This window comes from Gracilinanus agilis, chromosome 3 (assembly GCF_016433145.1).
Source record: "Gracilinanus agilis isolate LMUSP501 chromosome 3, AgileGrace, whole genome shotgun sequence".
NCBI lineage: Eukaryota > Metazoa > Chordata > Mammalia > Didelphimorphia > Didelphidae > Gracilinanus > Gracilinanus agilis.
In genome coordinates this window covers 197,204,920-197,277,008 of record NC_058132.1, presented here as the reverse complement: position 1 = coordinate 197,277,008, position 72,089 = coordinate 197,204,920, and positions in this window count along the sequence as shown.

Genomic DNA, 72,089 nt, shown 5'->3' with positions numbered 1-72,089 from the left:
AGCCTGAGGAAGAAAAGGCCCTACGTTACCATTTGCTTAGTCTATGGCCATTACTTCCTAATTATACTCCCTCCCTCAAGCCTAGCCGACTTCCATCCATTCTCCACTCAGATGATAAAGTGATTTTCCTAAAAAGCAATTCTGCTGATGCTGTTCCTCTACTGAATAAACTCCAGTGGCTCCTTATTATCTCAAAGGATAACATTCATTCTACAGTTAGACATCTAAGACTCTTCACATGCTATCCATGACCTATGTCTTTTCTCTTCATGCACTCCACAAGCTGGTCACATTGGCCTCTTACTGCTCCTCTTACAATAGCTCCATTTCTCATCTCTTGTGTCTGGAATGACCTCCATCTTTACCTCTTTCTCAAAGTTCACTTAATACCTTTCCAAAATATTTGTCTTTTACTAATAATGGTCTACCCACATAATGCCCAACTACTAAAATGCCCTGCCATGCAAAATCATCATGTAGATGTTTTGGTTTTTTTTTTTCTATTTGCACACAACAAAAAATCCATCCACCTGATAAAAGGACTTTTTATCTTCCACCTATCACCTACCTTTCCAAGGGACTGATACTAGAATTCTACGAAGGACTTTAGAGAAAAAATTATTTTCTACAGAATATTTAGTTTTTAGAGAAACTAAAAAAAGAGGTTTTATAAATATTCTTCTATAATATATACTACAAATATCATAAGGATGCTATGTATTTCTTTAGATAAATCAATAATAAAAATGTTAAATGGTCAGTTAAATAACAAAGATCCCAGGATATCTCAGTGATTTTTCTACCAGAGACAGTTAAGTGGTATACTGGATAGAACTCTAGACCTAAAACCAGAAAGATTTAAGTTTAAATCTAGGCTTAGATATTTATTAGCTGTGTGATCCAGGGAAATTACTTAACCTTAGTCTACCTTAGTTTCTGCAAAACTTGGACAATAATAGCACCTACTTCCTAGAGCTGATATATTTTAAGTGCTTTGCAAGCTTTGTATTATGTGCCCTTCAAAGCTGATATTGAACCATTTATGACTATTCTTTGTTCCAAATCTACCTAAATATACTTTTTACCAGCCTACATCTCTTCATCTTTTCCGTAAAATAGTATGAAAGATTTTAAGTGCTTTCCTAAAAACTCTCTCTCTCTCTCTCTCTCTCTCTCTATATATATATATATATATATATATATATATATATACACACACACACACACACACATATATACACACACACACATATACATACATATAATACATATACACATACATGCATATAAAATTTGGTAAAATCTATAGATTTGGTTACTATGTCTTTTTTTTTTTAAACCCTTGTACTTTGGTGTATTGTCTCATAGGTGGAAGATTGGTAAGGGTGGGCAATGGGGGTCAAGTGACTTGCCAAGGGTCACACAGCTGGGAAGTGTTTTTTTTTTTAAACCCTTGTACTTCGGTGTATTGTCTCATAGGTGGAAGATTGGTAAGGGTGGGCAATGGGGGTCAAGTGACTTGCCCAGGGTCACACAGCTGGGAAGTGGCTGAGGCTAGGTTTGAACCTAGGACCTCCCGTCTTTAGGCCTGACTCTCACTCCACTGAGCTACCCAGCTGCCCCTGGTTACTATGTCTTTTGCTCAAAACTTCTCAATAAATTCTATCTTTTATCAAGTAAAATTCATATTCCTTAATGTGGCATTCAGGGCCTTCTACAATCAGATCTCTCTCCCTTTCAACTTTATCTCTAAATATTCTACACTCTAGCTAAACTGGGCTCCTTACTGTCCCTTGTATATGTCCAGTACTTTCCTGCCTCTTCCATTCTCTATGGCTAAAATACCCTCTTTTTTTATATCTACCTGTTAAATCTATTCTCAGGTCAACTCAAATGCTACTTTCCTTCAGAAACTCTCCCTTGACCTTACATTCAGTAATCACTTTCCCCCTTTTACTTCCCGTAACACTTTACGCTTGTCTTATAGACTTAGCTTCTTTAATTGTGAGTTGAACTTATTTGTGTATGTGTCATACTATTCCATGAGATTTTAAGAGGCTCCATGAAGACAAATGTCAAAGATCATGCCTTATATAAACTTTTGATATTCCCATCAGTCCCCCTAGAGTGCTTAATATAAGGCTCTGTAAGAGTAGATGCTTAATAAATGTTTATTGAATTGTTGAATGGGAAGGATAACCATTTGGTCCACAATGTCATAGGCGAGGATCACTGACTAATCTAGTAACAGTTTGCTCAAGATGTGGGTACATAATACCTAGCAGAAAATATCCAGCCTCAGCCCTATACATGCTGCCCTTGCAAACCCAAACCTATATGGTAATGGCAAACATCACATCCTCCATCCGTTTTTGCAGTGACGGTGAGGCAGAGACTATAAGTCATTCTTCATTGCCACCCAACTCCTCCCATGGGGAGCAGAGTAGCCACAGAGAAAAGTTTTGCATACCCTTGTGCATTTTTTCCCTGGTGGAAATGGTCCCTAAGGTCCCAATTTGACACTTTTCTCTTTAAATTGCTGACTATAGTTTGGTAATTTTTTTTTTTACTTGAACTGAACAAAGTTCAAACAGATGTGGATAAGAGGGCAAAAAGAAGATTTGCATTTTTTTTTCCTACTCTAGTCTCCTATAAAACATTGCGTCTATAGAGTCAGAAAGAAGGAAATTCAGCCCATCGATCTTTTGATGGACCTTATCAAGAGGGCAGATCAGATCATCCATAGTTTAGCAGTTCTGTCACTAATTAAAATTGAGTGGTGCAAAATTAGATAGGAGTGAAATCTGGCCTACTCACATTTGTGGCAGTGAATGAGCCATTTGGGGACAAATTATTTTCTTCATGGCCACAGGTTAACAAATCAATCAACTGAGAAGTAAATAGCATTTAGCTGTTCAAATGGGCCAACCATTCAGTGATCAGTGGATTGCTCAACACTTGTTCTTTATGACTGGAAAGGAATGATATCAACTTGAAAGATATTTGGCAGTGCTATATATATTTCGCCCATAACTCAGAAACTATAGACAAAAGAATTCCAGCATTTAGGAGTTTGGGAACAGTAATTGTGAGTTAGATATGTGAAAATCTATTTTATGCCAACAATAATAAAAATATAAATAAAACTAACAGGAAATTCTCTTGAGATTCTGTTTGTGATAGGAATTAGAATTAAACTGATTCCTTGACTATGTGTCATAGAGTGGTTTGATTTTGATTGTCAAAACATACCTATAGTTTGACAGTTGATATTCAAAGAATTCTTATGAAAAAAATTTGATAATTTCAGTTTTTATTTAGTCACATAAAAGGGAAATTTGGTCTTCATTTAGCCTTAGTATGCCATAGCTTTGTTGGCCTATTCCTCATAGCAAAGGGGCAAATGATAACAAAACACAAAGGAACAAACACTGAGCTTCTAAAGATAGTAACAGTGGCACCATCTGTGGTAACTACAAAGAGTGTGACTCTTTCTACATTAGTACAGGGGATTCATTGCAAAGCACCAGAGAATACACCTGAGCCAATGTAGAAAATAGCTTAAATATCAGAACATGAACCTTACCTCGTTGGAGCAGAATTTCACAATGTGAGCTTGAGTACAGGGAGAGTTGGGGTTTGCTCCTGAGAGAAGCTGTTTGCTGTTTATTCCTAATGATCGTTAATGTATGAACAAATTGTCCTCCCAGGGCCATAACTGAGATCATCAACGATTCTAGTACACAAACAAAGACACTAATGAAGCACAGCCATGTGTCTCATTCCCTGGAAGAGCCTGCAGTGTGAGCAGGAGGAGAGAGGAAGACATTCTGGCTAAATGAAGCTATTTCTAAGAGAGTAGATAAGATGAAAGGGCCAAAAAAAAAGAAACTGTTGAAAGCAACTACAATTTAAAATTAAATATGCCAACAGGGAAATTTCCCATTATTTCAGTATCTGCCCTGGTGAAGTCCACTAGCTTTGGAATCTCCAGGTTCTTTGATTTCAGGGAAAAATATGAGACAAGCTAACTAGGGCCATTGCTGCCCCTGGTGATTGGCAAGCAGCAAATTCAGTGAACCTGTCTGCCACTTCTTTTTTTCCTATGAAGCCTCTGTCCAGAGGGCAGATTGCACATGTCAGCTGTGTTAGTCCTGTCCAAATGCCCCCATTTGGGGCATAGGAGGCTACTTTCTCAACAGTTTGTTTTGCCCAAAAACTATTCACACTTTTAGAGCCACAGAACTAGAGCTGCACTATTTTTTTTTTAATGTTCAAAACTAAGTCTATTCTACCACATTGCATGAGAAAATGACTGCCCATGTTTACACGGAATGACGGAGGGAGCTGTTGACGGAAATCACAACAGATGATATTGACAGTGATTTCCCCGAATAGACTAAAAGAATGGCACATCTTAACTAATTCACTAACAGCATCTAACAGCGTACATTTTCAACATATGAGTTTTTCTTTACTTTTGCTGAATGCTTGTGTGCTCATAGGCCTCTATGTACTGAGGCAAAAGCAGAAGAAAGTGACCTTCCTTTCTTTTTCTTGAACCTTATCCAACTGCTTTTGCCTTTGGTGCCAAATTTATTTAACTAATGGCCTTCATAAGTCTAGAGGGAGGAGAGCAGAAAAGAAGGCCAAGGGCTAGAAAATGGGAGAGTAAGAATAGAACAGTGGCTGCTTGTATATAGCAATTTTTGAAAAAAAGTAAAAAATGAAAGGAATACCCAACCATAGGGTGGCTTAATTAGTTCATTTCAATGATCACCTTAAAAAGATATCTTGCTTTTGATCAGAATCTAGGTTTGGATCTATCATCCATGTACTATTTATTTATCTAAGCCTCAGTTTGCTCATGTACCATGTAGGGTTTATATTAGAAGTTCCTTCCAACTCTAAATCTATCATCCTATACTTGTCCAGGGCAATAGAGCTACAGAAGTCAGTGCCAAGACTAAAAACCCAAGTCAGTTCTGCCTCCTGGTTTCTCCGGCTCCCCTCAAGTCTCTCTGAAGTCCCACCTTCTGCAGAAAGCCTTCCTATTCACCCAAACCCAGAAAATAAAAAACAAAAACAAGAAGCTTTTCCCAGACCTCCTTAATCTTAGTGCCTTCCCTCTGAGACCATCCCCAAGCTATCCTGTCTATATCTTGTTTGTACATAGTTGTTTGTATATCCAGTCTAGTTCAAGACAAAATGATGAGGAAGTTGTTGTTTCCTCTATTAGATTGTGATCTCCTTAAGAAGAATTTGAGTTTGGGATTTTCTTTGTATCCTCAGGCCTTAGCACTGTGCCTGGCATGTAGGAGATTTGTTGACTGGGACAGCTGGTTGGCTCAGGGATAAAAGCTGGGAGTCAGGAGGATCTTGGTTCAAATCTGCCCTCAGACTTCCTAGCTATATGACCCTGAGCAAGTCACTTAACTCCCGCCACCCCAGCCTTTGACACTCTTCTGTCTTAAAATTGATACTAAGATATAAGGGAAGGATTGGGGGGGGGTGGGGGAGGGGAGGAATGCTTGTTGAGTGAATGACTAACTTAATCTCAGTTAAGAGTCTTTAAGATGCTCCAAAAGTGCATGTTTCTCAATTTGCTCCTGTGGTCTGAAAAGGGAGTCTATTTAGGGCAGTTTCATATTTAATATTTCTTCTATTCCAAAGAGATTGCAAACTTCTAAACAAACTGGAGCTGTGAGTTTCAGTTTCAGAAGCTACAAATTCAGAAATATAGATTTGTGGTACTCCTAGCTAAGAGCCAATGCTAAAAAGATGGCTAAAGGAAATGGGGATGCTCAGCCCGGATTAGATTAAACAGGAGACTATTCATATATTTGAAGGGTTGTCACATGGGAAGGAGATTAGAGCCATCCGGGATAGCTCTAGCAGAAACATTTGGAATGAATGGGTAAATATGAAAGGGAGGCAGATTTTTGCTAAATATAAGGTCAGTTTTAGCAACAATTTGAAACATTCCAAAAGCTATTTTAGGACAAGAATTATTTCATTTTTACCTTTCTATCTCTGTATCCTCATCACCTGACACAGTGACTTCCACATAGGATACACTGTGGAAAATTTTGCTAAATTGAAATTTATAGTAATAGAGTGAATTCTATTAGAATAGGATTCTCCCTGAAAGAAAGGTCTTTTTAAAAATAAAAACATTATTTATTTATAACATTCTCTTTTTTTCTGTAATTCTTGGGTTGTAAATTCTCTTTCTCCCCTTCCTCCTTCACCCATTAAGAAGTCTGTGACCTCAAGATGCTTACCTTTTAATGGGGGAGAACACTATGGTAAAGAAGATTTAGAAGATGGATAACTGGAAAGGAGTGGGAAGCCTGTTTCCAAGCAAGATTAGGCAAAAGTTCCCCTGTCAAATATGATAGATTCAGAAATGGAGTTCAAAGTTGAGGTGAGAGGGAAGAGAATGATGACCAGAGTGTAGGTAACATGGTGAGGGGAAAGATGATATAATACATAGGTACAAATTATAGAGGATTTTGAATGTCAGGCGTAAGGATTTTGAGTTTAACTCAGTAAGAAATAGGAAAACATTGAAGATGTTTTGTTTTTTTTTTAAACAGAAGAGAGATGTGATCAGATCTATATATAAAAAGGGTGCCCTGGAAGTATATAAAGGCCTGATCTAGGTAGACAAGATCTTAGGACCATAGTCCAAAAGTTAGTTTTTAGAGGCCATCTAATCCAAATCCCTCAATTTTCAGTTTAGAAAAATGTAGCCAAGGGAGGTAAAGATTACGCAGATAGCAAGCATCAGACAGATTTAAACCCAGATACTCTGATTCTAGATCTAGTGTTCTGAATGCCTCTCCTATAAAGCAGCAATGGGAATAGAGATGTAGGGAAAGAAAGGAAGAAGACTGCGGGATCCAGATGTCTAGACAAATAGTCGATTTAATTGACTTATAAAAATGAGTTATTAGATTGATTTAGGGGTTTAAAAAAAAGCATTTATGCCTTCACCTAAATGTAAAACTGTTATGTACAGAAAAATCCTGCAGCAATGAGTTTGAATGAAGTTCAAAACAAAGCAAAATGAATGTGCAAGAAAACTTGGACTCTTTCAAATATATTCCTTTCCTAACTTTAGCTTCATATGATTCTAGGCTTTCAAAAATAAAAAAAAAAAATGACCTTTTAGGGCTAAGAAAAAAGTCCTTTTGAGTCATCTTGATAATCTTCATGCAGATAGCCATTGAAGAGCCCTGAATGCTACATCCTTAACAATGACAATTCTGGAAGCACTTCCATGGGTTCTGTAGCTTTGGTTCTTATTTTGAGCTCTCATTTTAAAGACCTCCATCCTACATCTCTATTTTGGCAGAATGAAGACAGTTTATACATGATGACTAAGCCATTGGAAGGACAGAAACAAAAACATGTTGGTGGAGAAGAGACAAGATAAGTGTTCATATTTCATTTTCAGATGTGAGAATGCAGGAGAAAATGGTACTAACATCTTGAATAACGCAAATGTTTTGGCATGACTGACATGAGATTTGACAATGGCTCTATCCCTAAAGAAAGCAGCCCTTGTGTTTACTTAAGAAAGGCTATTTTAGATGTGGTGAGGTGAAGGAAGGGCTTAATACATCATATATGACAGAGAGAATTGTTTCTACTGTGACTTTGGATGTACTTGTGTACAGGCAAAAAATTTTAGCTCAAAAAACAGCTATCGTATTACAGGGCAGATAACTGTCTTGGGCTTCTGGGACTCATCCTTGATGCTCTCCATTGTTCAGTGGTTAGTTTAAGGAATGAGCTGAGTTTTCCTATACTTCTGCCTCCATTATTTCTAATAGGAAATACCCTCTTGACCTTTAATCCTATTATCTTTAACATTCTATCCCTTCAGATAATTTATATCACTTGGTAACTTTGTTCTGCAGCTTTCTGTTGGAATTAGCTACTAACAAATGCAGTTTTATATTCTAGCCTGTAGGTTAGGTCTATGTTAGGACAATGGATCCTTTTATTCATTTCTTCAATATTCACTTACTAAGATTCTTCCATTTACAGAACTCTGTATTTGGTGAAAATACAAATAAAAGTAAAATTCAATATTTGCTCTCATGGAGTTGACAATCTAGCAGGGAAAATGCGATGCATACATCACATATATTCAAAATTATACAAGGACTATAGTGCAGAATTAAATATAATAAAAGCACAGGAGAAGTGATTGATTTTGTGTGAGTTTGGGTGGAAAAATTGTTCTTTATTGGGAGATCTGGGAAGCCTTCACAGAAGTAAAATTTCTGCCAGTACTTAAAGAAGGGGGAAGGATTTCAAGACAGAAAAGTGGGTGGTGATTGGCAGTGGAGTTGAGGAGGGAGGTGATCTAATCTAAGCACAAGAAACCATCTGGTCCAACAATCTCATTTTTTAATTGCAGACCCAATTTCCCTTATTAATGGCAGTAATCAAGAAAACATTCCCAATTGAAATATTTTGTTAGCATTATGATTAGAGAAACCCAGAAGAGATTATGGAACCAGGTGAAATACATTGCAAACATTTGGGCATCTGTTTGAGTGGTCTGCATAGACCCCTTCTCTGAGCCAGTTAAGAAGACAAAAGGTTTGTATTCGTTACTGATAATTAATTAGATTGGCCAGGATCTGTTGCTTAGATAAGGATATATTTGTTTGCTGAGTAGAGGTCAGAACCAAGGAAGCCTCTGTGGCTCAGAAAGGAAATTCCTGTTGTCTGTCTTTCCTAAAAAGTTCTCTGAATGGAATATTTATATGTTTTCCAGTGACATAATATGTGAAGTCTATGTTTCCTGCCCCAAGCATCTTTTATGCTCTTTCTAAGCTTGGTGATTTCTCAACAACTCTACTCCCCAACAAGAAGGCCAGTTTTCTAGCAAGGGTTAAGTCTGAAATAAAGCTAATTTTATTCCAGGCTACATTTTTAATTTTTCTAGGACTCTACCCACCACCCTAAGGACAATTTTGAAAGTCCCAGACACATTTTGCTTTGTTTCCACGTATCAATCAACCAAATAATCAGCTAACATCTTAGTTTAATTTTCTAAGTGTAAAGAGAAGCAAAAAAACCCATATATTTAATAATTGTTATTCCCTGCTGTGAGTATTGGCCAACTTTAAAATATCTTTAGTCTATTACATCATTCTATTGATGCTACACTGGGGAGGTTAACGAGCCTGTGTGAGAAAGAAAATCTTGGACAAACTAACTGAGTTACCTATCTTCTAGGTTCTAGGGTAAAAAATTTAAAGAAATAAAACATACGTCCAGTTTCCTTTATCTTTGCTCCTTTCCCATTCTAGAGTCTTTCCCCTAAAATCTCAGGTATCCATTGTCCTCCTATTTCCACTTCCCCAAGTCAAGCCTCCTTCTCAGAGTTCTTCATGTACATTAGGATACAAACAGTTGATAGCTTTAAATTGTTTCCTCTTCCAGAAGGAATTTCCATTTAATATGGATCCAAATCTTAAGCCATACAAATAACACTGACATATCCTATATCAACAAATAGGGAACACTCATTTGGGGTAATATTCTTTGCTCTTTGTTTGCTATCCATTTATTGGTCTTCCAAAATCCATTAAAAAGCATCCTCAAACATTTAAAACTCTCTAGAAATTCCCTCTAGACTCTATACGTTGATTCTTTTAAGATAGTAATTTCATGTTATGAGAAGTTCAGAGATACATGACCACGTATAGAGAATGGTATGGAGAAGATTCCTACCTCCAATAGGGAGGAAGATACTTCCTACTCTGAAATTCTATGGTTCTTGAAACCACTAAATCACCTCACTGGGCTCTTTAACACTATTCCAAATCCAATTACTAGGAAAAGTGGACAGCAGGAAGGAAAGAAATCCTAGCTAAACCAACACTTTGCACCTTCTACCAAAAAAACTCCAAATGGATATGTGTCCTAGATATAAAAGGTAACATAATAAACAAATTAAAGAAACATGAGAAAAAATAACTCCCTGATCTATAGGTAGAAGCAAACTTCATGACCAAATAAAGGCTCACTGAAGATAAAATTGATCATTTTGATTACATACAACTGCACAAACAAACCCAATAGGCAAAGATTAAAAGGAAAAAATTAACTGAGAAAAATGTTTGTGCAAGTTTTTCTGATACGCATTTCATTTCCAAGATTTATAAGAAATGGATTCAAATTTATAAGAATAAGAGCCATTCCCCAGTTGATGATGAATGGATGATTTAAGGCTATGACCTGGCAATTCTCAAAGAAAGAAACCTATGCTATGTATAATCAGTTTTAAAAATGTTCCAAAGCACTAATAATTAGAGAAATGAAAATTAAAACAATATTTAGATTCTACCTCATACCTATCAGATTGACAAAGATGACAAAAAAGGGGAAATGATAAATATTGGAGGAGATATGGGAAAATGAGCACAGTGATAGTGATGGAATTATGACTAAGTACATTCTAGAAAGCAATTTAGAATTAAATGCAAAAGATTACTAGACAGTAGATGGATAACACTCGATTGTCAGGTATCAACATCTATACCATTTAACCCATCTATACTAATGCTAGGCCTGTATCCAAAAGAGATCAAGGAAAGAGGAAAAGTCTTTTATGTACAAAAAATATTTAAGCTAGCTCTTTTTGTGAGAGCAAAGAACTGGATACTAAGAGAATAGGCAACAATTTAGTAATGGTTTAGTAAGTTGTAGTATATGGATGTAATAGAATACTGTTGTGCTGGAAGAAATGAAGAAATAGACGATTTTTAGACACAGGGAATGATGATGCATCATTGGATGCAAAGTGAAATTAATAGATCCAGAAAATCAATTTATAGTATAATATCAAATTTATAAAAACAAATAATTTTGAAGACTTATAAACTGATAGAAAATGAAACAAGCAAATCCAAGAAAACAATTTATGTGAGTACAACAACCCTACAAAGACAAAACTATAAGAACTATGACCAATGTGATGACTTCTATGATTCCAGAAGATTGAAGATGAAATGTTGCTTGGCAAAAAAAAAAAATGATAGATTTTGGGTACATAATGAGACATGCATTTTTTGTGTACAGTCATTGAGAAAATTTGTTGTACTTGACTATGTATATTTCTTACAAGAAATTTGTTTTGCTTTTTTTGGAGTTTGGAGTTGGGGGGAGAAAAAATAGATGTGAACTTACAAATGATGTTACCATATTTGGTTTTGCTTAGTTGTTTCACTGGACTACAAGTGTAAAGAAGGCTATCCCCTGCATTTAGCATGAAGTCATGCCATTTTGTGGTCTAAAGGGTGGCAGAATAGCCAGACAACCTCTTCTTCCTCCTCCATTCTTCTCCAAAGTATATATTAATCCTGGTAGAAGGGAAAGCAGGAAATTGGGACCAGTGACTGCTCTGCTTTCCTAAGAGAGAAGGGTACCAGGCCAGAATTATATTTATCTGCTCTCCTAAATATTATTAGTCTAGGGAATATGATTAGGTTCAAACTAACTTCTGATCACTGTCATTATAGAAGGAAACAGGAAAACCCTAAACTCTATATCCAAGACCAAATCCTTTCATACCAAATACTATTTCTACAGTGAATACATATAATAAATGGCAAAAAAAAGAAAAAACATTTCTCCAAATCATATTAAAAATAGAAATCAGTTCAATCAAGAGAAAATATACTAGATCTCACCCAAGGGGAAACTCCCCAAAGTCTCTAGTGGAACAATCTGGAGACAGTGACACAATGGAATTTCTGGCTCCTCTCATGAGTTCCTAGATGAAAGTCAGAAGTGCCTGAAGTAACCTGAAGCTTGAAAAATCCCAAAGAAGACTGAATGAGAGCTGAAACTCTCTTGCTCTCCCAAATTCCACCCCACCTCTCATGCAGGTGAGGCCAGTGGGTCCAATTGGCTTTGGGACAGGAGTTACATAAGAGACATGGAGAGGGGTAACTAAATCTCTAACTGTTCATAGTACAAAAGCAAAACAATCAGTAAACATTTCTTGAGTAGCTACTATGTGCCAGTCACTGTGCTAAGCACTTAAGATACAAAGAAAGACAAAAGACAGCCCTTTCTCTCAAAGATCTTACAAACTAATGGAGGAAGACAACCTATAAAAAAGAAACTGAGAGTGGGAGCGGTAGGGAAGTAGAACCTGGCCAGAGGAATGTAGCAGGGTAGAAAATGATGGGAATGCCTGTTTTGAACATCAATAAAACATTTTTTGAAAAAGTGAAATGAAATGAGATTAAAAACACAATATTTATTAGTACAATAACTTGGCTATCTTGATGGAAAAAAAAGGAGAAAAAATTATGATTGGTTGACATCTCCCCCTTTAGGATCAATCCATGGTCCCCATGGGAGAGCCCATAGTCCTCCACTCTGAAGACCAATCTTTAAGATATCATTTCCCTGATCTGAATTTTTTTTTCTTTAAAATCTTACCAAGAGGGGCAGCTGGGTGGCTCAGTGGATTGAGAGCCAGACCTAGAGACAGGAGATCCTAGGTTCAAATCTGACCTCAGACATTTCCTAGCTGTGTGACCCTGGGCAAGTCACTTAACCCCCATTGCCTGGCCCTTACCACTCTTCTGCCTTGGAGCCAATACACAGTATTGACTCCAAGATGGAAGGTGAGGGCTTAAATAAACAAACAAACAAACAAACAAATAAATAAATAAATGAGATACAGAGAAAACCACTTTGATATCAAAATGAGGAAATATGTATTAATGCCATAGACATAAAATATAAGAATAATAATATATTTATATACTTAAAAGTATATATATGTATATAAAACAATAATTTGCATAGTGCTTTTACTTTTTACAAAGTGCTTTAAGATTTGCAACATGCTTTACAAGATTATTTTATTTCATCTTTACAACAATCCTGGAAAGTAGGTGCTATTACCCCCATTTTATAGATGAGGAAACTAAAATAGACATTTGGGTTGTGACTCGCCCAGAATCATATAGGTACTAAGTGTCTGAGGATGAATTTGAACTTAGGTCTTCCTAACTCCAGTTGCAATGCTCTATCCACTGGGTCATCCAGCTATCTATTAGAAATAAATAATAGCATGATGCTCAATATATGAAGTAGCTAGATGATTTAGTGGATAGAACACCAGGTCTAAAGTCAGGAAGACCCATCTTCCTTAGTTCAAATCTGGCCTCAGACACTTACTAGCAGTTTGACTCAGGACAAGCTCCTGTAATAGCTACTACTCCTCTTTCCCAATATTAACCTAGTTCAGACTTTAACCAGCAGGGTACATGGAGGTGGGAAAGCAGGTGTAAAAAGAGAAAGAAAAGATCAGGAGTGGGGGTTGGAGGGTCTTCCTTAGAAGGATAGCCCCAGAAACTATTCTGGAATAGCTTTTCTAACATCTTTATATATAATTTTCTGACTCTCCAACTCTATCTGTCATTTCCTTGGGGTGATTCTTCTTTCAACAACTACTATGTTATATTACAAGTATAGAAGCAATCAAAAATTAAAATTGGGGAGTAACTTAATCCTGTTTTCCTCAATTTCCTCATCTATAAAATGAGCTAGAGAAGGAAATGGAAAACCATGCTAATATCTTTGCCAAGAAAACCTCAAATAAGATCAGATACAACTGAAAAATAACTGAACAACAATATATTTTTCATCAATCTTTATGGGTTGATGCATACGAAACAGTAAAGATATTCCAATGCTGGGGAAATAAAAGGTTCTTATAGCATCCCCAAATCTTAAGAGATGGAAGGGACTTTCAACATCATCAAGTCCAGGTCATTTAATGTGTAAGAAATCTGAGTCTCAGTTTCTCTTTATTTTCCTTTTCTCATATAAGTTTGACCCACATACCAAGAATTTTATCATCTGTAATTTCATTTAATCCTCATAAAATCCCTGTAAGATAGGCAAGAATGATCACATTCGCCTCTTTTCTTTTTTTCCCAGATGGGAAGACTCAGGCATAGAGAAATGAAGCCCACAGCTAATAGTGGCTCCTTCTCTTAGATTCTTTCTACCAGACGCCATTCTTATGATACTCTTTTTTTCACCAACAACACTTAGTTGATTTTTTCTTTTTCTTTTGTTTTTTAACATCAGAGAATATGTCAGCATTTGGATATCTAGCCCTCTGTATTTTCAAGGTGACAGCACATTCTTTAAGATTTTGAAAAAGCATTGAAAAGGAAAACTGACCCCTCTGGGAATCTCTGAGTCCTAAAAGAAAAATAAGGCAAATCTCTGGGGTGCTAGAAGCAGCTCGCTGATCATCTTCAGGACTTGGAAAGGAGTGAATAAATATTCCAGTCATCCTTTATCAGAGGAGGTGTAGGGCCTCTCCTCTTATTTTTTCCTGTCTTGATGAAAGTGATATGCCTATGATAAAAGGGCAGCTAGTATGTTCAAGTCATTGACTAATTCTGAGTATACATAGGAAGAAACAATGTCCCACATCATCAACTTTAAATATTCTATTTTGTTTTATTTTCTAAATGAAATGGCATGGAACAGTGTAATGAACAATAGAAATATGAAACCAAGAAGCAATTAAATCTTCACAGAGGCAAAATGAGAGCAAACAAAGGGTCTGCTTAAGTTAGCAAACCAGCTGACATGTAGGGACAATATTTCCAAAGTTCACACACCTACTTTTTGGTTGCTGTAAATTTTCGCCTGCTGAGCCATCACTGTTGAATCACTAGGAGCTCATTTACAAGCTAATGGTAAAAGGTACCTTTGTCACATGGCCCTGTAAAGTTCTCTCCTCCCTATTCGAATACTGGCAGTCTTTGTTAGGTGTCCAATTTGACATAAAACCTGAATAGGTATAAAGGAGAAGATCCAGCGGAAATGGATATTTAAAAAGTGGCCTCAGTCTACATAGGCCTAACTAGGAATTTATGCAGCTGGAGCAAAAATATTTAGAAGGCTGGCAGTGGTCATTTATTTGGTAGTTCAGATGGGAGAAGGAGGCAGCACTAGGAGAGGACAGCTTTGTGGATTGGCCATTGTGGGCCAAACCTTCCCCCCAACTCTCTTCTCCACCTATGGTACCCCTCCAACCTACTTTATATACCTATAACCCCACTTTCTTCCAGGACCTGCTTTCCTGCCCCCAACCTCCTTTGGGGGTATATCATATTTGGTTAAGGAATACCTCCGTCCCCATTAAAACCCTGGGATGAAACCTTGACACTCACACCCTGGGTATTTAACCAGCTATTCTAAAGAAATCTGAATAAACATTATTTTCCATTATATTGAATTTGTATAGCTAGAGAAGGGTTCTGAAAGGGAATAGTGCTGGTACTGGTGACCAATTATCCTCCAAAAGAAATTATGTTACACTGATTATGGCTCAGAACTTCAGAACACCTGATAAGAATTCCAAAGGAGTGTTCTTTTTGTCAGATTGCCTTGCAATGTACAGCCCATAGACACAGTCATTTTCAAGAAGAGATAATTTAGAGGAAATGATATCAAATTATGTTGCCACATTTCCCTTTTTCCCCCTGTCACAGAAAGAATTTCCACTACTTTCCTTTTTCTGTACAAAGAAGGCTCCCTAAATTTGTTGTTTCTGTTGTTACCCTCAGCAGTAGCACAGTTAAGGGGAAAGGAGGCAGGCTTTGGAGTCAGAGCATCTGCCTGCCGTTTACTTACTACCTGTGTGACCTTGTGGGCAAGCCATTTTCTGTCTCTGGGCCTCAGTTTCCTTATGTGAAAAAATGGATGGGGTTAAAGGGAGGAAGTTCATGCCTCTTCTAGGAGGTTGAAAGATAGAATGTGACTTTGAGCTAGCCAGAAAGAGTGATATTTACTGGGACAGAATTGCCCCAGGGTTTCTGTAAGAGAAGCTAAAGCAGGCAACAGGAACATGGCTTTCTCTTCCTGATATTGGGTTTCCCAGTATTTGGAGTAGACTTCACTGGTAGCTTTGAAGAAGCTCTTTTTTCTGGCATCTAGATGATGGCTGCTTTGATTTCATAATTAACAACAGGCTACTGAGATTGAGGGATTCTAGACCACAGGTTTACATTCTAATAAGACTCTGGAAATGTATATAATTTTCCTTTATCTCTATTAAAATTTGCTTTTCTTTATTTTCTTCCAGTAAAATCTACACATAAGTTTTCCAAGGTTACATAATACATGCTCTCTCTCTCTCTCTCTCTCTCTCTCTCTCTCTCTCTCTCTCCCCCTCCCATAGTTGACAAGCAATTCCACTGGGTTTTACGTGTATTATCTATCACTCAAAATCTATTTCCGTATCATTCATCTTTGTAATAGAGTAATGTTTTAAAACCAACCCCCCAAATCATATACCCAAATAAACAAGTGATAAATCATCTGTTTTCTTCTGTATTTCTATTCCAACTATTAAACTATTCTATTCTCTAGATGCTGATGGCATTCTTTCTCATAAATCCCTTAGAATTGTCCTGGATCGTTGCATTGCTGTTAGTAGCAAAGTCAATTACATTTGATCGTACCCACAATGTTTCAGTTACTGTGTATAATGTTCTCTCAGTTCTTCTCATTTCACTCCACATCAGTTCATGTAGTTCTTTCCAGTTCTTATAGAAATCAAGCGTTCCGTAATTTCTTATAACACAATAGCATTCCATCACCATCATATGCTGGAATTTGTTCAGTCATTCCCCAATTAAGGGATATCCTCTCAGTTTCTAATTTTTTGACACCACTAAAAACATGGTTATAAATATTTTTGTACAAACAGGTCCTTTCCCATTTTTTTTAATCTCTTTGGGATACAGACCTAGTAATGGTATTGTTGGATTTAGCTCTATTTTTAAATGTATATATTAAATTTTCCCAGAATCAGTGTACATTTCACTCCTGTATGTTATGTAAATATGTTGTTGTTCAGTTGTTTTAGCTGTATTCAACAATTGATGTCCCTACTGGGGGTTTTCATGGAAAAGATATGGAATGGTTTTCTGTTTCCTTCTCCAGCTCATTTTTTAGATGAAGAATGGAGGCAAACAGAATTAAGTGGCTTGCCCAGGATCACACAACTAGGAAGTGTCTGAGGCCATGTGAATTCATGAAGATGAGCCTTCCAAATTTCAAGCCCAGTGCTCTCTTCACTGTACCACCTAAAATACACCCCCTATTTTTAAAAAAGCCTCAGAATACTCTTTTTAAATAATTGAAGGAAAGTCTAAAATTCAATTTGAGATTTGTAAATGTAAAGAAAACATTTACCCACTTAAAAGTTCATGGACTCCCTGGAATCCATTCATAGATTATGGATCCCAGATCTAGGAGGATATATCAGACTTTAAAAATATATAAAATTCATTGTGTTTGGGTGAATGGGTTTTATTGAGTCAGATCCAAATCCTTAATATAATTTCTCTTTAGTGAAGCACCATTTTCTTGTTTTTTCTAGCCTAAAGGTTTTGAACCTAGTTAATGTAAGATCCTGTTCATGATGGCTTCCACAGGACACAACAGAGTTCAACTCAATTAAGGCCAGGAAGGCTTGAAATCCTGGGGATTATAGGAAATCATTTACCTTTCATGAGATTACACTTTTCCCATAGGGTGTCCACCTGGAAACTGCTTCTTCAAGATTGGGTCACAGTTTTCCCCTCAGGGGTATTACGGGATAACTACCCAAGAGCCTAGGTCTTCCAAGCTCTGAGGCAAGGTGTTTTAACCAGATTATCATTCAAGAGATAACAAGGGGGGGATTTACTTAGTCATCAAAGGAATGAGATATACAACAAGGATACCTCCGGTAGATAAAGGTGAGCAAAACTCCCTGGCTTTTGAGCTGCCCATAGTTGTCCACAACCAAGTGTCAGAGAGAGGCTAAACCTCCTCATTGTTGTTTTGTAGTCAGGTGATCAGGACCCCCAGCTTTCAGTCCCCTAAACCAATTAAACTCAAGGGCAATTTCAATACCTTTTCAAGAAAAACTACTCTAACTTTCATGAGAGGGAGGATTGGGCTCTTACCACTCTTCTACAGGTTAAGCATATCTAATACCTTCAAATGATCCTTATTAGAAAGTTCAGTTGTGAATTCCTTGAGGACTGACTGTGTCATCTTTATGTGTTAGCCTCTAGTGTCTCTTTCACATCATAAAGTTTATGAAAAACTTGTGGATAGGAATTAGTGACAGGAGCCTCTTCCTCTAATCTAGAGATCCATTTAAAGGAAAAGGAGGAGATGACAATGAGCTTGCCTTCTTCCTACCCATAGTAAATACTATTGGAATATATTGCCAAAGTAACTTGATTTGCAGGAAGATTAAATCTGTTCTGTCGGATCAGAGGGTAAAAATTGCAAAGGTTTTGGGGGGAAAATGTTCAATAATTAGAGCTATCTGAAAGTGGAATGGACCACCTTGGGAAGTATAGTGGGTTCCCTTTCATTCAAAGTTTGCCAGCAAACCTGGATATTAGCTCATGTATGTTTTTAAAAGGGCATTTTGGAGGTACATTTTAGACTAGATAAATAACTCAGAGGTTCCTTCTAGCTCTGAGATTCTGTGACTTTGAGTGGGGAGTCCTTCAAGGGACTGAAGGTGACAAGAAGAGGTGTTGAAAGAGGAACATGACTCAGAAAAGATCAGAAGAAAAGGATCAAAGAGGTCCAGGCAGAAAGGGCTAAGTAATTTTTTGAGAAGGGTAAGTTGAGAATAGAACCTGAGAGCAAAATTTCATGGTAAGCATATACAAAAATGCTGAGCAGATGGATGGGACAAAAGGTGAGGATGCTCTCAGTGGACGGTAAAGATTGCTGTAGTAAGCACATTACACAGTGGTGTGCAAGCATGTAAGGAGAACTGAACATAAGCACTTATTAGGGTTATAGATTCTAAGATTTAGTAGAGAATTTAGAGGTCATTTAGTTTCTCCTACTAACCTGTTCATGAATCCCCTTGATCACATTCCTGACGGGTAAGGTTGCTCAATCTTTTTTTTTTTTTTTAAACCCTTGTACTTCGGTGTATTGTCTCATAGGTGGATGATTGGTAAGGGTGGGCAATGGGGGTCAAGTGACTTGCCCAGGGTCACACAGCTGGGAAGTGGCTGAGGCCAGGTTTGAACCTAGGACCTCCTGTCTCTAGGCCTGACTCTCACTCCACTGGGTTGCTCAATCTTTGCTTGGAAATCTCCACTAATAGAAGAAATAAAGAGAACCCAAATAATGCTGGCAGAGGAGAGAAAAGAACCCCTCATGAAGAGAATTCATTTTGAGAAGGAAATTATTGTCTTGGCTCATTGAGAAAGTGGTTGAGGTTTTGAAGTAGGAGTTCACTCCCATTCTATGGTGGGAGGAGGTGAGATGTATTGGGGAGTAGGGAGACACATTGGTTCTGGTAACTGGAATAATAAAGGATTATTGAAAGAGGAAATCAATTGAAGGGACCTTACCTTATCCTCACAACTTTCTCCAGGCTATGAATAAAGTTTAGGTCTTTTCCAAGTGGCAAATTTGTTTGGGCTTCTATTCTCTTGACCCTCCTTGTGACTATATAACTGAGTAATTTAGAGCCACTTGGGGTCTGATGCTTTCTTGTATACATTACTGGACCCCAAGGTTCCAACTTCAGAATCAGATCTTCTTTATCCAAGTCTCCACTACCTTCTACTCACAACCAAGATATCTTTATTTGTTAATAAAATTCTAGTTCTTCAGAACTAGAGAGGCCTCAGAGGCTATTCAGTTTGTTAGTCTCCCCCAACTCCAATATCAAATCTGTCTCTCTATACCTTTTCCTCATTGCTCTTAGTTCAGCCCTCTAGGACCAAGGAGAACAAGTCTCATTTCAGTTCCACATGTTAGCAATTCATATATTGAAGTCAACTCTAATGACCTATTTTGGGTTGGGTCTGACTCAGGCAGGTTCCATGGTATTTTAGGTTTGATTTTTGTAGATCATTTAGGAGATAACAAAAGGAGGCTTACTTAGCCATCAAAGAAGACAGACATGTAATAGAGAAACCTCAAGTTGATTAAGGTGAGCAAAGCTTCCTGGCTTCTGAGCTGTCCACAGTCAAGGGTCAAAGAGAAGAGAGACCTCCCTTCATTGTTGTTTTGTACTGAGGTGAGTACTGCCCTAAGGGATCTGTGGACAGATTTCAAACCTGCATAGGAAAAAGTACACTTTTATTTTAATAAAATAGATTTCCTTTTGATCCTATACCTTTTATTTTATACATTTAAAATATTATTTTGAGGAGGGATCCATAAGCTTCACTCAACTGCCAAAGCAGTCCATAATCAAAAAAAAGGTTAACAATCCCTGTTCTAAATGCTCTCAACTTGTCAATTAGCTTCTTAGATTGGGTAGTCTAGATCTTAAAAAATATTTTAGATTTGTTTTGAGCAGGGTAGAGCATACTGCCAGTATTATCTACTTGCTCCTGGATACTATACCCCTTTTTTTTTTTAACATTTATTAATATTCATTTTTAACATGGTTACATGATTCATGCTCCACCTTTCCCCTTCAACCCCCCTCCCCCACCCCCGCATCCCCCCACCCATGGCCGATGCGCATTTCCACTAGTTTTGTCATGTGTCCTTGATCAAGACCAATTTCCAAATTGTTGGTAGTTGCATTGGTGTGGTAGTTTCGAGTCCACACCCTCAATCATGTCCACCCCAACCCATGCGTTCAAGCAATTGTTTTTCTTATATGTTTCCTCTCCTGCAGTCCTTCCTCTGAATGTGGGTAGCTTTCTTTACCATAAATCCCTCAGAACTGTCCTGGGTCATTGTACTATACCCCTTTTAATATACTCTGAGGCTGCACTTTCTTGATTGCTATATCACATAGTTGACTCATTTTGAACTTTTTAGATACATATAGGAACAACTTCAATGTTCAGAATAATGACCTCAAAGAGGTCATTGGTTCATCTATGTTAAACTGGAAAAAACACAGAACTATTAAATAATAATTAAAAAACATGTCTTTAATCAGGAGAGGAATACGGTACAATCCTTAGACCTCCACACTGTCCGGAACCAGCCGGATACAACAGTGGGGTCCGTGAAACAGCCACCTGAAAAGACCATAGGGGGAGGGAGGAGAGTCCAAGCACGCAAGCAGACAAGGGAGTCTAATGGAGCATGGCCCGTTTATTGCTGGTACAGGGCAAGAATATATATGTTCAGAGTGAGGGGGCTGGCGATCGGGATGACGAGAGAAAAGGACTAGATGTTACAAGGAAGGAATGCGGAAAAGAACATGCTGTTATTTGAAGGGGGTTTTTGCAATTATCTCCTTGCCCGAACGGGGCTCATGATCCGTATCCTTCTAGAAGAGTTACTATTTTTATTTTATAGTCTTGGCTCCTAACACCACACAGAGTCATGGGCTCAAAACCACACAGAGCCCCAAGCTCTGGCTACTCTGTCAGTACCAACCCCTGGGAGAAATCACCACAAGAGATGAGAGCTCTGAAGGACAAAAGAATTTGGGGAACTTATATACCTTTTAGGGGAACTGAGGGACAGGGAAATATGATTGACATTACCATGGTTACAAAGAAATGGAAGTATTCAAACTACACTGACAGGATATAATCAGCCTTGGGAAAGGAACCATAGCCTGAGATTAGGATTTCAGGGAGTAGACTACTTCCAATGGACACTAAAACCGTGCTTCCTGCCCAGGGGTTGGCCTTTTCAGGAAGGGACCTCTGATACTGTGGGGGAGACTACTAAGACAAAAAGGGTACTTAGCATTTGCTTAGCCCCACCTAACTGGGATTATAATTTACTTTAGGGTCTATTATTCAGTCTGAAACTGGTAGTCTGAGATTCCCTTTAAGGTGAATTCTCATGGGAACAGGGACAAGCCTGGGGTCTCTAACTTTCAAGCTGACTAAACTTGGGGTTGCTAGATCTCAAATTGACACAAATTTTGGGGTCCCCCAGATTACAAACTGACATCTAAAACTTGGTTCCAGAACCTACCCAACCCAGGTCAAGCTACCACTAACAAATTGAGCCTTAGTGTCCCACCCATATAGTCCTCCTGGTAAACTGTTTTGTTAATATTAATATTAATAAAAGCAGTTTCCTAAACCCCAGGCAAGAATAATTCATTCATTATCTATACATAAGTACTAAGGGATCCTTGAAGAGCAGGGACCATTAGATTTATAGGAGAGAACAGTAGGTTCCCATCAGAATTCACTCAAAAGGTCAAAGGAATCATTCTAAAAGGTTCTTCTCACTTCACAACTGTGATTGACGTCTATCTTCCCAGAATATCTATACACAAGTACTAGGGGTTCCTTGAAGAGCAGGGACCATTAGATTTACAGGAGGGAATAGGTTCCCATCAGAATTCAGTCAAAGGGTCAGAGAATGGTCCTAAAAGGTTCTTCTCCCTTCACAATTGTGATTGATGTCTATCTTCCAGAGTCAGGCAAAAGAATGATAACAGCTCACTCTTATATAGTACTTTAAGGTTGACAGAGTACCTTTCCTACTACAAACCTTTAAGTTAAGTAGTGTATTATTGTTGTGGGGGGCTTGAGGTGAACTCCGGGGGTTTAGGAAGAGTACCTTTTGCAAGGATGCAAGACTCCAAAACTTAGCTTAAAAATAAAAAGAGAAATTTATTAATTTACAAGGTAATGCTGAATCTGGCTAGGAGAACAACATAGGTGGAAGACTGCCTCCTAGGAGGAACAGCATAGTTGGAAAGCTGTTCTCCCAGATGACATGCTTTCTGGGGCCTTTATACTCTTTACTACAATGAAGATGTGACTTTAGAGTGGTGTACCCTGGGGCATGGGCGGGGGAGTTGGTCATCTTATGGGGTCTGCCTGAAGACATAGGGGGTGATCCTAATAGTTTAGGGGACATGACAGGTAGATGTCTTAGATACAACCTGATGGTATCAAGGCATAGCCTGGAGGTATATCTCTCTGTCCATCTGGAATCTAGAGTATAATCCTCTCAGGGACTTATAGGAGTTTGTAAGTGTTAAAATTAATGGTTTGGCTAAATATATGAAAATTATAAATCTTAATTTACAAAAGAGGTTCAAAGAGTGAAAGCAGAGGAATAGAAAGAGTAGAGAAGGCCTTAACCTATCTAACTAAATATTGTTCCAGTGCTTGGCTCAGCCAGGACTTGTTAAACCTTCAACAGTAATTAAACTATCAGGAGACAGGAAGGAAAAGCCAGCTATTCACTCACCCAACTTCCCTCCAAGAGGCAAGTCAAGACAATGACTTATGCTCAAGGTGACTCTTGAGGCCAACTTTCTTCTTTGAGCAGACCTTCTTCTTGAAGCTGACTTCCTTCTTAGAGTCCACTCTCTTCTTGGAGTCCCCAGCCCCAGACTCAGAGATTCAGGGCCTTTTATTGTGGCTTCTTGTCTCCTCCCCTCTTCACAGGGGCCAATTACAGTTTCCAAATAGTCTAGCACTGCCCAGGGGGCAGTGTTTGTAGGAACCAATTTGCACCTTCTGGAGGGGTGAATACTCTTTGAAATGGTTTACAGTTTCTGAGGGTATGAACCCAAAAGAATTTACAAGTTTCTGACTGTTTGAGTTAGAAAAAAGGGTGGAGCTCTCCAAGTATCTTGCTGTCTTCTTACCTAACACTAGGTAGGGTGTGAATTCACTAAATGGATTGTGAGCTCCTCCACCTAGTTCAAGCTTGTGCTAATTCAATCAAAAGGTAGACAAAGGAGAGTTAATCCTGTCTTCACAATCTAGTGAGGTTCTTAAGTTAGTGTTAACTCAGGATAGACAATAGAATATAGAATTCTCTTTCACAAGTTATCAGATGTTTTGGGTTAGGATTCACAAGGATAGAAGGGACAAAGGAATTTCCCTGCTTAGAGTTTGCCTGAAACACTTCTATGGTTTTGGGGGTACAATGCCCATGCCATTATAATGCCCATTTCACAGATGAGGAAAAGGAGACACAGAGAGATAGAATAATAAAAGGTGGATATGAACAAGGCAGCGTGACCATAACTCAGGAAGGTATAAAGAATCTTTCTTGGATAATTGGGTGTTTTGAAAGACCTCAGCATCACTACTTTGAACATTAGCTCTGATCGTTCAATCATACCATAAATACAAAAGGTGAAAGAGATTGGGTTTGATAGTTATCTGGGGAGTGGAAGCAGCCCCAGACAGAGCAGTGGAATGAATAGGCTTTATCTTAGCTCGAGACACTCCCGACTGGCTTTTGCCAGCTGCTTAGCTGAGTCTATGAAGTCTATTACATCTGAAGAGCCCACCTAATTAGCATGCAAATGAAACCCAGCAAGAGCAAAAGCCAAGTGAACCAGGCAAGACCATTGTCCCTTACCCTCCAGATCCACACTCTTACCTCTACTGAGTAAAGGTGTCACCACCCCAACAAAAACCAGCCCTGGCTTTTGCTCAGTACTCTGGGCAGTTGAACAACCTCCTTGTTTCCCTGAATATACTCAGGCCTGACACTTATCCTGAACTTTAAAAACAAGTGAACAATCAAAATAATTAACATGAGGCACAGTTTGGGTGGTTTTGCTTCATAAAAATAGAGAAGAGAATACATAAAATTAATCAACAAGTGCCTTGTGATGAATGGAGAGCTGTAGCTCCAGGTAATTGAGGTTTTGCTATAATTGGCTCTGCTAATATTCAATAAACGTGAGCATTAGCATTGCAAATATTTTGCTTTCAGCTGTTCCCTTCAGTCTTTTATAAGGAGTCCTAAGGCATAGAGCAGCCCAAGTGGGATGAAAATCTGCATTCAAATCCTGATTTTGACAGTTATTAGCAGTACAGCCCTAACTAACCTCTCTGAGCCACAGCTTTTCCCCTCTCTAAAATTGGGATAACTGGGCTTACTTACTCTCACAGGATTGTCCTATGGAAAGCACTTTGTAAACTTTAAAATGTAAATAAGTATTTGTTATTTAGTTTTCAGTTCTGACATCTACTGAAACTTTGTTGTTTTCAGAGGTTTTTTTTGGGGGGGGGGGGCTGGCTTTTTGGGTTGTCCCTGTCTTATTTCTGCTCTTCCTGCTGGTCTTATACCTTTGATTTCTGCCCAGATGTTGAAGAAATTCCAAAAGGTCTCTGGCCTATTAGCTGGAAGAGAGCAGGATCGGGAGAGCATTGAGGCATTGAAGGTCATTGTAATTTGTTGGAAATGTCTATTCTTTTAAGCAGATCATAAATGTTCATTCTCTAGGAAATTTTCAGTTGCTAAAAAAAAAATCCATGCATCAGTTCAGAGACAGCATGACATGGTAGATTGAGTGCTGCTCTTAAAAGTCAGAAAGACCTGGGTTCAAAGGCCATTTCTGATAATGTGGCTCCTGACAAATCACAGGGACCTCTTTAAATCTCAGTATCCTTACCTGTAAAATGGCAGTAATAATACCTGTGGTCATTACCTCAAAAGGAAGTAGTGAGGATCAAATGCAATTGATAACAGATACAAAGCACTTTGTGCATTTTTAATTATATTATTTATATTATACTATTAATATTAAACACCTACTATGTACCAAGCACTGGGCTAAGTGCTAGAGACACAAACAAGAAAAAGAAAAGCAGTCCTTGCCCTCAAGGAGTTTACAGGCTAATGGGGGAAGATAACACATTAAAGGAAGCTGGAAAGAGGAACTGGAAAGGGGGGCTGGGGGTCAGACACCAGGGGTTGGGGGACATCATGTTCTGTGGAGTTCTGCAGAATTTCAGATGGAAAGAAGAGACCTAGTTGGAAAATCTACCCCTTGCTCCAGTAAAGGAAGAGTTTAGTGTTGGGCTCTCCAGTTCTCTAATCAGAGAGGAAGGGAAGCTGAGGGGTAGGAAGGTATTGAGTATCCAAAGTTGAGTTAAGGGCTGATGCTGAGATTTTAGGAGATCAGCATATCTTGAGAAGGACATCATGCTCCATGGAGTTCAAAGTAGAGCTACGGGTAGAAATGAAGAGTTTTAGGATTTGTTATTATTGTTCAGTCCTTTGTTTCCGACTCTTCCTGACCTCATTTGAGACTTTTTTTTTCCAGCTCATGTTACAGATGAGGAAACTGAGGCAAATAGGGTTAAATGACTTATCCCTGGTCGCACAGCTAGTGAGTGTCTGAGGCCAAACTTGAACTAAGGTCTTTCTGACTTCAGGCTCATCCACTGTGCCACCTAGCATTAGTATGAATATTACATATTATATCAAATCATATTAAGTCATTTGTTTTAAATTATTTTATTCATTTCATATTGTTATTAAATTATATTCTATTTCAAATTAAGTAGAAAGACACAATTGGGGGGCATATGCGGTGTATCATGATGCTAGGTACATAGTAGCCACTGAATAAATATTCATCAGATTGAATTGATTGGGACAAAGTCAGTCATTTCCCAAAGATAAATCCAGCAGCAACTGTTTTTCATGAGTAGAAATGTGAAGTCCTCCCATCCCATCCCCACCTCCGTGCCATGATGGCCACAGAATAATCCCATGAGGAAGACCATGTACTAGACAGTCACATTTAGAGCAGTCCACAAAGACCCTTTTTTTTTTTTTTTGCATTTTCCTGCAGTCCCTTCCTCTTTATGTGAAAAAGTCACAATGGAAAAAGCCAGTATTTATTTTTACAGCTTCATGTTTCAAAGCTCCTTTAATGAACATGTAGCACACTGGCGCCCTCTAGCTCCAGCTAGAGCAGGAGGAACCACCAAAATGATAATGATAACTACTCAAATTGATAGAGAGATTTAAGGGAATTGGGTCAAATTCCAATAGAAATGGGGCCACTACACCATACATAAAGATCTGGAGGCTGCGTATTGACTTAGAAAGCCACATACTAACATTATCTATTTTCTATTGTATTTTTATTTGCTTTCTTAAATATTTCCCAAACATATTTTAATCTGCTTCTGGGGATTCTCAGGGAGTACTATAGGAATAATGTGCTATATAGGATTTGTGTCTGACACCTCTGCTTTAAGATATGTAAACAAAGGGCTCTCCTTGCTACAATTCTATGACGGGAATATTGCAAATTTCATTAATTCTATTTAAAAGAAGAAGAATCACTGCTAGTAGCTGTAGAACCAGTCTTGATAGGCATGAAAATCTGAGTTCAAGTGTCCTGACACATACTGACTGTGTAACCCTGGGCAAGTCATTTAACTCTTTAGTGTTCTGGGCATCTCTCTGAGACAATAAATTGCAGAGCATCTTTATTTGGGTAGGAATTGGTGACTTAGTTTGGTCATTTCAGTTGTGTCTGATTCTTTATAATCCCATTTGGGGTTTTCTTAGCAAAGGAGTGACTTGCCATTTTCTTCTCTAACTTATTTGACATAAGAGCAAATCAAGGCAAACAAGATTAAGTGACTTGCCCAGGATCACATAACTAGGAAGTAACTGAGGCCAGATTTGAACTAAAAAAGATGAGTCTTCCTGAATGCAGGCCCAGAACTCTTTCCACTGTACACCTAACTGCCAAGGAATTGTTATATCAAATGAAAAAATAAGTCTTTTAATTAAAAGATGAGGAAAGTGAACAGATGAGAAAATTATAATTAATAATAACAAAATATAATAGCAATTAAGAAACCAAGTCTCTGAAATTGCCCATACTCATGTCTAGTAAGTGCCTCGGGTAGGATCTGTACCTGAGTCTCCTGATTCCCAAACCTAGTGTTCTTTCTACTATTGCCTACTGCCACAGAAGATGCATCCAATCCTAGGATCTTGGCTTAGAACTTCCCAGAGCACCAATCATGACCTAAGAAGGGAGAATTGGCTTGGACAGAATCATACATCTGCCCTGCTGCTATTGTTCAATCATTTCCAGTGACATAAACTACTTAGGAAGCAATCAGAGGCTGGGCAGGAGTTCACATATATCTGTGCAGTGTGTGAGTCTACAAAGCTCCTGGGTACATGTGAGAGGTATTTTATCACTCTATTATTAGGAGCAGCAGCAATCAATAAATAAATGAATTACGTTGCATTTGTGCCCCGTAGTTTAAAGGGCTATAGCAAAAGTTGCAGAGCTATTAGTTCTGTACAGAAATGTAATTCTGAGACACTTCACAGCTACCAGAAGAGATGTATTTCCTCTCAGCTAACATTAAATACTGGGCAGCAAAGAGAGACAGGATAGTGTTGATAACAGGTTACAAGATTATTCTTTTCATGAATCTGATTCTAGTGGATGTTTTCATAGATGGCTATGTCTAGGGGCCACTGTACCCTGTGTGACTTGAAGGGTATGAAAAGGTCTTCCTAGTAAATAATCTCTCTCCCACTGGCCTGCTTTATTTCTTACTAAGATTCAGTCATTATGGGCCTTTTTAGGAAGTTGTAAATAGATCACACGAAGGACATCATAGCTTTGTGAAGAGAGAATTGGTCTTGGAGTCAGGAAGGCCCATGTCTGTGTTGGTGGACCTATGGCACACGTGCCAGAGCATGCCAGAGGGGGTTGCACCCCTTCCCCTCTCTACTGTGCCTGAGGACATTTTTCACATGACCTGTCCCTCTGCCCAACAGCCCAATGGGAGTGCTTCCTCCCTACCCTGCCTGGGGTACAGCAGGGGGCTCACATGTGGTGTGAGGGTTGCAGTTGGAGCACTTGGTCTATAAAAGGTTTGCCATCACTGCCTTTGCCTAGGTGCAAGTTATCCCTCAATAGTACCCTCACCTGCTTCTGTTCCTGTGACCCAAAGGCTGGAGGGTGGAGCAAAAAACCATTCCTCCCAAAGCCTTCCTTTAAATAGGGTCCAAAAGGGCAGCCAATTCCTCAATTCCTTCTAGCTGTACTTCTTATTTTTACTCCACACTGGATATTTACCTGCCAATCCCTTTTCAGCTTCCTTTTGTGTATTGTTACCTCATTTGTTTGGAAGCTCCTTGAGGGTAAGGACTGTCTTTCTTTTTCTTGTTTGTATATCCAGCAATTAGCACAATGCGTGGCATATGATATGTGCCTAATAAATATTTTTTGTATTATCTGACACATGGTAGCTTTGAACCCTTGACAAGACAATAACCCCTTAGTACAACTAGCAGAACTCTAAGATAGAAGTTGAAAGCAGATGTAGATCTACATTGATAGAGGGAATTGATTAATTGGGAATTCTCTGTATCAGTGAATTCAAGGGTCATATGAAACAAACAAATCTTGATCACAGCATTGGACTGCATTAGTTAGGAGAATTAGCTAACACATCCACAGGGAGTCTATTTTTATCTTGTTCATTGATTTATTACACAAATATTTATTAAATGCTTGTATTTACAAACCTTTGCTGAGATAGAAAGACAGGAGATAGAAAGATAAGTAAGGTATCATCTCTTCCCCTCAAATAGCTTAAAATCTAGCAAGGGAAATAAGTTATACTCACAGAAAGAATGTGATAAGCACTCTGAGAGAAGTGTCAGAAGAGACAGGTGTTATGGGAGCTCAGGGGATGGGGGACATTTATGCCAGGAAGCTTCCTTACTCCCTAGAACAGAGAGAAGACTTGTCCCTCCATCAAAGGAACACAGAACAGGTAAGGGAGACTGAACAACTAGGCATCATCCTAAGGTCTTGCAGATGCTGGGAGGCTAGACCAGGAGGAATCTAACCATTGAGATCACAATGGGTGAAATATATGCAAAGAAAAAGAAATAACCTCAGACAAACCTTATCTTCCTAAAATTCTTGCTAGGATCCTATGGCAATCCTAAGGTCCTTGGAAAACTAGGTTGATCTGAAAGAAAGCAGGCTATGTACAACTGTAAAAGAGGTGATAAGTAGTTTTCTTCCAAGAGGACATAGAAGTGTGAAGTTCCTTTAGCAACCAAGGAAGGTTATAGTTGTAAGGATAAATAACTTTGAAAGACTGAGAAATTCCTAATCAGCACTGGGATCAAGTGGAATTCCAAAGAACTTATAATGAAATGTACTATTCACTTCCTTCCTTCCTTCCTTCCTTCCTTCCTTCCTTCCTTCCTTCCTTCCTTCCTTCCTTCCTTCCTTCCCTCCCTCCCTTTCTCTCTGTCTCTGTCTCTGTCTCAAATGGGGATAATAGACCCTACCTCATAGGATTGCTATGAAAATCAAATAAGGTCATGTATTTAAGCACTATGTACACTTAAAACACTACATCAAATATAGTTATTATCATTCTGAAATAATTGATGTTCACTGGCTTACCCAGAGTCACACAGTGACAGAGTTAGGATTTGGATTGGAGACCTCTGACTCCAAATCCAGGGTCAGTCCACTCCACCAAGTATCCAGTGAAGGAAAAGTGGGCCTTGCCCTCTGGTAGGAAGTATTCTGTGATCTGTAAAATAATTGATTCTTTGCTGATGTGTTATTTGCTTAATTTAGGGGCAACAACTGAATTCAGTATACTTGAATCTGAAAAGCCAGTGTCCTGCTATAATTACATTTGCATTTGCTAGGAGGCTGATGATTACTCTTAATTTGAGTATTTCATTTAGTGCCTGGAAGCAAGAGATTAAAAAGAGCATTTTACCTTCCTAGGATAACATTTTTCTTCCAATTGTTATAATAGCTTTGTCTCTCTCAGCTGGTATTGCTTCTTTTCTTTTTCCTACCTACCCTTCAAGCTTCAGTGCCAGCCCTTCTCAATGTGTCCAGCCCCCATTCCTTTCCCTCCCTTCTCCCATTCACCAAGTTCTTCGTGCTCTAGTGGCCCCTATGCCATTTTTGCATTGGATAGGGGGTACAGAGAGAGACTGGCTAAGTTCAAGTTTGTGGGGTATCTGAACCTTAATGGGGTCAATATTGGTTGAGGGCGAGGGCCTTTATTTTGCATGTTGGGAATTTTATCGACTGATTCAGGTGGGTTTTTAGGTTCTTGTCTTCTTCCTGGAAATGTACCTTCACAAAGGGCACAGGAGGTGGGTGTTATGATTTAAGGGGTGCCAAGAAGACAATCCTGACTGATGGACAAAATAATCCCTACCCACATTGATTTTTTTTCTCTTCTGGATCTTCCTGACCATACATTTTGGTATTCCCCTGTATAATCCTCTCATTCGGGAACCAATAGGTATATATTGGAGTTGGGAAACAGGCCTAGTAACTTGCCTAAGGTCACCTTACCCAGCTTTAATAACAGCTGACATTTGCATAGCCTTAAAGTTTACAAAGCAAAGCATACTGTACACTTTCTGTCATCTGAACATCATAACCGCTCTGGAAGATAGTTTTTGTTTTGTTTTGTTTTTGTCCAGAGTTGTGGTTTTCGTAACAGAGGGATCTTTCTATAACAGAGGCCCTTGATGGCTGCAGATGACCACTGATTCTGGAGCTTAGTGTTTGGTGTGGGGCGTTGGTGTCACCATGCAACTACACACCAGGTATTATGTTTATTTTACAGCTAAAGAAACTCAGGTTCATAGCCAGGGTCAGGTGGCTGCTGTGTCAAAGGCAGAATTAGAACTCTTTTCACCAGGTGATGCTGGCACAACTAGCTATATGTTACTGGCTGAACCATTTTTCCTGTCTTGTCCTTATGTTTCTCATTCAATTTAATTCAACAAATATTTACTGAGATTGCCCCTGGGCGTCAGGGGTTCTGAGAGATGAGCTCTCACCTTTTCTTGCCTGGAATGAGGCCTTATATATCATTTCCTGGCCCGGGTAATTCATCCTCCAGCAGCAGTCCTATTCCTTTCCAGCTCCCCTATATATGCTCCTTCCCCCATTTTAATATAAGCTCCTTTAGGGCAGAAACTACTTATTTTTATAACCTTAGCACCTAGCACATTGCCTAGAATATAATAAGCACTTAATAAATTCTCTGTCTCCTTGTCTCTCTGTCTTTCTTCTCCCCTTCTCACTCTCCACTCCTTCCCTCCTCTCTTTCTCCATTTCCCTTTCTCTTTCCTCTTTTCCTTTCTTTCTCTATCTTCTCTTTCCTCTCTTGTTCCTTTCTCTTTCTCCTCCCCTTAACCCTCTTTCCTTTCCTCCCCATTTGTTTCCTTCCCTCCCCTCTCTCTTTCTCCTCTTCCCTCTTCTCTCTCTGTCTCTGTCTCTGTTTCTCTGCCTCTCTATCTCTGTCTCTCCTCCACTCTGCCTATCTGTCTATCTCTTTCTCAGCTAGCAGATATATAGGGCACTATGCTAGATGCTGTGGATATGGGAAAAAAAGTCACTGTCCTCAAGAAGCTTCTTCTAGTTATATTTGTAAAATTGGCAGTTGTTGGCATACTAGGACCTGATGATCATAATTTGCATTTGTGTATCATTTTAAAGTTTGCAAAGTGTTTTACATATATCACCTAATTTTATCTTCACAACAGTCCTATAAGTAAGTGCTAATTAAATATCAGACGCAGGATTTGAACTAAGGTCTTCCTGACTCCAAGTTCAGCACTCCATCCTCTAGACTGCCTTGTACCTATGCAGGATGGTAGAAGGTGAGGGAGAGGGCTTGAGTTCAAATATCATGCCTCCTACTTTCTAGTTATATGACCTTGAATGTCACTTCGGCTCTGTCTCGATTTCTTCTTTATGAATGGATTTGTTTGACTAGATGGTCCCTCAGCTTCCTTCCAGCCCTTCCTACTAACAGTCCTAGATTTTATGGTTCTTCTGTGTCCTTAACAGCACCACATGCCACGTCTGGGTCTGGTTATATAGCCAACAAATTCTCAATAGGCAATGAGTTCCTAATGTTATAAAAGGCTAATGTTTTCTATGGGCTTCATACAGGCTCCCTCTTCTGGTGCTTAGTGGGACACAAAAAAAAAAGAGAATTTGGCACTTGAGAGGAGTGTATACATAACCAGTGTTAATGGAGAAAGAGGAGAAAGAAAGGAAGATTCTGTAAGGCTAAACTGTTACTGTTTTGAAGAGAAATGATGAGATATTTCCCTCAGAGAATAGCTAAGATTCTGATTTCATTAACTGAAGATGGATGTTGAGATCAGAGATCTAATGCAGTGCTGAATTTGGCAGAAATCCTGGGTTTGAATTCTAGCTCTGTATGTCTGCTCCCTATGTGACCTTGGGCAAGACATTTACTTTCTCTACTCCTCAGTTTCTATAGAATGAGGTTACTGAATTAAATGGCCCCTCAGATCTCTTCCCTTCTACCTCTAAATCTATGATTCTAAGCAAGAAGAGTCAGAGTCAACAAACACTTGTTTAACACCTGCTGTGTGCTAGACACTATGCTATCGTTCTATGGATTCAAAGACAGATGTAAGACATCTCTGCCCTCCAAGAACTTACAGTCAAATTGGGAAGACAACTTTTAAAAAGAAGCCAAAAGGAGGGTGAGGAGGGAGTAGAGCCTTACATGCATAGAAGCAAAGACAGGAAATGATTGGAGGAGATATGAATTTATGAGTTAATTTCATCTTACAGAATGATGAGTTTTTTACAGATGATGAGATTCATAAAAATATTTTGTTGTTGTTTAGTCATGTCTGAATTTTTATGACCTCATGGATCACATCTACTATTTTTTTTATCTTTGGAAATTTTATTTGATTAATTAATTTAGGATATTTTTCCACAGTTACAAGATTCATGTTCTTTCCCTCTTCCCACCTCCTCCCTTGGTCAACATGAAATTCCACTGGGCTTTTCATATGTCATTGACCAAGACCTTTTCCCATACTATTGATATTTGCACTAGGGTGATCGCTTAGAGTCTACATCACCAATCATTTCCCCATCCTCCCATGTGATCAGGCAGTTGTTTTTCTTCTGTGTTTCCACTACCAGCGTTCTTTCTCTGGATGTGGATAGCATTCTTTCTCATAAGCCCTGCCTAGTTGTCCTGGATTCTTGCATTGCTGCTAGTAGAGAAGTCCGTTATATTGGATTGTACCACAGTGTATCAGTCTCTGTGTATAAGGTTCTCCTGGTTTTACTCCTTTCACTCAGCTTCAATTCCTGGAGGTCATTCCAGTTCACATGGAATTCCTCCAGGTTATTATTCCTTTAAGCACAATAGTATTCCATCACCAACAGATACCAGAATTTGTTCAGCCATTCTCCAAGCAAAGGACATCCTTTCATTTTCCAATTTTTTTGCCACCACAAAGAGCATGACTATAAATATTTTTGTACAAGTCTTTTCCCCTAGTATCTCTTTGAGGTACAAACATAGCAGTGGTATGGCTGGCTCAAAAGGTAGGATCATGTCTACTATTCATGGGGTTTTCTTGGCAAGGATTCTGGAGTCGTTTGAGATTTCCTTCTCCTGTGTATCCTTTTGTCAGGCAATCAGAGGTTAAATGACTTTCCCAGGATCATGTAGTTAGAAAGTGTCTGAGACCTCATTTGAACTCAAGTCTTCCCATCTCCAAGCCCAGTGCTCTTCAGAAAAGTAGGTGGGTGGTAAATAATGAGAATTCCCTGGGTGCCACCCTGAAATATTGGAGGATCTGAGAGGAGTTCCCTTATGCCCATCCTCTACCCTCTCAATAAGAGGGAAAAGGGGGCTCCAATGTCAAGGGATGTTGGGAGGTATGAATTTCTGAGCTGATTTCATTAACAGGATAGTAGAGGAAAAAACTCACCCAATGAGGCAGATCTAGAAAGCTTCATGATAAGCTTCTTGACAAGAAAGGAAAATACCTCAGTCACTCAGACTTTCTTTAGTCACTTTTAAGAGCTACTCAGGTATAATGAAAAGAGAATTGGGCTTAGTCAAAAGCTCTCAGTTCATACTGGTCTTGACACTTAATAGGTAAATGATAATGGTCTTCAATGGTCTTTTTTGCAAAACAAGGGCAATATAACACTTATGATATTGACCCCACAGGATTATTGTAAGGAAAGTGCTAAATAAAGTTGGGTTGTTAGTATTAAGGGCAGCAGACCAGCAGGCTATGGCAGGGCTATTTTAGGAAAGAATTGGATATATAAACTGGCTGAATGGGGAGATGCTGAAAATAGGGGGACAGTGTTGATTTGAATCTAATGGCTGATTAGCTAATATACTTGAGTCTCACTCTTCCAGAACAAGTCCTACCACATCTTCCTCTCAAGATTATAGGAAGAAAAAGAAATTGAAGGTATTAAAATGGGCAATGAGGAGACTAAGCTATCACTCTTTGCAGATGATATGATGGTCTACTTAAAAAAATCCTAGAGAATCAACTAAAAAACTAATAGAAATAATCAACAACTTTAGCAAATAAATGCACATAAATCATCATCATTTCTATATATTTCCAACACAACACACACAGGTAGAAAGAGAAACACCATTTAAAATCACCCTAGATAATATAAAATACTTAGGAATCTATCTACCAAAACAAACACAGCAATTATACAAACACAACTACAAAACACTTTCCATACAATTAAAACTAGATCTAAACAATTGGAAAAACATTGATTGCTCATGGGTAGAACAAGCCAACATAATAAAAATGACCATTCTACCCAAATTAATTTACCTTTTTAGTGCCATACCTATCAAACTACCAAAAAACTTTTTTTACTGAATTAGAAAAATCTATAACAAAGTTCATTTGGAAGAACAGATTGGCTAAAATGATAGAAGGGGAGAATAATGAATGTTGGAGGGGATGTGGCAAAATTGGGATATTAATGCATTGCTGGTGGAGTTGTGAACTGATCCAACCATTCCGGATGGCAATTTGGAATTATGCCCAAAGAGCACTAAAAGACTACCTGCCCTTCAATCCAGCCATAGCATTGCTGGGTTTGTACCCCAAAGAGATCATAGATAAACAGACTGGTACGAAAATATTTATAGCTGCGCTTTTTGTGGTGGCAAAAAACTGGAAAATGAAGGGATGCTCTTCAATTGGGGAATAGCTAAACAAATTGTGGTATCTGTTGGTGATAGAATACTATTGTGCTCAAAGGAATAATAAACTGGAGGAATTCCATGTGAACTGGAAAGACCTCCAGGAATTGATGCAGAGCGAAAGGAGCAGAGCCAGAAGAACATTGTACACAGAGACCAATACACTGTGGTAAAATAGAATGTAATGGACTTCTGTACTAGCAGCAATGCAATGACTCAGGACAATTCTGAGGAATTTATGGAAAAGAACGCTACCCACATTCAGAGGAAGAACTGCAGGAGTAGAAACACAGAAGAAAAACAACTGATTGAATACATGTGTTCATGCCAGCATGGTTGGAGATGTAGACACTAAACGATCACACCAGTGCAACTATCAATAATATGTAAATAAGTCTTGATTGATCACACATATTAAAACCAGTGGAAATGCAAATTGGATATGGGGGGGGTGAAAGGGGTGAAGGGGAAAGTAAAAACAAGAATCATGTAACCATGGAAAATTTTTCTAAAAAAATAAAAAAATACATATATATACATAAAGAATCCCTTAGAATTAGAAGTCCTTTTTTCCTTTATATATATTTAAATAAATAGTTTATTTTCCATTAAAAAAAAGTTCTTGGAGTACCCTGGGGACTTGAGGGTATTTCTTCCCTAGATACCTTTAGTTCAAGCCCCAAATGGTTAACCTACATTGTTAGGTGCCAGTAACTAGCTAATGCCTCCTTTCTATTCTTTTTAAACCATTACCTTCTGTCTTTGAATCAATATTAAGTATCAGTTCAAAGGCAGAAGAGTGGTAAGGGTTAGGCAATTGGGGTTAAGTGACCTACCTAGGAAGTGTCTGAGGTCACATTTGAACCCTAAGTCTCCCATCTCCAGGTCTGGCTCTCTCTGTCCATTAAACCACCTAACTGCCCCCTCCTTTCCATTTAAGTATTTCATATTAATTAACTCTTACAAAGGGCTATTTACTTTTGAAGATAATATAAGAATAAAAATACAGATACTTTCCTCAATCTTTTCTAAACCACCTATCTCTGGGAAGAATGGGCACAAATCTAGTTTAATTTCTACATAACAATGGTCTCACCAAGTTCACATCCAAATACAACACTACAACTGGATGAATATTTTAGCTATCAATTTCAGAGGTCATTCCCAAAGGTCACATAATTTCCCCAAGGTGGCTGCAGAATTCAGGTTGGGCTCATATCTCCTGGGTTTCCAAAAGCTCACTCTCTTGACCTTTTGAAACTCACCAAGTCTGAACCACCTTCAATTAAAATGCAAAAGAATGGTGGTGGTAGTAGTGGGCAGCTTCATAGCTCAGTGGATTGAGAGCCAGGCCTAGAGATGGGAAATCCTGGGTTCAAATGTGGCCTCAGACACTTCCTAGCTGTGTGACCCTGGGCAAGTCACTTAACCCCCATTGCCTAGCCCTTACCACTTCACTGCCTTGGAACCAATACATAGTATTGATTCTAAGGTGGAAGGTAAGAACTTTAAAAACAAAAAACAAAAGTACAAAAGACAATGCAAAACAAAAGAACTATGATAACAAAACAGGCCTATTTTCATGAGGCTCTTTGTCAGCCTCAGAGGAGTAAAGACCCAAAGTCTCTCCCCATTTAGCATTCTCGTGGATGCCCTCAATGAAAGTGTCAGACCAAAAGGGAACTAAAGAGAAAAATGGCAGAACCTGTAATTCTATTCCTTTCTGAATGTCTCTTAAGCAAAGAGATTCCCACTAATTATGTAGTTAGTCAATTAGAACCAACCATAGAATGTCCATGTCTCCTCAACATCTCCCCCAGGTATTTTCATTATATGTCATCACGACTCTCCCAGAAACAGCCTTTCCAGCTTTTCCCACAAGAGGAATTTGTATCAGTTGAGCACACTGATGTACTGTGAGCATAAGCTCAATCTATTACATCTGTTTTTAATGGAAATTCTTTCTTAACTCTAAGGACAAATTGATAGAAATCACCAGGGTTGAGCTGGTAGGCTCTTTATCCTGTCTCACCCACATCAACCTCATTATGAAGCATTTATTAAGGGCCTACTGTGTGCCGATACTATGATATGTACTGGGAAGACAGAAAAGAAAAAGATAGGTCCTCTTCTCAAGGCGTTCACATTCTAATGGGGGAATCAGCATGCAAACAAATATGTACATACAAGATATAAACAGTATAAATGCAAAGTTATTTCAGAGAGGTGGCACAAGCATGCAGGGAGAACTACTGAAAATTAAAGAAGAACTTAACAAAATGGAAAACAAAAACCACTGAATTAATAAATAATTTTAAAAGTTCAAGAAAATAGATGTCATTCTAATTGATGGAAAAAAAAGGAGGAAAGACAAATTACTAGTATTAAAAATAAAAGGGAATCTACAAATGAAAAGGAAATAAAAGACATTATTACAAATGATTTTACTCAATTATATGCCCCCAAACCCAGCAATTTAAATGAAATAAATTAATTTTTACAAAATATGAAATACTCAAATTAACAGAAAAAGAAATGGAAAATTTAATCCAATTTTAGAGGAAAGAATTGAACAAGCCTTAAGTGCACTTCCAAAGAAAAAACTTCAGCACCAGTTGGTCTCATAAATGAATTCTATTAAACATCCAAGGAAGAATTGATTCTAATATTGCATTAATTATTTAAAAGACAGAAAAAGGAAGGATACTACTAAATTTCTACTATGGCATCAATATGGTCTTGATACATAGGAGAATCAAAAGAGAAAAAGAAAATCATAAACCATTATCAGCAATTAACATAGATATGAAAATTAAATAAAATATTAGCAAAGTGACAAAAATGACATATCACAAAATTTTATACACTATAACCAGATTGTATTTATGACCAAAATGCAAGATTGGATATGGTGGGGTGAGCAAGGAGAATTAGAATAAGGTTTTGTCCAAAGAATTAATTTTCAGCTCAGTCTCACTCCATGGTGAAGGAAGAAACTTTATTAAAAGATAATATAGTAACAGAGTAGCTATTAAAAGAAGAAACAAGTAGGTAAATATAGTAAGGTATGGAGATAAGGAGGTGTGGGGTAAGGAGTTTTCAATAATGCTTTTTGTCTTGATTAGTTACTAAGGAAGTGATCATTTGGGTGATCCTGCCATTGGGTTGTCCTGCCATTCTTAAGGAACTGATACCGCTTTACCCCTAGTCCATTTTGGTCTGTGTGGCTTTACCCATGATTCACTCTGTCGGTCCACTGGGGGGTAGGGAGGGGGGGAGCAAACTGCAATGTAAATGGATGCTAATGATATGTTAAATACCTCGGGGCAATTTTCTGTCAAATTTTGCTCTTTTTTTGTGCAAGCTTTAAGAAAGGCTGTAATTGTGGAACTTAAGCATTATTTGAACCTGGTCTTGTGTAACCAGTAATCTGAACCCCCTAAACCAAAGGTTATGGGATATAAGGAATTTTCTCATAATTGTAAATCTAAGCAACCTATATGTCTTATCTGAAAAGTAGCCCCATACTAATCAATTAGTTATTGTTTCCATGTCCTTTTTATTGTTTACAGCTACTTGGCAGGGTTTGTGGGACATTTCAGCCCACATGAGTAGGAAAACTACAAACTTAATTAACCATAACAAAATTAACAAAAATTTTGTGATATATATATATATATATATATATATATATATATATATATATAAACTTTTGACAAAATACAACACCCATTTTTGTTAAAAACATTAGAATAGGAGGTAGGGACAAGATGTTGGCATAGTAGGGAAGAGTATAGTGATTTCCCTCCCCCTATAAAAAAAAAACATAAAACACAAAACTCTTCCAAACAGATCTATGAAAAAAATAAAGAAATCTTTGGACCATAATTCTGCGCTGAAAAACTGACTTTATTTGTGAGTAAATAGAGTCAGTGGTCAATCACCATTCCCAGTCTGTGATAAAAGACATATTGTGGATGTTCACAGTTGTTTTTATAGGTTTTTGACAGTTGAAACAAATCATTGATGAACAAAACCAAATATTTAAAGTATAACTATAGTTAAATTCTGGTGCAAGGTCCAAGTATTTTACTGATCCTGTCCCTACTATCTTAAGACAATATTATAACAGACAATAACTCAGAAGAAGAAACAAAGATGTAAAACATTTTCTCTTTGAGTCATAGAATCTGAGGACCTTACTATTGACATACATTCCTAGAAAAGCAAATGTTAGTCCTATTTTTACAACTGACTTCATGATTGCTTCTATTACCTTTATTCTCCAGTTGCCCTCCTTTTACAAGAATCAGGAGATAGTAAAGATGTGTATTTAGCATAAGTTTTTCAACAGGAACTTTTAAACTAGTCTCTCCTTATCTATCTCGGTTAATTAACAACTGGGATTGACCTTTCTAACATATAAAAGATGAATTAGTTTCATACTAAATAATATAGAAAGAAATTAAATGAGATAAATGCAAGTTAAGCTCTTCATCTAGAAAACGTATTAGATCAAATTCTGATTAGGAAGTCTAAAGAAAAAAAATCATAGATCAATTTTTCCAGTCAAGATCAGCATAGGGAGTCAGAGAGGTCTGTGGACCCTGAGAAGGTAGTCTGTCCAGGAACATGGTTGAAGGGAGCATTCCATTACTGAGAGGGGTCCAAGGTCCAGAATAGAGGACCTTAAACTTGTGTAGGGTGCAAGTATAGGTGCCAACTGAAAGTTCTGTCATTTACTTTCAAGTTCTGAGTCAGATACAGGGTGGACTGAGGAGGGAATCTTCTCCTAGGGGAGGCTGTCCAGAGTGAGGAGTAGATTCAACCCTACCCTATATTCCAAGAGAGAAATAAATTGAGAAGCAAGCAGCAATGCTGTGATTCATACCCCATGAACATATTGGGATCTCAGTTCCATCTTATTATGAAGACTGAAGGGGAATAAGTAAGACAGGAATCCTAGTTGGAGGAAGCCTATAATTCTGTTTCTTGGAACTTGCAGAGTTTCCCAGCTGGCGAAAATATTGACTGAATCTACAATAGTCTATTGTTGCTCAAATCTAAGCTCAGGTTATGAACTTTGTATAGTTAGAAAATCTTGAATCCCTAAAACTATATTACCCAAACTTTCTTTTTGTATTACCCAGAATGCTTTTCCCTTTGTCCACGTTTGCATTGTCACATTTGTATGTAGTTTGCTGTAACTCCTCCCTTTTTCTCTTTTGCTCTTGAGAGTGGACCAAATAGCTAGGCCTCTTACTTTAATTATTATTAATAAACTTTTTAAATATAATACTTGGAATATTGGATATTAATTTTAAAATCCACAACTTGTAAAGGTCAAAACAATAAGGCAATGATTATATTTGCCTTGGATCAGACCTCTTTTAGTTTCCCAACCTGAGCTATCTCTCAGATCCTAGATTAATAGAGCCTTAACTAACCCAAAAAAGCAGCAACAGGAAATCCTCTCCAGAAGTATGCAGACTCTGGCCCTAATATAAAGTCTGGAATTCAAGAAGTAAGACGGCAGAACGAGCAAACAAACAAACAAAAAAAGCAATTCCATCATGAAGAGCTATTTCAGTGGGAGTCTCAAGGCAAAATCCAGAAGAAAAGAATAACTACAAAACGTCTATAAGCAAGGCCTCAGAAAAGGAATAGAAGTTTGAATACAAATTCAACTAGAATTCCTGAAAGAGATGAAGCAAGTGTTAAAAATGTTTTTTATGAAGAAAATGAGACTACTAGAGGAAAAACATTGGAAAAGAAATGAGAAGTATAAAAAAAAACACATATTGGAAAGAGAGTTTGGCACAAGAGGCACTAAACCTTTCCCAAAAGCAACAACTCCCTGAAAATTAGAATGGACCAAACAGGAACAAACTAATTCACCGTATTGAGGGTTTAAAAAAATCCAATTCTATATTGTAGAGTTTTTACTATATTCTCGTATTTTGCAGTTGCACAAGTTTGCCAGAGTGAGACTGTACATGGCATACTATTGGCTGATGGAATGAAAGGTGACCAACCACAGTGCTGTGTTCTGTATCCTGGGTACTGATTGCCTCAGTGACTATATAAAGCCTTAAAATATATGTAAATAATAAAACAAATATCACACCACTACTTCATGGATTTTCACCTATCACTGGGGTCTCTGGAATGTAACTCCTGTGATAGGCAAGGGTTCACTGTATTAAATTCAAAAGACTAAAAAAAAATAGAAGAAAATGTAAGTTATCTCAAAGCAAAAATGGCTAACTATGAGATTCATATTGCAGAGAGGGGTTCAACCTGCACAGAGGGATTCAGGCTACAGCACAGAATTCCATTGGGCCCCCCAGAACTCTAAGAGAGAGGGAAGTTAAAAGCAGTTGGAGTCCTGGGATTGGAAGGCAGGTCACTCTGCTTGCTGGTCTTGTGTCCAGAGTTGGTCTTGGGTCTTGGGTCTTGAATCTGAGGAGAGCCATTTAGTTCCTAACTGCCAAGCTGCTTTACTTTGGTTAGACATTCAACAACATCACAGTCTACTTTAGTTTAGTTATCTTGATATAGAAGAAGAATATTTATAGGGTTAGAGAGCAGATCAGCCATTCAGGATATCTATCCCCCTTTGGGGGGAGGGGCTGCTTTGACATAACTATTTGAGGGTTTCCCTGACCTTATCTATCCTTATCCATCTCCCATCCTTCCCATTCTCATCTATTAGTAAACCTTTTATCAATTGGGAGCAGTGCCTAGTTATATATTTTGGGATATACTCACAACCTCCTCAAGCTGAGTTCCTCCTACTTTGTAGCCTTGGAGTAAATCTTAACCCCTGTGCATGTTAGCTTCTAAGACATCAAGCTTCTCCAATACAATCCTGTGGGGAAATAATTTAGAGAAAGTTGTCATCTTTAGGAGTTTAGCCTTTCCTGTCTTGACCTTGTAGTTAACAAGTCTGTCCACCATTATCATACTGTAACTGACTTTCCAACTGCATAGTGGGAGGGGGGAAGTGAAGGAGCACTTTGACAAGATCTTTCCCCTCCCTTCCAGTCAAGCCTGCTTGTGGGTGTGTGAGTCCCTCCATTGACCAAAGGATTAGGGAGATTTGATTGCCACGACCCCTATCATCTTACAGCTTCCCAAATACAACACTAACATAGAAAACAGATTGAGTAGAAGAAATTTAAAAATCCTTGGACAATCTGAAAAGCTATAAAGAGTAAAAATAATAATGACTGAAATAATAATAATTATTAGTGTTTTAATTAAAGCCATGATGATAGATAAAGTCATTAGATCACACGCTTGTAAGAATTCAAAATTGCCGCCCCAGTCATTATTACCTCTTCCTCAGTCTGCTGGCCAAGAGCCCACTCCCTCCTAACCCAGGAGATTTAAACTCTTCTCTGCGTGGAGACGTAGATCTCCCCACGCCCAAAGAACCGGAACCAGAAACCCGTTGGACCATGGGAAATGTAGTTTGATAATTTCCCCGTGTCCATAGAAAATATATATACTTTTAGATGACATCTCCCAAATTTCACTTTTACAAAAGCACAAATTAAAACAAAACAAAACAAAACAAGAGCCTAGACATAATCTCATGAAATCTAAAGCAAAACTGCCCAAGTTTTGTAGAACCAGATGTTAAAGTGAAAATAGAAAGGATTCATTGATTTCTTTTTGGAAGAAATTCCCAAATGAAAACCTTCAGGAACAATTTAGACAAAATCCACAGAAGACTACAACTCCCAGGGTTCTCTGCTACAACTTCCCCTGACAACTCCCACTTCCTTTGTGGGAGGTATCAGAGAAAGTACAAAAGAAAAAGTTTGGCACCTTTTCTCTCTCTACCCTGGAAGCTCTCTCTCTACCCTGGAGCTCTCTCTACCCTGGAAGGTCTGATCTGGATCCCAGAGGCTCTCAGATCCTGAGATCTCTCTCCTGGTGCCTTTTTTCCTTTCTATCTACCTCCTAGTTTTTCTTATATCTTCCCTTTTCTAATTAAAATAAAACCTATCTATTCTAAACCCTAAAGAGGCTCTCATATCTTTTATTTGAGCCCCTAAAGAGCTCTGGTCAATTTCCCCCTGCCAGGGCTGGGGACCACTAACTTCCTTTCCCTTCCTCTACCTTCCTCTCTCCTTTCTCTCATTCTTCCAATCCTCCTACCTTCATCCCTTCACCCCCTAGCATATGTCAAGGAAAAAATATTGCAAGCAGTCAGAAAGAAGGAATAAAACAAACAAACAAAGAAAAAAGGAAGGAAGAAAGGAAGAGAGGAAGGGAAGAAGGGAGGAAGGAAGAAAGGAAGGAAAGAAGGAAGGAAGGAAGGAAAGAAGGAAGGAAAGAAGGAAGGAATGAAAGAAGGAGGGAAGGAAAGATGGAAGGAAGGAAGGAAGAAAGGAAGGAAGAAAGGAAGGAAGGAAAGATAAAAGGATAGAAGGATAGAAGGAAGGAAGGAAGGAAGGAAGGAAGGAATTCAAGTACCAAGGAGTCACAGTCAGAATTACACACAGTTTAGCAGTTACCACTAAAAAGAAATGGAAAACTTGTAATATAATTTGTTAGAAGGTAAAGAATAGAGGCTTATAGATGAGAATAATTTACCCAGCAAAACTTGGTAAAATCTTATGGGACAAAATGGACTCCTTTTCTCTTTTCTTTTCTTTTCCTTTCTTTTCCTTTCCTTTCTTTTCCTTTCCTTTCCTTTCCTTTCCTTTCCTTTCCTTTCCTTTCCTTTCTTTTCTTTTCTTTTCTTTTCTTTTCTTTTCTTTTCTTTTCTTTTCTTTTCTTTTCTCTTCTTCTTAAGTCCTTACTTTCTGTCTTGCAATTTATACTAAGTATTGATTCTAAGGCAGTAGTAGAGTGGTAAAGGTTAAGTAATTGGGGTTAAATGACTTGCCTAGGGTCACATAGCTGGGAAGTGTCTGAGACCAGATTTGAACAGAATTCCTCCCAAATTCAGTCCTTCCACTCTATTCACTGTGTTACTTAGCTATCCCAAAGAAAACAAACTTTTAAAGAAATAGAGGACTTCCAAACATTCTTGACGAAAAGACCAGAGCTCAGAGCTGCATAGACACTTTTCACAGTAGTTAAGAGAAACATAAAAGATAAAAATGAACAAAAAATTTTAAAGAGCTAAACATAGATACATAGCTAACATACTAATATGGAGAAATTATACGTATATACCCTCTGAAGCCTGTTATTATCAGGAATCATAATCTAATTAAACAGAGAGCCTGGGAATGGTTCTGTTATGTTTTATCATAAAAGAATGAATAAGGAGAGGAAGAGAAATATACAAGGGAGGGAATTATATTGGAATTCACCAACAATATACTAGTGGATCTGTTTCCCCATATCTCCTTCAACATTGCTTATTTTCATCTTTTATTTTCTCTACCAATTTGTAGGCTATGAAGAGGAATTTCAGAGTTGTTTTGATTGGCATTTCTCTTATTATGAGTGTGTTGGAGTTTTCTTTCATGTGGTTGTTAATAATTACAATTCTTTTGATAACTGTATCAAGTGAATCCAAAAAAGAAGAATTTTTAATCATACTATGAGATTACACAAAATAAAACATTCATAATATGAAAAGAGATAAACAAGGAAAATATATTATGTTGAAAGGAACCAAAGACAAGAAGTCAATATCTATATGCCCCAAATGCCTTAGCCCCTAAATTTATAAAGGAAAATTTAACAGAACTACAAGATGATATAAATAGTAACATAATAATGGCAGAAGTTCCTTGGTTATTTTATCCTCTTTTCCCATATACCCCTATTGTTCACTTTCTGCCTCCTTCCTCTTTGATGGAGTTTCCTTTTGGTACTGGACCTCAGAATCATCTTAGCCTTTTCTCTCACTGTTCAATTTATATTTCAGCAAACTCAGACTTTGATCCAACTGATTTCTCAGCAGGATGCTGGACTTTCCTTCAACTTTGTGAAAGGTTGTGCATATCCTGCCCCACTTTACACTCTTCTTAGGTATCTGGCTGAACTCTATTAATGCTCAGGATGCTATCTTACTGCTGCCCCATCCAGAGCAAGTTTCTGCCTTTTGTTTTTCTTTAGCCCTAGAAGAGAGTGCAGAACTGGCTTTTGTTACAAGCCTAAGGGCCAGTTTGTGGAGAGCTACTGGGAGAGCATGGTGTATTATAGAGGAAACGTGGCTGTTTTGATTTGAAGATTAACCTTCTCTTTTAGTGCATCAAATCATTACCTCATTGGAGTTCTTGCTTTTCTTAACTTTGAAAACAGATGGAATTGATTTCTGTTTTGCATATAATTTTTATTTTTGAGAAGTCCCAATGATTATAAGATTTATAGAAAATAAGCTTTGTCTAACATTTTGTTGGTCATATGATCCATATCCCTTTTCAACCATTTATTTTATTTTTTAAAATAATTTTATTAGTGGTTCCTATTTCTTAAATCACATAGTATCTCATGTATCCTCTCCCCTTCCCCAAGAGTAACCCATATAACAAATAATTTTTTTGTGTGTGAGGAAAAAAATGGTTGGTATATTAAGAAAGTCTGAGAATTTCTGCAATATGTAACACCTGTAAAACTACCACCTATCTACAAGGGATAGATTGGGATTGTATTCTCATAACTCTTCATTCATGTCCCAGGTGATGTTTTTAATTTTATTACATTTATTTTGATTTTTTATGTGTTTGTGTCATTGATCTTCCCGTTTACATTGTTGTAGTTACTCTGTATATTGTTTTCTTGGTTCTTCTTACTTCACTCTGCATTAGTTAATATAGATCATACTTCTTTGTATTCATTAGACCTTTTATTCCTTATAGCACAGTAATATCCCATTGCATCTGGGTACCATTATTTATTTAGTTATTCTGCAAACAATGAGTATTTACTTTATTTCCATTTCTTTGCTATCACAAAAAGTGCTGCTATGAATATTTTGGAGTATACAGGGATTTTTTTTCTTATTAGTAGTTTCCTTGCCCATTAATGGAGAATCTGGCAAAATCTGGACATTTTTGTCACTTTATTTGCATAATTCAAAATTGCTTTCCTAAACTGTACCAGTTCAAGCTCCATCAACAGTATTTTAATATGCCTATCTGGTCAGAACTCCTATCCTGACTTTTTTGGTTTTGTCATTTTTTGGCAATTTGTGGGGTGTAAGGTGAAACTTTAGAGTTGTTTTGATTTGCATTTCTCTTATTGTTAGTAATTTGGAACATTTTTTCATGTGGCTGCGAATAATTTATAGTTCTTTTGAGAACAATTTGTTCATATTCTTTGGCCAATTTATCTATTAAGGAATGGCTATTGATATTATGTATATTTATTATATATGTTGGATACAAATATCTTTTATTCTTACTCAACCACTTCCCCTCTTATTCTAGATGTATTAATGTCATGCAGAAGCTTTTCAGTTTCAGATAATAGAAATTATCTATTTTATCTTTTTTTAATTGTCTCTATTATTTAGTTAAGAATACATCTTTTTTCCTGTCAGATTTACAGATAAGGGAAGAATTTATGACCAAACAAGACACAGAGGACATTACAAAAAACTAAATGGATAATTTTTATTACATTAAATTAAAATGTTTTTGTACAAACAAAGCCAATACAAGCAAGTTTTGAAGAGAAGCAACAAATCTGGAAAATAACTTCATAGCAAGTATCTCTGACAAAGGACTCATTTCTCAAATACATAAAGAACGGAGTCAAATTTATAAGAATACAAAGCATTCTCCAACTGAAAAGTAATAGAAGGATATAAACAGGCATTTCTCAGAGGAAAAAATTAAAATTATGATTAAATGGAAAAAATGTTCTAAATCACTATTGATTATAGAAACTCAAATTAAAACAACTCAGAGATACCACTCCACACTTATCATATTGACTAACATGACCAAAAAAGAAAATGATAAAAATTAGAGTGGATTTGGGAAAATTGGGACACACACACTTTTGGAGGAACTGTGAACTGAGACAACCATTCTGAAGAGCAATATGGAACCATATTGAAAGGGCCATAAAACTATGCATACTCTTTGATTCAGCAATACCACAACTAGGTCTGTATCTCAAAGACATCAGAGATTAGGGAAAAGAACATGCCTGTATCAATATATTTTAGCAGCTCTTTTTGTAGTGGCAAAAAAAAGGAAACTAAGGAGTTATCCATCTTTGGGAATGGTTAAACAAATTGTAGTATATGATTGTAATGGAATATTATCACACCATAAGAAATGAACAGGATGAGTTCAGAAAAACCTGGAAAGACTTCAAAATAAAGTGAGCAGAATCAGGAAAGATTGTATACAGTAACAGCAATACTATACAATGATTAACTGTGAAGGACAAAACCATTATCAGCAAAGCAAGTTCTCAAAATATCCACAAGGGACCCATGATGAAAAAATGCTATCCACAACCAAAGAAGGAACAGTCTGATTGCAGATCAAAACATTCCATTTTCCACTTTATTTCTTTCAAGAGTGTTTTATCGAATGTATAAGTGCACTCTGTCATGGGGAAATATGTATTACATAAAAGCACTGGTATGACCTATAAAAAACTACTTACAGTACTGGAAGAGGGGGATGAAAGGGAGAGAGGAAGAAAATCTGAATTCTAAAATTTAAAAAAACAATTGTCAAGAATCATTTCTACATGTAACTGAAAAAATTAAAAAATACCTCTCTTACCTGTAGCTGTGAGAGGGATATGGACTGTTTCTAATTTTTTTAGTATAATCTTTAATATTAAGGTCACATATCTATTAGAATATTTTATAGACTGTAGTATAAGATGTTGATCTAAGCCTAATTTCTGTCAAACTACTTTCCAATTTCCTAAATTTCCTAATAGTTTTTATTAAATAGGAACCTTTATTAGATAGTAATATTTTCCACTTTATTGAACACTAAGTTATTGAACTTTAATGTTTCTTAATCTCTTTTTTCTAGTCTGTTCTATTGATCTATCTCTAATTTTGTAACCAGTACCACATAGTTTTTGATGACTGCTGCTTTATAAGATAGCTTGAGGTCTAGAGGTACTATTGCTCCTATATTGTTACTTCTTTTCATCATTTCCTTTGATATTTTAGATCTTTTTTCTCCAAATAAATTTTGCTATTCTTTTATTGAGCTTTGTGAAAAACCCTCTTGGCAATTTGATTGACATAGCACTAAAAGTATAAATAAATTTTGTAGTATTATAATTTTTATTATATTAGCATAGCCTAGTCATGATCACTGAATATTTTTCTAGTTAAGTAGGTTGTTCTAATGCTTTAAAGAGTGCTTTGTAATTGAATGTATATAAATCTTTCGTGTGATTTGGGCAGTTGATCCCCAGATATTTTATGCATTTTGTAATAATTTGGAATGTTATTTCCCTTTCTAATATTACCTCTTGTGTTTTGTTATTATTATATAGCAATGTGGTTGATTGATGAGGATTTATTTTGTAGCCTGAAACTTTGCTGAAGCTTTTAATTGTCTTAGTTACTATCTTTGCTGATTCTCTGGGGTTTTCTGAGTAAAACATCATACCATCTACAAACAGGGATAATTTTTATATAATTTTTATTTTTATAGATTAATAATTTATTATATACTTTAGCTTTAGTCTTTTTCTTTTTGCTATTGCTAGTATTTCTATAACTATATCAAATAATAGGCTGAAGAGTACACATCCTTGCTTTACCCTTATACCTATTGGAAAAGGGCCTATTATAACCCTATCACATATAATACTTCTTTTGGGGTTTAGATAGATGTTTTTTATGATATTAAAAAAAGATCCCCTGGGATACTCATCAGTTACGGAATGGCTAAACAAATTATGGTATATGATTGTAATGTAATACTAGTGCACCATGAGAAATGATGAATAGACTGATTTTTTTGAAACTTGGAAAGAACTATACAAGATAATGAACAGTGAAATGAGTTGAACCAGGAGAACATAATATATAGCCACAGAACTAATATAATAATGGAGTAATAAACTGAGAATATTACCTCCAAAATATGAACAGAAAGATAAACACGAAAGACTTAATTTATGTTAATACCTTGGCCTCCCTGACAATATCCTTTGTGAGGCTGGGGAGGGGCTGGGACACTTGTCGATGAGATTTATTATATTGATATGAAGAAAAGTATGCTATAGGAGTTTTGTGATTTCATTTGTGCATTAACTTCTTTTTCTTTGTATATGGAAATGCTTGTTTTGTTTGGTATTGCAAACATTTTGGACAGTAATAAAAGAATTTTCATAAAAGAACCATCTATGTCTATATTTTGTAGGGTTTTTAGCACAAAAAGAATTTAAAACTTTGTCAAAGTCTTTTTCTATTTCTATTGAGATGTTCATGTGGTTTGAGATTTTTGTTTTCTATTGTGATTAATTATGTTAATTATTTTGTTAATGCTGAATTAACCGTGCATCTCTATTATAAATTTTACTTGATCATAATGAATGATTTCTTGGATAAATTGTTGTAATTTGTTTGAAAGAATTTTGTGTAAAATTTTTGAATCAATATTCATGGATGATATTGGCTAATAGATTTCATTCCACATTTTATCTTTCTCTGGTTTAGTTATTAGTACTATATTTATCTTATAAAAAGATTCTTTGCTATTGTTCAATTGTTTCCATCTTCATCTATGTTAAATGCTAGAATCTTGCCATACTTTAAGGCACAGTTCAAGTCATATCTCCTTCATAAAGTCAGTTAACAAGCATTTATATTAGCATTTATTTATGTATTAAGCACAGTGCTTAGTACTGGGAATATAAAACAAAAGTGAAACAATCCTTGCCCTCAAGCAGCTTATATTCTAATAGAGACAACATGTATAAATATACAAAATTACTTTCAGGATCAAATATAAAATTCTTTGTTTGCTCCATTCAACAACACAGGGATAAGAAAGAGGGAGGCAGATGGTGAGAGTAATCTAGGGTTAGGTTTTACCAAGAACTAAATAACAATAGAACAAGAGGGCAAGGGATCACAGAGTAGAAGATAGTATAGATTTTAGTATAGATAGTATAGTTCCTCATAGTCAAGATAAGGAAGGGAAAAAAGGCTAGCCAGTGCAGGTGATGGTATGGGTAAATATTGAAAGGTAGAAAGATTGGAGGTCCGACTGAGTAGAAGGTTCATTAAGGGCATGAAGTGGATGGGAATAATGGAATAAAATAAAATAAATATGGAAGAAGTAAATAATAAATAAATTTTAATAGATAAAATAAATATTCCATTAAAATAGAATAAAATAAAGGATTACCATTAGATAAATGAATTTTGGAGTTAATAAACACAGTAGCACAACATTTGTAGATGATAGTAAGATCTAAGGCATGAGCATCCTTATGTGTTACTGAGGCAGAGTGAAGTAGGTTAGGTGAGGAGATCGAGGAACTGGGAGTTGGATCTTTGTATTGCTACTGCCTAACGCCATGCCTGGCACATTTTGGTCTGGACTATGATTTATTGTGATAACCAATTTCTGGTGAGGAAACTTCCTTTATCAAGGAGATAAGTAACTATTCTTCATCTTATAATCTTAGAGAATTTCCTGGGAGAACTCAGAGAGTAAAAGAGTTTACCAAAGTTACCCAAGCCAGTATGTGCCAGAAGACGGACTTGAATTTCCAGATCATCCTTGACTCTATGAGTGATTTTGTACCCACTGCAAAAGAATACTTGTCATAGAATAGAGGAAGGGAAAGAAATAAGCATATATACCAGTGGTTCCCAAACTTTTTTGACCTACTGCCCCCTTTCCAGAAAAAAATATTACTTAGCCCCCTGGAAATTAATTTTTAAAAAAATTTTAATAGCAATTAATAGGAAAGATAAATGCACCTGTGGCCATCACCACACCTCCTGGATTGCTGCAGCACCCACCAAGGGGTGGTAGCACCCACTTTGGGAATCACTGATATATATTATGCTAAGTGTCTTGCAAATTGATCCCCACAACAACCCTGGGAGATAGGCACTATTTATATACCCCATTTTACAGAGGAGGAAACTGAAGAAGGTATGGATTAAGTGACTTGCCCAAAGTCATATAGCTAGTAAATGTCTGAGGTTGAAATTTGAACTCAAGATTTCCTGATTCCAAGTCTAGTGCTCATCCAACTGCCTCTAATAGTTACTTAATAAATTCATGCTGAATAAATTGAGTGACTGAGAGATAGATGGACATTCTCTATTCTTTCACATGTTTCGCTCAGTTGTTTCCTGATCTAGGTTATAAGTTTCTTGGGAGCAGAGAAGATTATTTCATGAATCTTTTAGTCTCACAGCATCTAGTACATTTCTGAATGCTAGAACTTACACATAATAAGTTCTCCAGGAATCTTTGTTAATTAACGGATTGAATATTATGTTTCTATTCCAAGACGTACAACATGACCCTCAGCCACTGGTTTACCTTTCTATTTAATCTTTTTGGCACTAGCATCAGTGAAAACCAAGAGATGAAGTCAGTTGGGTGAAACAAGTGTATTACTTTAATAGAAATTGAGTGTTCACAGTTTGCCATTCAGACAATTTATCCAGCTCCTATTACTCCAGAGGCAAGCAGCCCACACCTCACCCCATGCCATTTGGGAAAGGTATAGAAAAGGTTTTATCCACAGCCATAGAAAAACTGAGTTTTGACGAATTTAGCTTTGGTAAGAAAGAAGAGTGTAATTAACCTAGAATGCCCATGGATTTATTTAGCTTCCTCCCCACCAGGTAGAGAACTCCTTCCTTATCTGTACAGACACTAGAATAATGATGAGGGAAGACCTCAGACTGTTCAATCATGGAATCAGCTTTCTCCATGGCAGCCTCAATTTCCTCCTGAGAAAGGAAGGGACTGGAGAACCTCTTGTCACCAATCATGTAGTAGCTGCATTTAAGGGCATCAAGAAATATTAAAGATCCTCCAGGAGGTTTCACTTGGCTGCTGAGGTTCCTCAGGGCTTGCTGATAGGTGGGAAGGAACATGCAGGCAAAATGAGGTAAGGAGGCAATCAGCCTGGGGCAGAGAGACAGAATTCAAAAACTGGCTTTGGGTCACATCACACTTCAGGACCTGCTTGACCTTCTCTCTCAATCTTTCCTCCTCCTCAGCCCATTTATCTCCAAAACAAACAAAATGACAAATAGAAAAATGGGAGGAGATAGACCTTGTAGTCTTGATCACATAAATGTTTTCCTTTGTCTCTAGAAGTAGCAGTATACATTCAAAATACTGATTATTTGGGAGTCACCCACCTTGTAAAGGGGAAAGAAGTAGGGAGACATTTCCAGGATTGGGGAGTGCACTTGAAATAGACTATAGTGAAAGAATCTATATTAGTTTTATTATTTTAACAAATTTTATATTAGCTTTATTATTTTAACAAATCAATTGAAATAGATCACAAAAAAGGTTGTTAGCTACCCTGATTTTCTCCATATTCACAATAGAAAAAAAAAAACAAACATCATTATAAAAAGTTGAGGTGACTCAGTGGATTGAGAGCCTGGCCTACAGATGGGAGGTCCTAAGTTCAAATCTGACCTCAGATACTTCCTAGCTGTGTGACCCTGGGCAAGTCACTTAACCCTCATCCCCTAACCCATACCACTCTTCTGCCTTAGAACCAATAGATAGTATTGATTCTAAGATGGAAGGTAAGGGTTTAAAAAATATTTTTTTTAAGTTGAAAACATTCTCTACTTTAGGAATGTTTAGATTTGTCCAATTTTTAAAAAAATAAGCATTAATCATTGCTAGAACAGGGACAATTATATGTCTTTGCCCATTGCTGGGTACGGTGCTATATTTAGTTAGGTGTTTAATAAAGATCATTTATTTGATATGATAATTTGTGAATCAAATATAATTAATATATTTATATAATTATATAAATATATAAATATAATTAATCAAGCAAGCATTTATTAATTACCTATTATGTGCCAGGCACAGAGCTAGGTATTGTGGATACAAAAATTAATAACTGAATCTGCCTTTGTTTTCAAATAGTAACAAAATAATTATTTGGCCTTATATAATATTTTTTTAAACCTTTACCTTCTGCTTTAGAATCAATATTAAGTATTAGTTCCAAGGCAGAAGAATGGTAAGGGCTAGGCAATTGAGGTTAAGTGATTTACCCAGGGTCACACAGCTAGGAAGTAACTAAGGTTAGATTTGAACCCAGGACCTCTCATCTATAGCCCTGACTCTCTATTCAGTAAGCAACCTAGTTATCCTTTATCTGATCTTTTCCACTGAGATAGGATTATTAAATAATCTAGAGCAGTTTCTCCAAAGTGCTGTCATTATCTGGCCCCAAAGAATGTGTGATCAACCAATTAGAGGGTGAGAAAATGGGTCCTATCACATTCTCTCCATGATAATCAGTCATAGGCTTGGCTTCAACATAAATAATGCAGCTCCTTCACCCATTCTAGCTCATCACTCCCAGACTTCAATCCCTTCCTTGAAGCTACTTGGAATTAGCTATGCAGTGTGATTATAATCTAACTTGATGCAAGCACCCACAGTCAGTGAATAGGCAAAATTCCACACTCCCAGAATCCCCACCTGTTGTAGCTGATGGTAGACACTCCTCTGGAAATATGATTAGTACTCCAGGGCAGTAGCCCACCTCTACCCCCCAATGATTAGTACCCAATGAGCAGACATAGATGGTTTGAGACTTATACTGCAGATCTCATGACATTACCCCCACTTTTGATCATCATCATCCTTCTAGTGCCCCGATTCTGAACTGTCTCATTAATCTTTGCTCCTAAATGAACTGAAACTGCTCTCTCCAAAGTTGCCAGGCATCTTTTGATTACAAAATCCAATAATCATTTCTTATTTTTCATTCTCTTGACATTTAACTCTATTGACCACCTCCTGGGTACTTACCCTCCCCTCTCTGGTTGCTAAAAATAATATGTGTGGCGCTTATAAAAACTTGCATTTCTGCATGTCTTTCTTTAAACTTGGAAAGAGAATTCTCTAATCTTTTTTAAGGATTTCCAAATGAATGGTTTTAGTGGATTCAGTTTGAATCTATTTGTTAAAAATATAAAAAATTCAACACTCTCCAATTAGTTTTCAAGAACAACTGATTGACATCAGGGAAGATGCAATGTTACTCTCTGAAAAAGAAACATTTTCACATAATTGGTAAATAAAATTGAAAAATGATTATCATTATTGAATAAGCATAGTTAAGTCAAGCCAACTAGTCAATAATCATTTATTATGTGCTAGGCACTGTACTCTGGACTAGGACTATAAATACAAGTGAAAAGAAAGGCAGATCATGTCCTCAAAGAGCTTATATTCTAATGGAGGAAGATAATACCTAAAAGGAACCTGAAAAGAAGAGGGAAGAGACAAAATCTGGAGAGTCAAGACTGAACTAGAAGAGAAGTGAAGAAGTCAATATGGCTGGTGAGGGTATTTCCTAAAAATGGATGCTCTGGGAAGAACTCACACCAGGCTAAGTGGCATTTTTTTCCATTTAAATCTATTTTTTGTGAGGTATCCTTTTCAGTTATGACAGTCATTAAAGCTAAATATTGAAAGAAACTGAACTAAGAGTCATACTTTCGAACAACTGTGGCACAAAATATTAAGCCAAGATTTTCAAGAATGTAACCTTTGATTCAAAGGGACAATTGTACAGGTCTCTGATTTCACTGGTGGAAATTGATTATTCAATGCTCTGAGTTTGTGTGAGGGGTGGGCCAGAGTCAGTGAGAGCAGGAAAGAAACGAGATCCTAAGCACTTCTGTTTTCTGGCTTTGAGTGACAAAATGCTTGATTCCAAGCTCTCCTCAGTTCCATGAAGGAAGAAAGGCTCTGGGAAAAATCTGACAATCTCTATTATCGTAGACACCATCAGCAACTTTCATATCTCTAGCCCCAACTTGCTACACTAGAAACTTTGGGGAATTTCTCTTGTGTGAGATCTGGGACTCTTAGTTGAACTGAGAACTCATTTATTGTATGTATTATCTGGTATATCTTCTATTTATACTCCGATTTCTCTTCTGCTATTGACTTAAACAAATGGGTTTATTTGCTATGTGTATTTGCTGAAGAGATCAGACTTTGGGGCCCTCCTTTCCCCATCAAGGAATAGCAAATCTAGAAATTACATCTCTTGATCTAATAATATTTAAGGGAACAAACAAATAGTTTTAGTCCAGTACATCCTCTCTCTGAGAAGAGTAGAGTGGCCAGACTTTGACCCTGACATCCTACTTCCAATACTAGCAGAAATAAAAGTATCCTTTGGAGAAGAATGGGAGAGGAGATGCTTGAGATATCTACTGAAGCCACCTTAGAGAGACACCTTTGGACATATATAATCTACTTAGGTAGAACAAAATAATGTTACCTTACAAAAACAAAGAAGTGAAAGAGGAATAAAATATAACAAACAATTTAAAGACACAATAAAACATTTTTCTTTACTGTGGTAAAAACTATTTATTGTCCTTGGATGAGAGAGGCCCAAGCTTTGGCTTTGAATCTTTGACTAAAGTTATCTTAATCCTATTAGCTTAGATCAAATGGACTTCTTTAACATCTGTAAATTATTTGGCCACCTCCTCTTCTTTTCTGTCCTTGAACTAGGAATGTCTTCTCATTCATTTAATTAAAAAAAAAAACAAACAACCCTACCAGCTGTGTGACATAACCACCACTCCCTTTTTCCTTGGTTGATATTCCCTTTTATTGATCCTACCTTTTCCATGAAATATTTTACTTATCTATCCTAAATTGCTTCAGAATGCCACTCACTGACCATGTACTTTAAACAAGCTTGAAAATCTATAAAATCATGATCTTTACCCTAGAAAGCTGAAGTTGCTTTCAGCCTAAGCAGTTTTCCTTTTGCTCTTTCCAGTTAGTTTGACTACTCACGTCTTTTGACCACCCCATCCCACTTCCCCCAGATGTCAGATTCAGTTAGTGGGTAAGATTTTCCCTGGGTTCTCAAGAGCCTAGGCTAAGAAATTCCATAAAAATTTAATGACAGAAGTGAGATACTGGGACACTCCAGAAAGGTGACTGAGTTCCCCACCACCCAAAATGGCTAGAGTGTACAGGGTAAGATTTTACTCAATGAGCCTCCTAAGGTGATTGGTTTTCTCTCCCATTCTGAAGGTGTGGCAAGAATAATTTTCTCTTTAAATCTGTCTACAAGAAACCAAACTGAAAACAGGATAGATGCTTCATAATTCAGAAAGTGATGTTTTTCTCTGTTTATGAATCATATTTCATTTCACGACTCTCTTTACATCATGGTGCTTCTTAAATTATAGAAACCATTGATCAAGACTCTATATAGACTCTCAAGATTTATCTTAGGGATACTAGAAAACTTCCCCATTCCCCAGCTGATACCCAGGAGGGATATAATGTCTTGCCCTGAATTTCTCATGGCTTGGCTTCTTCCATCATCCTCCCCATTAAGCAGACGTTCTCTTTAATTAGTTTGCTGGTCATATTGGTTCTCTTGAGAGTATATGTGTTCTGCCAATATCAGGCTTAAGAATTAGTTTGGGAACCTAAAGGGGAATATAGGGATAATCTCTCCTTTGGATAGCTCTCCTCCCAGTTGGGTACTATCTTAGAATCCTATTAATATGTAGCCCCTGTAGATAGTTCTTCTGATTCAATCTGTGATTAGCTTAAATCAAGAAGATCAGAACTATCTCATCTTGGAATCAAAGCATAATTAAGATCTTTTCCCAATGTTTGCTTTTTTGGGGTGAAGTGACATGCCCAGGGTTACACAGGAAGTGTTTGAGGCCAGATTTGAATCCAGGTACTCTCAATTCCAGGCCTGGTGCTCTATCCACTGTCATGTAGTTTGCTCTCAATCTATTTTTTTTTTTTTTACCCTTGTACTTCGGTGTATTGTCTCATAGGTGGAAGATTGGTAAGGGTGGGCAATGGGGGTCAAGTGACTTGCCCAAGGTCACACAGCTGGGAAGTGGCTGAGGCCGGGTTTGAACCTAGGACCTCCTGTCTCTAGGCCTGACTCTCACTCCACTGAGCTACCCAGCTGCCCTCTCAATCTATTTTTAAGGCAATCACAGGTTCCTAACTTAGACTGGGGATAGACTAGGTCCTTAGTTATATTCATTATAAATGACCTTGCTTTCAAAGATCTCAAAAATAATAAACAGCAAGAAAAATCCTTGATATTCCATTGGTAAAAATGTTTAAAATTTTTAAGTTGACCAAGAAGACATCCTGTAGAATTTTCTTTTAAAGCACTTGATTTTTCTTTGAAGATTACGAATTAAGGCAACTGTCTATATTGCGTAGTGTCTAAATGTTTGTGGTACTCCTTGAAAAGGAAATTTAGAACCATAGTAAAAGAATTTTTTCTCTGAAAGCTCTAGGAAAAGAGAGAAAGGTTGTGTTTCATTTGTTTTATGTTATGTAGAGTATGTGCTATCAGCATTGACTGTTTGTATTCTCTGTCCTGATAAATCCAACTGTGCTTTTTTCACTATGGTCTGATCAACCAAGGAAAAAAGGATGAAAAGAATGAGAACTTTTCTGCCACAAAATTCTGGCCAAATTGGGAATGGAGAGAGACACAGAGGGGATAGGAAGAGAGAAGGGAGACAGAAGGAGGTCCTTTTCATTTGAGAAATTTATGGTATTTGTAACTATGGAGAGATTAACTTATGACTAAAGTATATTCTGTTTAATATAATGATATAATAAATAAAAGATGTAATGATGGGGCTGTGGTTTGAATGTTTTGACATATTCAAAATATCGTAGTAGGTTTGTTTCTTTTTTTGAATTGTAGCACCCTAGAATTGTTGCAAGTATAGACTTTATAGAATTAACTCTTTCCCTTCCGAAGATAGGGAAAAATTGTATTAACTTAGCATTAGGAGAGGAAAGTGATTTCACCTGCTTGAAAAAATTTAGTCTTTAAACAGAATTGAGGCCCATTTAAAAGTTTTGTCCTCCAATGATTCCAAAAAGTAGAAGGGGAAAAAAATAGATTTTTTTAATTTGAGTTTGAAATTTAGAAGCTCTACTTGGTACTTAAGAATCACCTAACATAGATATTGTTTTCTTAACTCTTCTCTCCAGCTTAGAAAGAAAGTTGTTCAGTTGTTTTTCATTCATATTCAACTTTATGACCCCATTTATGGTTTTCTTGGCAAAGATACTGGATTGGTTTGCCATTTCCTCTACAGTTCATTTGAGGGATAAAGAAGCTAAGGCAAAGAGGGTTAAGTGACTTGCCCATGGTCACAAAGCTAGTAAGTGCCTAACGCCGAATTTGAACTCAGGAAGATGAGACTTCCTGACTTCATTCCTGGCCCTCTATCCATTTTGCCTCCTATCTGGTCCTGGAAAGAAAGAGTTTTGTTTAAATTAAAACAATAATAGTGGTAACTTAGGAATCAGTAAAATTTCATTCTGGTACAGTGGCCACAAGAAGCTTCAGTGAATAATTTAGCAAAATCTAATTGTCTAGGTAAATTAGAAACTAAGTTATCTAAAATGAATTTTTAAAGAAAACTAAAGCCCTAACCTTCTATCTTAGTATTAATTATAAGACAGAAGAGTGCAAGGGTTAGTTAGGCAATTGGAATTCAGTGAACTGACCAGAGTCAAACAGCTAAGAAGTATCTGAAAGCATATTTAAACCCAGGACAACCTCTGTGCTACCTAACTGCTTCCCTAAAATGAATTTGAATAAACCATCTATTAACAAATTCTTAAATAAGAAACCAGATTGGAAGTATTTTATTTGGCAAAATGAGAAACTAAAAATTTGAAATTTCAGTTCTGAACAGAAAAGAGCAAAGTTTTATAATGAATTTGAGATGAATAAGAACATTTTGCTATTTTGCAAAAAAAGCTTCAATGTGTAAAGATAGAATTAGCTCTCCCTTTGTTAATCAAACCAAGAACTTAAAGTACCTCTACTTAGTAGCTAGCTAACCATTAGGTAAGAGAGCTCACAAGTCACTTACTAGTTCACACCCCCAAAAGGCCACAAGCACTGCCCCACTTGGGCAGGGCTAGGCAAATTGAAAGACTACAGTTGGTTTCTGTAAAGAGAGGGAGAAATAGGAAATGACATGGGAAAAGGGATATAAAAGAAGAGACCAACATGGTCTGGGATCTCTTTGCTTCCTTGGTTTTAGAGAGGCTGGTTCCTTGGAGTCATTCAGCATTGGTGGAACTCTGGCTGAAGATACCACTGGGACTTCTGGCTGAGGACTTCTGGGAAATCCATGCAGAGATCTGGATTTGGGGAAGCCCCTGCAGGGGCTGAGCCACAGACTTCACTAGAGCAGCACTTAGGGTAGATAGGCTAGGCCAGGCTTTGTCTCCTTCCTATATTTCCCACTTTCACTATCTCTACCTTGTTGTAAATAAAAGCGGCTAATAGTCATTTTGACTTAGGGGCTAATATTTTATTAATTGGCAATCACAATATTTATTAACTCTCATATTGAGTCAAAACCTAAATTTAATTGTTACAAATGTATAAATGGAGATTTTGAACTTTTGGACTTCATCCCCCAGAAGTCCCTTAGTATTTTCCCAAATTCCCTTTAATTTCTCCTGCACCTCCACATTTGCATGGTCACATTATTGTTTTATAAGTTCTGTAGTTCCTCCTTCTTCCTCTCTTCTTCACCAGGGTGGCTGAAGTTAGTTTAGCACTTTTTCACTTTAGTTTTTTATGTTAGTTTATTATAAATAAAACTTTATAAAATATAATACTTAGCTTTTGCATATTAATTTTAATCTCCACATTTTTGGTGACCTGAAAGGACAGATTTCTAAAAAAAAAATTTTTAAGTGTTTAAGAAAAGAATAGAGCATAGAAAAATTTTGCAAGGCCACTGATGCTCTGTCTTCTGCCTGCATTCCACCAGCCGCCATTGCTGCTGCTACCAATTCAGCCTTCATGATCCCTGCCCAGCCTGAAGCCTCTGCTTGCCTTGACCAGACCCATGGCTGTGAGCCAGCCAATCCAAACTGCTTTTTTCTCATTGAAGGGTGAGATTCCTTATCCTTTTGGCCACTCCAATCCTTTTCCTCACCCCATGTGGGTTTTCAGCCTGTCCTAGCCATTTTCAAAAAGGGGACTCCTCTGCCATTTCTTTTGAGGGCAGACAGACCAAATCAGTAAATTTGAAGCCAAAGTTTTGGGAATAAGCCTGCTTTTTCATTCTCTCTCCAGACTCAGAACACCAAGGGCAGCCAGTCCTTCACTTCATATGCAAATATACTATTGTCCTCACTTGAAGTTTTGCCCTTAGGGAGGAGGTGGAAAAAAAAAAAAACCAACAAACCAATACTTTTCCAAAACTCCTAGTTTTGTTTACCTTGTAAATAAAATCCATTCCACTTTTTTTTGAGGAATAATGCTGTTTCAAAGCATGCTTGAAACTCTGAAACAACAGTTTGAGTTGGTAGGGCTACAAAGTACAGTTTGGATCTGGTTAATTCTTTTCCTGGGAGTTCTTATTTTCATTGAAGATTTCCCACTTTGCTTACTTCTCCTCAAGAATATATAAGAAGCTATTCTGCTTAAACTAGAGGCCAAGCTGAAATATTTTGACAAAGTTCTGAAAGCTTTAAATACTCTCAATATGAAGAGTGGAAATTCTGCCCAGTGGGTATATGAAAAACTTAAGATTGGTGACAAAAAAAATCTAAATGGATAAATATATGGGGGAGAGGAAATAACCTTAAAAGAGATCTGGAAGTTTATTGCTTGCTAATCATTTTCAGTTTCTCCCCTCAAGATAAAAAGTCTATTCGGATTGGTAAAAAGGTCTTTGACTGCACTGCCTACATGTACCTTGTCATATGCTTATATTATTGTATATTGCTGATTGCTTTAATGTTTCAATTTTTAAAAGTTTATCTGTATTAATCTAATTAACACCTCTATTATATGATTCTTTATTTTGTACCCTTCCCCTGTGACTATGTTGCAGAACATATCATTGTGAAAGCCCATGAACATCTTACAGAAAATTTTTTAAAGTTATAACAGCCCATAAGTCCACCTGATCTATCAAGGTTACATGCTACTTATACAGCCTTTTCTTCCTTTTTGCCTTTGTTATTTGTCACATACATGATGATGGAAGGACTACATCAAAACTGGTTACAACCTGTATACAACCTTTGGAGAATTTAATGAGCTAAATATCTCAATTGTTTTTAAAGGGTCCATTTTGTAGCTAAAGTGAAGTGCATGGCACTGTTGTATTCCCCACCTCCACATTTATAAAAATGTAAAAAAGTTATAACAGTCTCATACCAGAGGAGCTGGGAAGTATTCCTAGGACATGGTACCCCTAGAAGGCTCCCAAGAGGGAGCATGCCCCAGGTAGCAAGTGGCTTCTGGATTACTTTAATGACTTTAATAGTTTTAACTCTTCAGCTTATTCTACACTTCCACCAGAATAATCTAGATTTCTTGGTGATGTTATAGACCCAAAATAGGTTTTCATCAGCAGTTGCCAAGGTTGAAAGACTTCCTATATCTGTAGATTTGTGACAAGTATACATCAGTTCATAGGTTTTTTAAAATATCACACAGCAAGTGGCTATATATAAATTCATGTAAATCCTATATAATAATAATGAGTTTCTTTGCTATTGTCAATAGGGCTATTGTGAATTTTGGAGATTTTGATACTTTCTTTAAATGTGCATTATCTACTATATTACTGTTTTTATAAATCTTTTATTTTGTGAAAATCATTTGCACTCACACAGTGAATCATGACTGAGGTAAAAAAGGAAATGGATCTCATTTTTTGGTGAGGAACCTTTGTATTCTACCTCTCCTTGGCTGACACAGTGTATCACTGATTCTAAGTTATATATTTTTTATTTTTAAAATATTTTTATTATTGTTTTTTCTTGTATTTGCAATATAGTATCTGAGTACTTTAAGTACATATAATCAATATTAATCCTTTTTTATTTTGCAGTAATATAAGTTTAAAATACATTTGTTCTATTATTAATGCATACCCCAAAAGCTTTAAACTATAGTAATAATGCCACTGATTCTTTAAATAATTATGGGACTTTGCTTAATGATTCCGTCTGATTTCAGAAGAAGGAAATATAAAAAGAGCCACTGCATAGTGCCAAAGAAGCACAAAGCTAACCTGCATAGTGCCTATCAAGCACAGAGGTCAAAGAGACCAATCCCAGTGGGACCGATATAATTTTGAGCCAAGATAAGAGGACTTGAACTTGTTTGGGGTTCAAGGTTGCAGCTATTTTGACATATGTCAGAGGCCAGACTTCCCTGAGCCCCATCAATCACCTCACATTGGCTTCCATCCTGGCTTCTATAATCTAGTCCCTTTTCTATCTTTCATAGTGTGGCAAACTTTCTGTAGTCCTGGCCACTGATTGGGTAAATGTATAATTACATAAATCACTTTAACTGGGCCCTGATTCAAAGACCTATTATAGGTTTATTTTTCCTTTACTTGGATTTTTTAGACATAAGATTTTGTCAGTTTTATATTTCATCCACAAGTTATTTTTTCTCTTTTATTTGGATTTCTCATGTTTTTGATTTCTTTTGCAAATTGATTCATATACCTCATAACTTAGCCATGCATCCCTGAGTCCTGTGTTCATTATTATCCAACTCAAGTGATACTAAGTTATTGTTGTGAATTTTGATTTGAATTTGAGTTATTTTAAGATAAGAAACAAGAGACTACCTCCCAGAATACAGAAGGCACCATGAAGATGCCTGCAGAGATCACACACTGCACCAGAAGATCCATATTGAACTTTGGGATGTCCTAATTTGAACTATGAGGGGTTGAAAGCATTTGTTCTGAATGTATACTTTTATGCCAAAGGGGATTGCCCCATAATTGGCTTTTTGCCAATGTAGCAATCATTGATTTTGTTCTCTTTCCTTTTATCCACAAATTATTGCAATTTATAAGTTAGTTATGTTCTTATGAACCATTGGGGAGACTAATCTCCCAAAAGATCACAGGGGGTATGTATAAATGGAGATTTTGAACCTTTGGACTTCATCCCCCAGAAGTCACTTAGTATTTCCCAAAATTCCTTTTAATCTCTCCTGTGCCTCCATGTTTACATGGTAACATTATTGTTTCATAAGTTCTGTAGCTCCTCCTTCTTCCTCTCTTCTTCATGAGGGTGATTGAAGTTAGTTTAGCACTTTTTCACTCTAGTTTTTTGTTAGTTTATTATCAATAAAACTTTATAAAATATGATGATTAGCTTTTGCATATTAATTTTAATCTCCACACAAATGAAGTAAAAGGAAATTAGTGCTGAAGATAGTTTGGGACAAGATTTGTAATCAGAGAGGAAAAGCAGTAAGAAATTAAAAGTTTTAGGGAGTAGCTAAATGGCTCAGTGGATTGAGAGCCAGGTCCAGAGATGGGAAGTCCTGAGTTCAAATCTGACCTCAGACACTTCCTAGCTGTGTGATCCTGGGCAAGTTACTTAAACACTATTTCCTAGCCCTTACCACTCTTCTGACTTAGAACCATTACACAGTATTTATTCTAAAAAAGAAAATTAAAAGTTTTAGAAAAAAGTGGAATACTGAATCAATTTACGTACAAATGATTTGCAGGTTTCAGTTGGAGTTCATCAGAGACAAAAGAAAAGGAGATTGAATTAAAAGAAATTAGAGATAGTTTATACTGACACAGTGAACACTTGAAACTCAATTGAAAAACAATGAGAAGTATAGAAAGGTAGACCTAAAAGTTGAAAAATTTTAAATGAAATTCAATTTTAGTTCTCCAAAAGCAGGAAAGATAGAACTAGCATTTTCTTGCCATCCAAACAGGGATAATTTACCAGGTTTCAGGATCTCTAAGATGAGCCAAGAGAGCAGCACAGGATTTCAGAAAGTATTGCAAAAAGCTTACGGAAGTTTTAGACCCAATTAAGAGCAATAATAAACAAAGATTTATTTAAAAATAAAATTATTTAGTACCAAGATGGCAGAGTGAGTGAGGAACTTGCCTGATTTCTCCCAAAATATCCTCCAAACCACTTTAAAACAAAGCCTCTTACCAAACTTTGGAGCAATGAAGTCATTTTCCAACCTAGAAAAGCTTGAAGAGTCAGCAGGAAAAGCCCTGCATCCCTGGGGTGGGAGAAGAGGAGTCCAGAGCAGGCAACCAGAGCAAGGGGAGGCTACACCCTAGCAGGAGAAGGACAAGACTCTGTCCCCACAGCAGAGAGGCCTCAGCCCCACACAAACCAGCAGCAGACCTCAGTTGGAGTAAAGGCCAACCTTGAGCCCTCTATCTGATCTAAGCTTCCATAAGGCCCTGCCCCAACAGCTGCAGGGCCTTAGTAATGCCCAAGCTACCAGCATGGCCCTAGACCAAGTAAAGTTCAATGGGGAGGCCTCAATAAGACCTAAACCTCTAGCAAGGCCCTACCCTAGTATAAGCCACAAGCAAGGCCCCACTTTGTAAGCCAATATCAGTGCTCCAACCCTAGTGCAAACCTGTAGCAAAGTCTTCCACTATGTAAACCAGTAGCAAGTACACCAACTGGCATAAGCCAGTAGTGAGGCCCTACACTGTTCAAACAAGTAGTTTTCCTCCCCACTGTGCAAGCAAAACTACAAGGTTCTTCACCTCCCTAATCAACAGCAGAGGTCTTACACTGTGGAAGTCAGCAATAGTGAGGCCCCCCACCTGGGACAAGCCAACAATAAGGCTTCCTCACTAGATGCAAGCCAGCAATGAGGCTCCCCACTAGTACAAGTCAGGAGGTAGGCCCTGAGGCCCATATAAGCCAGAATCAGTGCTCCAAGCACAGTGCCTTTTCCAATTGAGGAACAGAACCCAACTTTAATATATAATAACATTATATATTAAACTGGAAAAATGCTCAAGAAATAAAAAAGAGCCTAACCATATAAAGTTACTATGGTGACCAGGCCCTAACCCTTATGATTTTTCTTTCCTGTTTACCTTCTTATGCTTCTCATGAGTCTTCCATTTAAATATCAAATTTTCCATATAGTTCTGGTCTATTTATTAGGAATGTTTTAAAGTTCTCAATTTCATTGAATATCCATTCCCTGCCTCCCCAAAGGGGGGAATTATATTACTATATATGTACACATATATAAATAGACCAGAACTATATGGAAAATTTGATATTTAAATGGAAGGCTCATGAAAATATTTCTATATATGAGTCTTCTATTTATTGGGAATGACATTGAGCATATATGTATGAATATATGACACTGAGCATATATATATGTGTGAGCATATATGTATGCATGCATACATATATGCTCAGTGTCACTAGGTAGGTAATTCCTGGTTGTAATCTTATCTCTTTTGCCTTCCAGAATATCATATTCCACTCTAATCTTTTATTGTAGGAGCTGCTAAATCTTCTGTAATCATGATTGTAGCTCCACAATATTTTTATTGTTTCTCACTATTTGTAGCCTTTTCTCTTTAGCTTAGGAGCTCTGGACTTTGGCTATAATATTCCTGAGATTTTTCATTTTGGGATATCTTTCTGGAGGTGATCAGTGGATTATTTTAATTTGTATTTTACCCTTTAATTCTTGGACAGCAGGTCAGTTTTCCTTGATAATTTCTGAAATATGATGTCCGGGTTCTTTTTTGATCATTCATTATAGGTAGTACAGTAATTCTTAAATGATCTCTCCTTGATCTATTTTCTAAGTCAATTGTTTTTCCAGTGAGAAATTTCACATTTTATTCTGTTTTTCCCCATTCTTTTGATTCTGTTTGTTTCTTGATGTCTCCTGAAATCATTAGTATCCACTTGTGCAATTCTAATTTTTGAGGAATTATGTAATTCAATGAGATTCTTTGCCTTCTTTTCCATTTAGCCAATTCTACTTTTTTAAAGTAGTTATTTTCTTCAGTGGATTTTTGCATATCTTTCCCCATTTTTGAGCTTTCTTTACCAAGCTGCTGACCCTTTATTTCATGCTTTTCTTACATTACTCTTGTTTCCTTTCCCAATTTTTCTTCTAACTCTCTTATTTGATTTTTGAAGTCCTTTTCTAGTTCTTTCAGGCCTTCTTCCTATGCCTGTTATCATTCACATTTTCCTTTGAGGCTTCACATGTAGTCATTTTGACATTGTTCTTTTCTAGGTACCTTGCCCCTGGCCTGGTCACCATAGTAACTTTATATGATTAGGCTCTTTTTTGTTTCTTGAGCAGTTCTTGAGCAATAGGTTGAACTATTCATAGTCTTACACAAGAAAATGATACTTGCAACTCTTTATCTTTAGGGCAATTAGAAGGATATACATAGACACAGTATGTGGTTAACTATGATGGGATGACATTAAAAACAAACAAGATTAAGAGATGAGAAAGAGGACAGCACTAGGAGAAGGATGAAAGGGCAAATAGAGGAGGGTGGATTTTCTCAAATACAAGAGGCACAAAAGAGTTATCACAATGTAGGGGAAATTGGGACCATGGTGGACAATCCTTGAACCTTAATCTCATACAACAGAAGCAGATAACAGAATGGATTAAAAATAAGAATCCTATAATATACTGTCTACTAGTAACATATTTGAAGAATGTAAGAGTAAAAGTAAGCTAGGGCAGAATCTATCATGCTTCATCTGAAATTAAAAAAAAAATCAGGAGTAGCAATCATGATCTCAGACAAAACTAAAGCAAAAATAGATTTAATTAAAGAGATAAGGGAGGAAATTATATCTTGCCAATAGGTACCATAGACAATAAAGTAACATTAATATAATATCCAAATTTTTAAAGGAGAATTTAAATGAATTATAGGAGGAAATAGTAAAACTATAGTAGTGGGGGACTTTGACTTTCCTTTCTCAGAACTACATAAATCTCACCAAAAAAATAAATGAGAAAAATGTTAATGAGGTAAAATAGAAATTTAGAAAAATTAGATATGATGGATCTCTGGAGAATGGGATAAGAAAGAAATATACCTTTCTCTCAGTACTGCATGACAACTACACAAAAATTGACTATGTATATATGTGCCTAAAAACCTCACAAACATCCCCAATTGATAAATGGGCAAAGGATATGAATAGGCAATTTTCAGATAAAGAAATCAAAAGTATCAATAAGCACATGATAAAGTGCTCTAAATCTCTAATAATTAGAGAAATGCAAATCAAAACAACTCTGAGGTACCACCTCACACTTAGCAGATTGGCTAAAATGATAGAAGGGGAAAGTAATGAATGTTGGAGGAGATGTGGCAAAATTGGGACGTTAATGCACTGCTGGTAGAGTTGTGAACTGATTCTGGATGGCAATTTGAAACTATGCTCAAAGGGCTATAAAGGAATGCCTGCCCTTTGATCCAGCCGTACTGTTGTTGGTTTTGTACCCCAAAGAGATCATAGATAAACAGACCTGTACAAAAATATTTATAGCTGTGCTTTTTGTGGTGGCAAAAAACTGGAAAATTAGGGTATGCCTTTCAATTGGGGAATGGCTGAACAAATTGTGGTATATGCTGCTGATGGAATACTATTATGCTCAAAGGAATAATAAACTGGAGGAATTCCATGTGAACTGGAAAGACCTCCAGGAATTGATGCAGAGGGAAAGGAGCAGAGCCAGAAGAACATTGTACACAGAGACCAATACACTGTGGTAAAATGAATGTAATCGACTTCTGTACTAGCAGTATGCAATCACCCAGGACAATTCTGAGGGACTTATGGAAAAGAATGCTACCCACATTCAGAGGAAGAACTGCATAAATAGAAACACAAAAGAAAAGCCATTGCCTGAACACATGGGTTGAGGCGGACATGATTGGGGATGTAGACTTGAAACTACCACACCAATGCAAATATCAAGAATTTGGAAATAGGTCTTGATCAATGACACATGTTAAAACCAGGGGAAATGCGCATCGGCTATAGGGGGGGAGGGGAGGTCCGGGGGTGAAGGGGAAAGTAAGAGCATGAATCACGTAACCATGTTAACTTTTCTAAAAAATAAATATTATTAAATGTTAATTAAAAAAATAAAACTCCATTGGGAGGGAAAAAAAACTTACAAACAAATGCAGAAAAGCATAAATATTAAGTATGTACTTTTGAAATCATAATGCAATAAAAATTATATTCTATAAAGTACCATGGAAAGACAGATTAAAAATTAACTGTAAACTAAATATTATAATTCTAAAATGTAAGTACAAACTACTTAAAGTAGCTGCATTTGTAGGAGCAAAGAATTGGAAAGTGGGAGGGGATACCAATTAATTGGGGAATGACTGAGTAAGTCATAGTAGAGTGATGAGTAACCTTTTGAGCTTGGTGTGTCAAAATTTGCCAAAAAACTGAGCATAACTTGGGTGGTATGTCACTGATTAAAAAACCATAATTTCACAATATTTATAGTTTAAATGACAAAAAATGCATAATTGTAATATATAACTATTTAATAAACCAAAATAGGTAAATTAATATAGGTAGAATTGTCATCTATAGTGCATAGAGTGTCTACACTACACTAAGCAAATGTTTCGTCCTCAGCATGCAGCCCCATACTTCTCTGTATGTGGCTGCCATCGAAAATGGCTACGCATGTCAGTACTGGCACACGTGTCATAGGTTTGCCATTACCATATATAATTGAAATATAATACTATTGTGGTGTAAGAAATGAGGAGCAGGAGGAGCTCAGAACAAACTAGAAAGACTTACATCAATTGAAGCAGTGTGAAATGAACAGAACCAGAACATTGTAACAATTATGATCTCAGACAAAGCTAAAACAAAAATAGTTTGAATTAAAAGCGATAAGGAAGGAAATAATATCTTGCTAAAAGATTATATAAACAAAGAAGTTAATAGCAATACAAAAGGAATACTATACAATGAAGACCTGTGAATAACATAGCTATACTCAGCAATCCAATGATCCAAAACAATCTCAAAGGACTCAAGATAAACAATGCCATCTGCTTCCAGAGAAAGAACTGATGGGGTCTGAATCCAGATCAAAGCAAACTTTTTTCACTTTCTTTCTTAAATTTTTTGTTCTGAGTTTCCTTCCACAAAAGGATTATGGAAATTATGAAAAAATATTTTAAATGTTTGCACATGTAAAATTTATATGAGATTGCTTACCATCTTGGGGGGGGGGGTCAGGGAGAGAATTCTAGACTTAAAATTATTTTTCAAATGTAGGAAACTGTTTCTACATGTAATTGAGAAAAAAAACAACTTTAATTTAAAAAAAGAATAAGGAGGTCAAAGAACAAAGTATACAAACAATTAGTGATTTCTGAAAAGAATGACAATAATAAGACAACATAGCAAAATTTATGGAATGCAGTCAAAGAAGAGAGCTGCTGCTGGTGCTTGAGCAGTACTTCCTTATCATAAATTTTATCTCATTTTATACTCACAACAACTCTAATTTGTAGAAGCCATGAAAGAAGTGTACAATCACAGAAGTTCAGAGACAACTGATCCTAAGAATAGTGGTTACAAGGTTGGTGCTATTTGTAGAGTTTCCTTTTTTCATTCCTTGGGAATTTAAGATTTAAGATATGGAATATATTTCAGGATAATCTTTAGTAGGGCTTTTTAGTGGTATTAAAATAATGTGTTATAGTAATATATTTGTTTTGCTAATAAGAAATTTTTAGTTCTCTGCATTAGCTCTTTGCTGGAGTTTTTGAAGGATAAGATTGTATATAATAAGAGTGTGTTAGTATCCTGGCAGAAAGCAATAGAAAGCTATCTAAAACCAGTTTAGATTTATTTGAACTTTGAGAGACTCAATATAACTAGAATGAAACAATAAGGCCTTTGTCTAAGGATATCACAATTTAAAGATCTCTCATAGAGTTCTTTAGTACTTTGGCTGAGGTAAGTGCTTAGTTAGCAAGAATACATGACTAAAATAGGAAGCTGCCATATGGCACACTTACTCTTCCTGGTTTCATGTCTCCCAGATGAGCTCCATCCTGTACTGGCCCCACTTTGTACCTACTTTCCCCCATTGGCCTCCCTAGCATTGATCTTTTGGTATCTCAGTCTTTACTTCTCCCTAGACCCCAAGCTATCTTAAGGGTATAATTTATGCTGTTTGCTTTGGATACAAAAATTTTAAGTTAAAGTGTTGCTTTCAAAGGACCAGCAGTTGAAGGGACATAGATCAAAGAAAAGCCATAGCAAATGCAAAGGGGTGCTTTAATTACTCCATACTTTGAGGCCTGTCTGTCTCCTACTTGATGCCAAAGCCTTAGAACTTAGGGCAGCCAGGGAGCTCAGTGTAGTTTCTATTTCAGTTTGAGGAGGCCAAAGAAAACAACTATTTTGGAAATACCTTTTAGGATATGTACCCAGGAATTACTTAAAAACAAAAACCAAAAAACTGATGTGTCAAGATAAAAGATTGTCCTTTAGAGAAAATTGTCCCAAAGCCTGTTCTAATATTATAAGTGGCCATTTATGCTCAAAGTTCATCAAATAAATATTAGATCAGATCCAAAGAACATACTTGACAGCTAAGTTCATAAACAAATATGGCAAGGAGTGTTTGATCAAATAGCCATATGGAAGAGGCTAGGGAGCCTGTTCCTAGAAAGGCATGATGTCATATAATGGAAGGCTTTACTCTCTGAGTTAAATCATTCATGGACATTCTGTAATTGGTTCCAGGCTGCTTACTATGTGAAGAAGAGGCAGAACTGGGGTGTATTCAAAAGTCACCATTGATCCAATGTCAGTTCTTGGGTCTGCTTTTGTTTGTTTGCTTTTCCTGCCTGACCAAGTTTTAGTGAGTGAGACAATGATTAAAAGGTCCTCCCCATTCCCTCAAAAGCCAACATGGAGCCCATGAACTCAGATCTTTATTCTTTGCCTCTTTGTGTTTATTCTTTCCTGTTTTAAGTGAAGGAAATTGGAAATATCTATGTTCTTGTGATCTCTTAAAGGTTAGCAAAGAGTCACCAGCATTCAGGGGTCAGAGTGAGTCCATGTCTGAATTTTCTAGAAGCCAAACAGTAAGGAAAATCTAAAGGAATCAGCAAAGATAGTACTCAATGGAACAATGATTAGCATCAGTAAAGTTTGTAATGCAGGATTTATGCAAGATTTCTTGCATTTG